Source organism: Silene latifolia, chromosome 1 (genome assembly GCF_048544455.1).
Source record: "Silene latifolia isolate original U9 population chromosome 1, ASM4854445v1, whole genome shotgun sequence".
Taxonomy (NCBI): Eukaryota; Viridiplantae; Streptophyta; class Magnoliopsida; order Caryophyllales; family Caryophyllaceae; genus Silene; species Silene latifolia.
In genome coordinates, this window is record NC_133526.1 from 33,008,071 (window position 1) to 33,080,159 (window position 72,089).

The following is a 72,089-nucleotide window of genomic DNA, read 5'->3' on the forward strand; positions in this document are numbered from 1 at the left end:
ACTCTTCTTAGAATATAGTTTATAAAAGATATAGAGATAATGTTTCTGTATTTTTGTGTATGTAAAACTTCTGGAGAATGGAAGCTTTTATAGCGAAGAAAAGGTTCCAACAACCACATAGAGATGCCAAAATATCACCAAGTTAATGGCCATTAAACCGGCAATGAATGATAATAAAACTATACATTAAGAGCAGATATTATTGTGTGATTATGCTTTAACGACTAGAATTCCAACAGTTAGAATCTGACGAAAAATATTTAGACCAAAAGTAAAAGGGGTACACCGTACACCGCACAACGCTCATGTGTCACGTGTCACTTGATAGTGAACATTCATATATAAGGATACCACATTTTAGTTTGGAGCAACATCATACTCCAACAAGCTATGCAGAGACGTAGATGATCAAAGATAAATAGATGCTGTTCAATTTGGAACACATTTAGTTTTACCAGTCTTCATCCACATACTTGAGAATTTAGTTCAGATAAATGAGAGAGGTTTTACCCTTTATACCTTTCAGATCGCTTTGTCCTCAAATATGGGAGATAGTGGAGGATCTCTTTTCATGTGAATCTTAACCTTGTTATGTTATCCCCCTTACCTAGACTTGCCTCAATTTGGACCTCTTAAGTTTTACCCGTATGCACACCAACACATTTGGTTCAAAACCGTTAAGTATTAAATCGCCTTTAGGCTTCGTTGACACGATATTTCAGGTAGTTTATTTGACCAAAATAGCTTATTTGACCAAAATTCAGCTACCTGATTTTTTGCAGGTGTTTGACAAGTAGCACCTGAAATGAAATACTACCTCAGGTTGCATTTGAGAAATCAGGTACCTGAAATGACTTATTATCCATTTTGTACCCCTTTATCCTATAATATTAAATAATTTTAATATCCTTTTATGTCATTTTACCAAAATCAGCTACCTTTTTAATGAGTTTGTCAAACACATTTTTATATAATCAGTTGCTTTATTAGCTCCTAATTTTCAGTTACCTTATCGGTTACCTTTTCAGGTTTCAGTTACTTTTTTTAAGTTTCAGCTACCTTTTCAGACAGAGCCTTAGTCTCCCTTTACACCCAAAAAAAGATTTAACGCAGTTTTCAGTTGGGTTAAATTGATTCAATTTTATTTTGCTCGATTTGGCCGGGTTTATTTTTGTTAGTCACTCAAATAAGTTTGTGATATTTCAAGTCGTGTACGTATAAGGTTGGGGCAATATCACTTTAGGTGAATTCGGATCATGATTTTCATTCTTTATATTCTTCAATTGGAATGTAATATTCAAAATACTATTAATAGAAAAAATGAATCAATAAAAAACCTCGCAAAGTGAAAGTGTTTTTATGCGAAAATAATATTTATAAAAAGCCTCGTAAATTGAAAGTGTTCAATTCAGTTCATATAAAGATTGGTTTAGATGTATTCATGTTCGGGTATCTTTTAGAAATATCGAATTTAGTTCACTTTTGGTTCAATTCAGATAATTTTGATCGTTTCTCAAGTTTTTTTTTTTTTTTTTTTTTTTTTTTTTTTTTTTTTTTTTTTTTTTTTTGGGTAAGGAAACATAATTTGGCCTTTCCACCATACCTGGTGCTAATATTTCACTTTGGTTAAATGATATTTGAACCTGTAACCTTGTGGTCACGTTGCTCAAATACCATGTTAGGAAACCAACTCAACCAAAAGTGTTTTAGCTGATGATTGACTCTCATAATCCTCTAACAATTGTTGTTGTTGCTGCGACTGCACATTGTATGGGACACCTCAAAGAAAAACTCATCTGTAAGAGTCAGACTGCGTGAAGGAAATTAAGTCTACTCCAGTCCTTTACTTAAGGTCTTCGAGTGGATTAGCAATGAGAACTGGGAGCCAATTACTTAGAAACTATTTTAGAAGCACTTTTAATTGCATTCCGGTTTACTGGTTTGATTGTTTCGGGTTGCATTGCTAGTCGTTAATTATCGAGACACTTACGAATTGTGACATTACTTGGTGTTATCTCCCTATGTGTGTTCAGATTTTGGGATTACGACTTTGCTGTCGTCTGTATTTAAAATAATCGACCTAACGGCTTGTAACGAGTACACACAACAAGCTGAATGACGATTACATTGTACTCCGTACTTCATAATAAGCTGAAATTACATTAAATCAAACAAAATACAAACATATTAGATGTTATAGCTACTTCTTAACAGAACTTGCTACTTAGATGATCAACGGCGAAAATATCACACAAAACATACATGGCAACCAGTACTAACTGATTCTTATTCATCTAACACCATGTGTATTACCCTGCATTGATCGACAACATTACGAACAATAATGAACAATCAATTAAACCCATGGTAAGGCTGGAGCATCGGGATCAAAGCTCCCCTAAGGTGGAGCGACATTATCTCGTTGGTCGACCCCATGAGTTTCCCTCCAATGAACACGGCTGGGACAGGCGGGTTGCACCCCAGCTTCATGATTGCCTTTTCCATTTCTTTGCCATCTGGGTCCTGGTCAATCTCATAGGTGAACGGGGTTATCCCGAGTTCTTGGAACAAAATGTTGACCGTGTAGCATAGGCAACATGAACTCTTGCTGAAGATCACCACCCCCTTCTCCGAGGCCACCCTGCTTACCTTATCCATTGAATGTCTAAGGTTTGTGGCCCAAGTTAAGGGTAGGTTATGGGTTAGGCCGCTAGACCTAATGTTATGGAGCTTAGATTGTTGGAAATTTTGGTTTCGCAAGTGAGAACTATTTATAAGGGTAGTTTTAGAATAGGACTACTATGCTTGAGAGGAAAGCATTCAAGAAAAGATGCTTAGAAAGGTTTTAAAGTGACTTTCCAAGAGATTGGAACTAGTGTGTGTCTTCTCTTCAAATTTACAACTTGGTAGTTGGTTGGCAGACACAATTTAGACAGTATTTTCGGAAAACTAAAGAGATTAGCTACTCACAAAGTTAAAACTTCAGAAATCGCAATCTGTAGAACATGACTGTCTTCTCATCAACACGAAAAAAGGCGTATTTTCAGCTGTAATCACAGAGGAGTATATACTAATTGTCGAGATTACTGAAAATATGTTCTCTAATCTGTACTGTATGTTTTCACTCAGGTTCTGTATAATCTGCCAGTTTTGAACTCGAAAGAAGAAGATTATCAGCTGTATTATGCTGAATGAAATCATTATTCAAATTATGTTGATATCTCCATCTACATGTTGCTCTCAGTTTCAGAACAAGTCTGTACTTTTCTGGAGATCAGTAGCTTGATATTTTCCGAAATTAGTTGAAAAGGCGGTCTGGAAAACACAACAATGTTCGAAACAGTCTAATACACAAAATAGATGTGTTTTTATATAGTAAGTGTCAGCTAATGACAGATTAAGGAGAAGATTACTTAAAAAGAATACTTATGAACTGTATGTTTCACTCAGATTCTTCAAAATCTGACTGCTTTAAATTCAGAGAAAGAAGAATATCAGGAAGAGATTTGAGTGGGCCTTGTTCTGTGCAGTGCCCACCAACTTGGGCTTGATTCCTTCATATATGTCAGGCCTGCAAGATTCTGTACATTTACACAACAGCCATTCTTTAAGTTTATGCCTTCTCATGGATTTTTTTCGTAACACAGAATATTTCGAATGCTTGCCATTAGCATCAGATCTTGAAATCTACCTGTAACTTCTGTGCTTGATAAACCTAACCTAACCAAACTACTCTGCTCTTCGACCTTATCCCTTCCTACTCGCATTTTCTTCGGACCCAAATGATTTACTAAACTAATTGCGCTTTTTTTAAATTTACAAATAGCAGTCATTCAGCGCAACTGTAAACGCAATTTTTTGTTTGTCATTTATAAGCAGCATCTCTGTGTTAACAGACTTTGGCTGTGTACATTCGTCCCCTATACCCTAATTTGAAAGAGCCCTTGAGGCACTGGGAATGTTGTTGTTGTAGAGATTCGGGAGTTACAATTCGCATTTTTCAATCCAAATGACATGTTTCAGAAATGAAATTTTAATTCTCTGATAACAATAATGTTAATTCAATGAATAATATGAACATAAAAAGCGAGCAGGAACTGATGAAACTATTTCTCATATCATGTCAGTGTATGAATAAGCCAAGTACCCGAAATGAACATTTGCAGAGAAACTAATTCGCATCCTTTTATTCAGAATAGGATCAGTCTGCCTAAGCATTACTTTATAGGATGGCTAGCTGTTCCTGAAAGGCTATTAACAGAATAGGATCAGTCTGCCTAAACATTTGCAGAGATAACATGTGCTATGTGTGATGAGGGAACTATAAGACTAGAGGTTTATGTGAATTGGAATTATATTGAATGAATTGAATGTACAATGAGGTTGGTATATATATACAATCAATGACCTAGGTTAGATAACTCTTTGTACAAGAAAGATATTATTCACAAAATATGGAAACTATATTATACATTATTTGCTCGGTTGATTTGTTGCTGTAGACGGCTCAATATGGATCTTCGAGGAAGATACGGGAGATATGGATATATCGTTAATACGCCCCCGCAAGATGGAGAGGAGGAAGAAGTCCAATCTTGTTTCGCAGCTCATGAAAACGAGGCTTGGGTAGAGGTTTTGTAAGAGCATCGGCCAGTTGATCTTTGCTAGCGACGTGTTGAATGCGAATGTGGCCAAGCTGAAGTTGTTCTCGAACAAAGTGGAAGGAAAGCGCCATGTGCTTCATCCGGGAATGAAAGACAGGGTTCTTGGCGTAGAGAGTAGCAGATAGATTGTCACAATAAATAGCCGGTGATTTGGTGGTTTGGATGTGCAGCTCAGTAAGGAGGTTTCGAAGCCATAGGACATCGGTGGTGACAGCTGCGACAGCTCGAAATTCAGCTTCAGTGGTTGACAACGCAAGACCTCTTTGCTTTTTTGAAGACCAAGAGATGGGGTTGCGACCAAGGTAGATGATATAGCCGGTTGTAGAGAGGTATTGGTCTTTGTCTCCTGCAAAATCAGCATCGCAGAAGGCATGTAGACACATAGGGGAGGTTCGATGGAGTTGTATGCCATATGCTTGTGTTCCTTGAAGATAGCGAAGTAACCGTTTTAGGGCTGTCCAATGAGAAGCAGTGGGGTGATGAAGAAATTGTGCTAGCCTGTTCGTGGTGAAGGCAATGTCAGGTCGCGTTAAGGACAAGTATTGTAAGCTACCAATGATGGCTCGATAGTCCGAGTGATCGTGCAGGGGTTTATGATCTTCACGAAGTAGAGTACACTCGGCTGCCATAGGGGTCGAGTTTGGTTTGGCATTAGACATTTTATATTTTACAAGTAAGTCATGAACATATTTTGATTGGTTGAGATGAAGACCAAGCTTGTTTGGTGTGACCTCGATACCGAGGAAGTACGAGAGTGGTCCAAGATCTTTAATTGAAAATCGTGTGGCTAAGTGGTTTATAAAGGTTTGTAAATGATCGTGGCTTGGTCCAGTGACAATGATATCGTCGACATAGACAAGCATGTATATACATGTAGATTTTGTTTTAAATATAAATAAAGAGGAGTCGGATATTGATTGTGTGAAACCATATTTAATAAGATACGATTTTAGCTCAGTGTGCCAAGCTCGAGGAGCTTGTTTTAAACCGTAAATCGCTTTATTTAGTTTACAAACATAGGTTGGTTTCGTCTCATCGACGAAGCCTTGTGGTTGAGCCATGTATACATCGTCTGTAAGGGTGCCTTGTAGGAATGCATTGTTGACATCTAGCTGACGCAGAGACCAAGAATGTGTGACTGCGAGCGAAAGGATGAGACGCACCGTAGTGGGTTTTACAACCGGACTAAAGGTCTCAGTGTAGTCTAGTCCTGGTCGTTGATGAAAACCTTTTGCAACTAAGCGTGCTTTGTGTTGTTTGAGGGAACCATCGGGGTTATATTTAATTAGATAGACCCATTTACATCCTATTATATTTTGGGACGAGTTAGTGGGGACTAGAGTCCATGTTTGATTGCGTTCAAGGGCGTCGAATTCTGCTTGCATAGCCGCGCGCCACTGGGACGAAATAAGGGCTTGTTTTACAGTGGTTGGTAAGGCATTTGGTGTAGCGGAAGCGATGGCTAAATTAGCATATCTTGGATTGGATTTACGAATGTTATTATCCAATCGGGTTACAATTGTATGTTGTTTAGAGGTTTGTGGTTGGGGTTCGTGAGTGATAACAGGAGAAGAGGAAGAGGACGGGGTGGGTTGGCTGGGTTCGACAGGCGAGGAAATGGGTGAGGTGGTCATTGTTGGAGTGGCAGCGGGAGTTTGGCGTCGGGTATATACAATGATGATGGGATGACGTGAGTGAGGAATGGGTTGAGAGGTGGGAGTGGTGTTCGATTGTGGATGCGACGAGGACGGAGTAGCAGGAGATAGGATGGGTACAATTAGAGGACATTATTCGTTGGGGTTAGTGGTGTCATCGGTGGGAGGGGTTTTATTAAGAAGTCGAGAGTACGGGAATTCGTCCTCAACAAATTTTACATGACGCGAAGTATATAGCCTATTTGTTTGGGGTTCTAGGCAATTAAAGGCACTTTGAGTGGAAGAGTATCCAACAAAGATGCATGGAACGGATCGATATTCGAGCTTGTGTTTTGTATACGGTCGTAGCCATGGATAGCAAAGGCATCCAAAATTATGTAGTATTGTATATACAGGGAGTTTATTATTTAATTTGTAGTAAGGGGTTTGTCCTTGTAACGTAGGTGTCGGAAGTCGATTGATAAGGTACGTGGCCGTGCTAAATGTAAGTGGCCAAAACGAGGTGGGTAGTTTGGCGTGTGCAAGAGAGCGAGCCCGGTTTCTACTATGTGACGATGTCGTCTTTCGGAGTACCCATTATGCTCGGGTGTGTGAGGTGGGGTGGTAAAGTGACTAATTCCATTGTCGAGCAAGGTGGGTATCATTTTTTGAAATTCACCACCATTGTCGGAAAAAAATTGTTTTATGGGTTTTTGAAAATATTTTTCTACGAGTGCTTTGAATCGGAGAAATACTTGTAATGTGTCGGATTTACGCTTTAATGGAAATAGCCAAATATATTTACTATAATGGTCGACAAAAATTACGTAATATTTATAATTTTCGCGAGAATGTACGAGACTTGTTCATAAGTCTGAAAAAATCAACTCAAGTGGTGCGTGGGTTTTGAATGTTGAGTTGCCGAATGGTTGTTTCGTACTTTTGCTTATTTGACATGATTCGCAAGATAAGAAATTTGGAATTTTAAATGGTAAACTTTTATTGATAATTCTCATTACATCAAAGGTTGGATGGCCTAAACGATGATGCCATGAGATTGGAGTTGAGCTTTTCTTCATAAGGTTCGCCGTTGGTGGATTGATGCTCAACTCGTACACGCCGTTTTTAACTCGGCCCTGGTGGATTGGTGCTCCCGTCATCATGTCCTTTATAATAAAAGAATTAGATGAGAATATGACATAGGCATTATTATCTCGACAAAGCTTAGAAATCGATAATATATTGCGTGAGATTTTTGGCACATGTAAAACATCATTTAATTGTAAAGACGATAAGGAAAAATTACCTATATTGGCGATGTCGAGAGCGGAACCATCGCCAATTATGAGGTCATCTGGACCGAAGTATGGTGAGTAAAGGGCAAGGGTGTCGAGGTCGTGGATCACATGGTGGGATGCCCCACTGTCAAGGAGGTAGTTAGGGTTGGGCATGGCTCCGGTTGAGACAGTGTGGGCCTGTGGTTGTGGCTGCCGAGAGGGTGGGGCAGGGAACACGATGTTGGGAAATAGCTTGCGAAAGAAAGGACAATCGGCAATGACGTGTCCCGTTTGTCTACACCACTGACAACGGCCTTTGAAGGGTCGTGGGTTGGGGTTAGTGGTAAGTTGTCGTTGGTTGAGATAAGAGTGCGGGGTGTTGGTGTTGGGTGCACGGTTTTGGTAGTAGTTGGTGTATTGCCTTTGGTTGCCATAGTCACGGTTTTGGCGAAAGGCGGGATTGGCAGATGGGTTGAATATTTCAGTTTCGGATTGTTGTTGTTTTAGGAGTAATTGTGTTATAGTAGTTTTTCGTGTAGTGCTTCGAAAGTTATTGGGTTGTCTCGAGCACGGACGGTGTCTAGGACAGGTTTATAAAGTTTATAGTCAAGACCTTTTAAAACATTGAAGACGATGTCTTCCGGGCCGAGTACTTTGTCCATTAAGGCAAGTTGGTCAATTATTGCTTTAATAGAATTCATATAATCGGTTATCGATTGGTCAGTGGTTTTAACAATCGATTCGAGGCGGTCTTTTAATTGTAGTATGTGCGCACGCGAAGGGTTTGCGTAGGTTTGCGCTAGTATATCCCAGGCCTCTTTCGAGGTTTTTGCCCGGACTATAAGGGCTTGAACAGCCGAGGACAAGATTCCCATGAGGGCACCAAGTATGAGGCCGTCCTGTTTGAGCCAGGTAAAGTAGGACGGGTTCGGTTTTTCGATTTTGTCGTCACCTACAATGGTTGGTGACGGGGTTGGGTGGGAACCGTCTAGGAATCCTAGTAAACTGTATCCAAAAAGGATGTGAGTTAACTGGAAGTGCCATGAAGTATAGTTCATGGGGTTAACTTCACACAGTGGTTGAGGTTTAGCGAGGTGAGTGGCGTGGTATTCTCGTGAGGGTTTGGGACGGTTGTATCAAGGTTGTTTGTCATGGTGGCAGTGGGTTTGAATTGGATTTTGGTGTGGCGTTTGAAGGTTGAACGGCGGGGTTGGAGGTGTTTTTTGATGGATCGATTTGAGCTCCTAGATACCATATAAGACTAGAGGTTTATGTGAATTGGAATTATATTGAATGAATTGAATGTACAATGAGGTTGGTATATATATACAATCAATGACCTAGGTTAGATAACTCTTTGTACAAGAAAGATATTATTCACAAAATATGGAAACTATATTATACATTATTTGCTCGGTTGATTTGTTGCTGTAGACGGCTCAATATGGATCTTCGAGGAAGATACGGGAGATATGGATATATCGTTAATAGGAACCGGGGGTCATAGCGATCTCTTTTTCTCGTGTAGGCACAGTCGCAGGTGTGTTGAGCTGCGCTGCTAGCTGACTGGTTACAAACTGAACTCCCATATATGGACTTCACCGCCTGGTCGATCAGTAACTGGCAGATTAGTAACCATTGATATTGTTGCCAATTATCTTGGACATTCAATATGAGCATTATTGCGAGACACTATCAGCTTTTCCTTACACTCTGCCTAAAGATGAGATCAGTCTAAACAAAATGACGATCACATCTTGGACATGAGCTTATGATATTGAATCAATAATTAAAAGTCAGTTTAATTTATCTTCATCTCTTTTAATTTTTATACTCGGTAACTTTTCTCGTTTAGTCCTCTCTTCGCGCTGTTTATTCACCAGGCTTTTAAATCACTTCTTCCATTTTTCATCTTTTATCATTTGTCCTTGGACAAGGCTTTCTAAATTCACGATCCTTATATTTCCTAAAATGTCGTCCCTCCGTCTTTATCCTTCTATTATTTTCTATAGAATAACTCATAACAGTAGCGATTCCAAATGACAAGCAAACCAGTTCATCTTAGACATCCTGAATCATTACATAACTATCATATCTTTTTTTATGGTCCGTTATATCATATAGTACATCGACCATGACTGAGTAAACACAAAATACATAACTTTATGGCTTTGTATTAAAACCAAATAGCTTTTGATGAATAGCATTTTAGTCACTTTTTACCCCGCATTTATATCTTATTACGACTCGATTTTTGCGTGCTTAATTGTCTAATTAGCTCATTTATTTACTAATTTATAATAATAGTCGTCGTCGTTATATTTATTAATTAGTCGGAATTTTTATTTAATATTAATATTAATATCACTTTATTTTAATAATATGTAGGTAAGGAAGTGTAATGAGACGGAAATCGAGGAGTTAAGTGGATCAAGACGGGTCATGGACTCATGGTGAAGCCAATGGAGATTTAAAATAGTTGTAAGGTCAACATTTGACCCTTATCAAACCAATAGCCCAATTTTACAACTCTCTTTGTCTTCTCTCGCATCAACAGCAAACCCAAGTCTTCACCATTACCAAATATCAACACTACAAAATGCACTCATATCACCATCTCCACTATTACCTCCACCAATTTCCATGTCTTTTCACCGAAAACCCGACATTCGAGCTTGGCACCATTGCACTCCTCCACCTCCGATCAACAACTTCGCCATTAGACCCACATTCATCATCATCACCATCATCCTCGCCATACAACTCGCCCACCATCATAACCACTCCACCATCATCGTCACCTCCCACGCCAATCACCAGCTACAACGGACCGTCAGTTTCCCCTGCATCACTCCATCAACCACCAACTACAACTCCATGACCATGGCTCCTCATTTCGCCCAAGCTGCAACCATGTTACCAAACTCGAAACCGAGTTGATTAACGGCAAGTGCATTCCTAGCCGGCCCACCGGCTGCCGCCCCCCAACCGGCTGGGAATACGCAAAGAATTGACTCCATTTTCCAGAGAACTCCCAGCCGGCCTTGTCACCGGTGGCCGGTCAACCGGCTCACAACTCAAATTGCATCCCCAGCCGGGTCACCGACCGCCGACACCCCCACCGGCTGGGAGAACCATTAAATTCACTTGAAGTTTCCAGGGGATTCCCAGACGGTCACTTGACCGGTGGCCGGTCAGCCGGCTCCCAGACCCACTTTCGCGTTTTTCATTGTTTCACTTTTGGCCTGATTTGCTTTTGGTTCTCTCAGTAAAAGCAAATCCCCTTTTCCCATTGAGTCGTGTGTTTTTGTAAAGTTAGTATTATTATTATAACTATTATTAACATATTATTATTATAATTATAATTATTAGTAGTAATTAGGAGGAGTAGTATATAAGGAGACCACACTACACACCTAACACATCACCACCTTAGAAATTAGACTAGTTCATCTTATTCTCTCTCAAGATTGTAAAACCCTCATATTTCCTCTCTTATTTTCATTCAATAAAAAGTTGTTATCTTTCTTTAATTATAAGTTTAATTCTTCTTTTGTTCATTCAAGTTCTTCCCTTTTCATTAGTTTACAATTAGTAATTTTGGGTTGTATTTGGAGAATTGAAGAATCCTTCCATATTTCAATCCAAGTTCCTTTCTTGCTATTGAGTGGGTATAATTTCTCTTCCTAATTTCATTTGTTTACATTTGTTTTTCTTTCAAGTTTAATCTTAATTGTTTATGTTAGATTGTTGTTATTCTCTCTCTTGTTCATCTTTTCTCTTCTCACCATTGTTGTTTACAAGATATTGAATCTTTGATTTCTCATGTTAAAGATTGAGTCTTTGTGTTTATTGAGTTAAAGCTTGTGCCTTTAAGTTTAATCTTCATTGTCTCTTGAATTAAATTGTCTTTCCTTGTAATTTGAGTTGGGTATTTGCATGATTAGTAATAGAATTTACACTTCCATCATGATTATGCATAAAGAAACCATCTTTGTTATTTTTATTTCTCTTGGTACCATGATTTGTGAGTAGTCTTTTACTAGGACTCGGTTTGACCCAACATGAGTAATTTCATTAATTGATTCACATAAAGGCTAATTATTTGGGGAAATTGGTGAGGGTAGTTTAGAGGAATTACATGGTTTAAGGATCGATTTTGGGTAGTGTCGACTTGTAACCCTTGTCCACCAACGAGAGTTGGTTAGGTTGTAAATCGGTGCCGGAATTTGGTCTTATCGCTAACCTTGGTTGAGACCGAAAGGGAGAACTAAGGGAGGGTACCTCTAGACTAGCGTTTGAAATCGACCCTCGAGAGAGGGAGTGGGATGACCCGGAATACGATGGGGGCTTAATGACCTTGACCGATTTCTTGACCTCCTTGGAAAAGTGCACGTTTTTGGGGTTGTTGGGTGTTGAGTTAAGGATTCCGACCTTCGAACCCGAGAGGGGGGTTGGTGGGTAGTGCTAGTGTCCTACTTCGAACCCGAGAGGGGGGTCTTAGGCGAATTAGAGCCATCTCCTCCTTGCCCGTTTACCTAAACGATTAGCCTAGGGAATTAGTATGTAGAATTACGGATTGTTGTGGGAGAACCGAGTTCTAGGCCTTTTAATTATTTGAATTACAACTTAGTCCTTCTTGCTCATTTTACATTCTCTAGTTAAATTGCATTTTATTTTATCTAGTTTAGTTGTTTAGTTTTTAACCTCATCCAATTATTTCCGACTTAGCTAAACAAAGATTTAAAACGATTAGTAATCACCCATGCTCCCTGTGGATTCGACCTCGACTACCCTACTACATTAGTTGAGTAAATTGTTTGATCGGGGGAGTGCGACAAACCCCGCTTATCAAAATGGCGCCGTTGCCGGGGAGCATTGGCATGATATTAGTTGTTTTGTTCTAGTTTAGACTAAGTCTTTCTTGTTTTTGCACACATTGGTGTGCCATTTGTTTTGCTAACTCTCTCCTTCAAGTGTGTAAGCTTATTTCATGAGAAGATTTGAGTTTTGAAATCAACAAGTCCATGAAGTTTCCCTCTATGAGTGACTCTTGTTATAGAGCGGATGTGTTGGATGTTGATATGAAAGAAGATTTGAATGAAGATGATTTGAGGGAAAGTGAGTTTGAACCTCAAATTATGAAGGAAATTGAATTGTATTTGAACTCCCCAAAATCATTACTTGATGTTGGGTTTTGGTTAGATGACTCTTCAAATGATTCTTGGGAGGCTCAAATTGATGCCTTAGAGGTGGCTCTTAATGGAGGTGGAATGGAGTATACCAAGAGTTGTGAGGAAGATAAACTTGGCCCTCCCATATGGGACACTTATGAAGACTCCTTGCACAATGATAAGTGTGGGGAGGGAAGTTATGAAGAGTTTGGTGCCCCTATTTGGGATGATTATGATAATGAGGAAGACTCCCCATTACCACCTCCTACCGAAATCTTTGAAGAGGAAGTGATTGTCAATGACAAGTGTGGGGAAGAAGGAAAAAGTTGGGAAATGGAGGTTGATGAATTCGAACTTGCCATATTGGGAGAGTTGAGGAGTCATGAGAAAAACTACGACATTTGTAGTTTTGACTCTAGCTTGGAGGAAATTGAAGCTCTCATATTTGGTAGTGATTCGGTTCAATTGAAGAGTCAAAAGAAATTGGATAAAAATGATAATATTATGAACCTCAATGTTGAGAGGTTGACTCCTCCACCTCTTATTCTTCACCACTCTCCCTGTCTTGATTTGCATGAGGAGGTTTCCTCATTCTATGAGGTCTATGAGATTCCGTCTCTCTCTCCTTCTAGCCACTACATTGAAATTGAGGATCCTATACACCAAGAGGATCCTAGAAACAATACCGAGAGGAGCAAGAGGAAGAATGGGAGGAAGCGTTGGAAAAGAAGTTGGTTGTGGTATGCTATAGCTTGGTGCTACTTGTGCTTGTTTGAGGCTTTTGCTAGAGTTTTTGACCGGTTACTACGTGCCTTGTGTGACATGGATTGCATCACCAAAGAATTCAAGCAACAAAATTTTGGATGAGAGGTTTGGTGGAGTCCCTTAAGAACCATCGCATAGTATAAATTCTCTTCCTTTGCTTCATTTATTTATGTTTTGCTTGCATTTGCATTTAGTTTACTTAACCGAATTGGAGTTAATCTAAATTAGCTCTCTTTGCATTCATGTAGTGTAGTTTGCATTGTCCTTTAAATTTAGCATATAGAATAATTCATGCATAACATTCATTAACCAAAAACCACTAAAAATTTGAAAAATTCAAAAAATTCAAAAAATTCAAAAACATGTATTTCATTTCGAAATTTCCTCCACACATTTATTTCCATTTGAAATATGTAAATAAATAAGTGTGGGGAGGAAATTCCATCATTTAAAAATACCAAAAACATGTTATTTATTTTCAAATATTCAAAAAAATCAAAAACACGTTCTTACATTTTGGAAAATTCAAAAACCAACAAAAATATGTTATTTATTTTTCCTATTCTCTCCCTATGCTTTGTTCCATTGAGGACAATGTAAATTTCAAGTGTGGGGAGGGAAATATCCACTTTGTGCATATTGTTTATATTTGTATATATTTGCTTGTTAATTTGAGAAAAATACAAAAAAATGCCTAAAAATTGAAAAATTTCAAAAATATTGCATTGTTTATATTATATATATTGCATTTGTCCTAACCATTTTGATAGGCAACACATGAATCATCGGAGAAGACGCTTGGTAAAATTCTTCCAATTCTTTTCTCCTTTATCCTTCCTTTTTCTTTTTGTATATAAGCATGGAGGAGGACGGGATATGTGATGTGGGTGTTCCTTTTGGGAACCGTTTTGGATATGCGTGTGTTGTTGATGTGTTGTTAGGACTAGAACTTGTATGCATTTAGATTAGACATGTATATATGTGTTCACTCTTGCATTCACGTAGTTTGTTCATATGTTTAGTTGCATTTCATACACGTTGCATCTCGTATGTAAATAGTTGCATAGATGGTCTAAATGTGGAGGGTATATGTCGTCAATGATGATAATTGTTTTGCCCGTGTCATTTCCCTCTTGATAGCTCGTGCCTTTTGATGACACATGTTAGGGTTTTTGCTTGCAAAAACCCGGAAGTCTAGCTTAACAACCAAGTAACGACCACCTTGTGAGACCGTATTAGGCCCGAGACTTGACCTAGGTCCGATATAGCTACTAAAATGTGAGGATAGAGCCTCTTTATGGCCGGTCCATCAAACCGGTCCCGTTTAGGTTATGAGAGTAGTTCTCCTTACGTGGTATGTCATGTTAAAACGCACAAGTATGGTGCTCATTCCTTACCGTAGAAGTGTCGGTGTGCATATTGAGACATATTTGTTCAAATAAAGTAACCTCACAATAGCCAAATAAGTTTTTTTTTATGCCCTTGAGTCAATTGTTTCCTTTTGTTAACCCATTTTGAGCCTAAGCCTTATCATTTCTATTGCCAACAAATTAACTACATCCCATAAACAACTCACCTTGGTTGAGTAGTTCGTCATTGTGGTTCTTTTGTGTAGTATATTTGGGTTGAAATTTTGACTCTCCTTGAGGTGTATGATCTTAATGCCACATGAGTGAAATGCAACTTTGGCTACTTTTGTCTAATAAGAGGTGAACAAGTCGTGAAAAAAAAAATGCAAGAAAGGAAATCAAATAGAAAAGAAAAAAAATGAAGAAGAAAAACAAATAGAAAAAGAGAAAAATGAAATGAAAAAGCAAAAAGAAAAGAATGTACATTTTTGTTTCAAATAAAGGGTTGGTAGTTTGCAAATTGAGTTTGTTTTGAAGAGTATTGAATAATTTTTGGAAATAGCAATCTTGCCATATTGTGTGGAAGAATTCATTTGCATGGGTAGAGTTTAGCGGATTGGTTAGATGTGGCGACTACTCGATCTTTAGCCTCACATTTCCTAAAAATGGTGTTTGCACCAACCCCTTTTCACCTAACCCAAGCCCCATTACAACCCGGTTGTCTCTCTTGTATGTGCATCAATTTGACATTTCTCTTGCGGATATTGGATGGAGTACCATATTAGATTGCGGGCATGCTTCGCAAGTCGAGTTAGGAGAGTGATTTTGGTTACTTTTTGTCACAAAAATCACCCCGTTCTTTCATTTGAGTGACTAGTGAAACCCGTGAGAGTCGGTCTTTGGTCTCCTTTTGGTCAAAGGTTTGATATGGAGTCGAATCTTGCGTGTGTCGTGTCATTCTTGGGAGTATAGCGAAGTATTTCCTCTCTCCCGCCTAGAATTTGTTTCTTAGGCACCCCGTGTTGTCTATTTTGGTTACTTGAGCTAGAATTAGGGAGTCGACACCTTGGTAAGACCCGGAGACGACATCCTCCACTAACGATTCTCTTTGTTCAATTTTTGAAAGAAAAACGGCCGCTTAGATGAGGAAAGCGGTTTGACTTTTTGTGATGCATCTTATATGTTGATTCGTGCTTAAATGTTGGATGTGTCAAAATTTTCCGCAAGCCCCTACTTGCCTTGCATCGGAATGCATACCTCATTGTGTTTCGGTGTGAGTTGAAGGGACGGAGAAGGCCCGTTAATTGCCTCTCATCGGTTATTAGTAGTTTAGTTAGCCATTTTAAATTAAGGGTCTTAGTTTAATTAATAAGCTTACTCGAGGACGAGTAAGGTTTAAGTGTGGGGAGGTTTGATGAATAGCATTTTAGTCACTTTTTACCCCGCATTTATATCTTATTACGACTCGATTTTTGCGTGCTTAATTGTCTAATTAGCTCATTTATTTACTAATTTATAATAATAGTCGTCGTCGTTATATTTATTAATTAGTCGGAATTTTTATTTAATATTAATATTAATATCACTTTATTTTAATAATATGTAGGTAAGGAAGTGTAATGAGACGGAAATCGAGGAGTTAAGTGGATCAAGACGGGTCATGGACTCATGGTGAAGCCAATGGAGATTTAAAATAGTTGTAAGGTCAACATTTGACCCTTATCAAACCAATAGCCCAATTTTACAACTCTCTTTGTCTTCTCTCGCATCAACAGCAAACCCAAGTCTTCACCATTACCAAATATCAACACTACAAAATGCACTCATATCACCATCTCCACTATTACCTCCACCAATTTCCATGTCTTTTCACCGAAAACCCGACATTCGAGCTTGGCACCATTGCACTCCTCCACCTCCGATCAACAACTTCGCCATTAGACCCACATTCATCATCATCACCATCATCCTCGCCATACAACTCGCCCACCATCATAACCACTCCACCATCATCGTCACCTCCCACGCCAATCACCAGCTACAACGGACCGTCAGTTTCCCCTGCATCACTCCATCAACCACCAACTACAACTCCATGACCATGGCTCCTCATTTCGCCCAAGCTGCAACCATGTTACCAAACTCGAAACCGAGTTGATTAACGGCAAGTGCATTCCTAGCCGGCCCACCGGCTGCCGCCCCCCAACCGGCTGGGAATACGCAAAGAATTGACTCCATTTTCCAGAGAACTCCCAGCCGGCCTTGTCACCGGTGGCCGGTCAACCGGCTCACAACTCAAATTGCATCCCCAGCCGGGTCACCGACCGCCGACACCCCCACCGGCTGGGAGAACCATTAAATTCACTTGAAGTTTCCAGGGGATTCCCAGACGGTCACTTGACCGGTGGCCGGTCAGCCGGCTCCCAGACCCACTTTCGCGTTTTTCATTGTTTCACTTTTGGCCTGATTTGCTTTTGGTTCTCTCAGTAAAAGCAAATCCCCTTTTCCCATTGAGTCGTGTGTTTTTGTAAAGTTAGTATTATTATTATAACTATTATTAACATATTATTATTATAATTATAATTATTAGTAGTAATTAGGAGGAGTAGTATATAAGGAGACCACACTACACACCTAACACATCACCACCTTAGAAATTAGACTAGTTAAATCTTATCTTATTCTCTCAAGATTGAAACCCCTCATATTTCCTCTCTTATTTTCATTCAATAAAAAGTTGTTATCTTTCTTTAATTATAAGTTTAATTCTTCTTTTGTTCATTCAAGTTCTTCCCTTTTCATTAGTTTACAATTAGTAATTTTGGGTTGTATTTGGAGAATTGAAGAATCCTTCCATATTTCAATCCAAGTTCCTTTCTTGCTATTGAGTGGGTATAATTTCTCTTCCTAATTTCATTTGTTTACATTTGTTTTTCTTTCAAGTTTAATCTTAATTGTTTATGTTAGATTGTTGTTATTCTCTCTCTTGTTCATCTTTTCTCTTCTCACCATTGTTGTTTACAAGATATTGAATCTTTGATTTCTCATGTTAAAGATTGAGTCTTTGTGTTTATTGAGTTAAAGCTTGTGCCTTTAAGTTTAATCTTCATTGTCTCTTGAATTAAATTGTCTTTCCTTGTAATTTGAGTTGGGTATTTGCATGATTAGTAATAGAATTTACACTTCCATCATGATTATGCATAAAGAAACCATCTTTGTTATTTTTATTTCTCTTGGTACCATGATTTGTGAGTAGTCTTTTACTAGGACTCGGTTTGACCCAACATGAGTAATTTCATTAATTGATTCACATAAAGGCTAATTATTTGGGGAAATTGGTGAGGGTAGTTTAGAGGAATTACATGGTTTAAGGATCGATTTTGGGTAGTGTCGACTTGTAACCCTTGTCCACCAACGAGAGTTGGTTAGGTTGTAAATCGGGTACCCGGAATTTGGTCTTATCGCTAACCTTGGTTGAGACCGAAAGGGAGAACTAAGGGAGGGTACCTCTAGACTAGCGTTTGAAATCGACCCTCGAGAGAGGGAGTGGGATGACCCGGAATACGATGGGGGCTTAATGACCTTGACCGATTTCTTGACCTCCTTGGAAAAGTGCACGTTTTTGGGGTTGTTGGGTGTTGAGTTAAGGATTCCGACCTTCGAACCCGAGAGGGGGGTTGGTGGGTAGTGCTAGTGTCCTACTTCGAACCCGAGAGGGGGGTCTTAGGCGAATTAGAGCCATCTCCTCCTTGCCCGTTTACCTAAACGATTAGCCTAGGGAATTAGTATGTAGAATTACGGATTGTTGTGGGAGAACCGAGTTCTAGGCCTTTTAATTATTTGAATTACAACTTAGTCCTTCTTGCTCATTTTACATTCTCTAGTTAAATTGCATTTTATTTTATCTAGTTTAGTTGTTTAGTTTTTAACCTCATCCAATTATTTCCGACTTAGCTAAACAAAGATTTAAAACGATTAGTAATCACCCATGCTCCCTGTGGATTCGACCTCGACTACCCTACTACATTAGTTGAGTAAATTGTTTGATCGGGGGAGTGCGACAAACCCCGCTTATCAGCTTTAGCTTGAAGAAGCCAATCTTTCAAGGAACCATTAAGGTGAGCAGCAAGCACATCTTTAGCTGAGCCCACATAGTTTCCACCAACAAAAACAGCAGGCACAGTGGGCTTACAGCCCAATTGTTGTAAAGCCCACTCCATTTCATGTCCTCTTGGATCATTATCCAACTCATAAATTGCTGGATTTGCACCAAGTTCATGAAATAATGTCACTATACTATGACACATGCAACATGTACTCTTGCTGAATATTACTGCTGCCTTTGTCTTTGCCAATTCATTTATCCTCTCCATTTCTGATATATCGTTGTTACAGGTAGTGTCTGACAAAAAAACTCGCAAGATAAACCGTGTATATCACAATGTGAAGAAGTTAAAAAGAGTTGGATACTTGGATGGTTGTTTTTGAAATTTCGTTATTACAGGTAGTGTTTGACAAAAAAAAACTCGTAAGATAAACTGTGTATACCACACTAGGAAAAAAGTTAAAAGGAGTTGAAAATGATAATGAAAGTCAAAAACATAAAAAATTTCATTTTTTGAGATGATTTGTGATTGGCTAGAAGACAATGTAGCTAGGTTGAAAATGCTAGATGTTGTGTTTTGTGTTAGGGTTGGCTACCAATTTATAAGGAGTTGACAATTTCCAGAAAAATAATTTAAAATTAAAAAAAGGGAAATTGTCTAATGGATAAATAGATATTTTGATGCTTTAGATGTCAGTGAGGATAAGAAAATGCTCCATTTCTGATGAATTTGCATGACATTGACCTATTGTGGATTGTGGATTGTGGATTGTATGAACAAGTTGCCTGAGAATGATCATAACTGGCATAAGTCAATGACATTGTCTAAAATGTTCTGCTACTAATTGAGGATTGGCATTCTAAGAGTTGTGTCGTCGCGATCGAGGTTTGCAGGATTATCTTCCAGAATGCTTGTCTTAGACAGAGCTGAGTGAGAATAATCTCAAATATAGAAATTACCCAGAATTTTTGCAAGAATAGTATATCTTGTAGTACATGTCAAGTGAACTCTACTAGAATCGGGTACCTGTCAAATGTATGTTTCCCGGACTCATGTAGAAGTATTTGATACGGGTGTGTGACCAAGGGCTGGATTTGACTATTTTTATGATTAATCTGCGTATTTTGGCTTAAAATAAAGTGTACTAGTGTCATATCCATGTCTAAATGTCAAGTGTCTAACACAGGATTGCCGTGGAATTGGAAGAGTTGTCGTAAGCGGAATGCAATGTAAGGCATAGTCGGATGTACACAACTTTAATCTAGTATTATAAAAGTAGTAACACATCCAGATGTTAGCTAGCATATCTGGTAGACTCCTAAAGTTTTAAGGGATGGTACCCGTGACCTGAAAAGTAGTGACACACATTTAGTGAGCCATTTTCGCTACTTTTCATTGTAATTAAGAACTATAATAATACCGAGTCTTTGGTTCCGTTCAGAATGGAAATGAAATATTCGATTAATTTCTTTGAGACAAAAAGATGCTTAAGAATGTCGGAAGCAATAGGCCGGTTATGAAAATCAGAAATAGATCATAAGATGCTAATTCCTTTCTAATAGTCATTAATTAACTGTTTTTGAATAAGTTTGTGTAGTATGAAAGTAAACCAATTGGATTCTATTCCTGATTATAGAAAGAATGCTAAATAATGAATTCCATAATAATGTACTCTATGTAGGGAAGGGAATATAATCTAAAATTCATCATCAATGAACCTTGTTTTGCCACAACATGGCCATTTGCTACTTTAACAAGATGCCTGATACCATACTTCCCCTAAGGGCGGCTTCTGCTGATCTGTAGAACCATTCTTGTTTATCCAATTCAAATTTTTTACCGTCTTTTTTGTGCAGATCAGCTTAGATTTAGTTCAGGATCATATGGTCATTGAATATGCATATATTAAGAATGAGAAGTGGATGACTAAGGTCTAAAGATTCATCTGCATGCTCTAATTTCTTTTACTTTTTGTCATGATTATTGCTTATTGGTGCTTTGGATTTTTATTTGGTATGAAGCCAAAGACTCGATATTCTTTGGTTATTTTTATTTAAAGTAGATTTGATGCAATCCTTAATTAGAAAGAGCATCTCTGTATTGTTGTCAGAGGGTCAAGGCTATAAGCATCCAACCCGGTTACTCTACCATTTGCGGGAACCCTATAGATATTGAGGTAACGTTGTTGATTGGGAACGGGGACAGAGTTAGATATACAACACGCAAATTGTTTTGTGAGCATGTACCATTTATACAACTGTTGGCCTTAACATTTTGAGGACCGAACTGTGTTGCTTCGACTTGACACTCCTGAATACGAGTACAAAAATTGCACGATTCTCCCTAGTCCATCTCTAGCACTTGACTTGACAAAATTCCAAATATTTGTAACGAAAAATAAAATATGTTGTAACGTATTCCTAAATTCGTATCCTCATTTCAGGATCTAAATCTGTTGAATTGCGAAGATTAACTCACAACTACATTTTTTTTTCAACTACATTTGATACGTATCCATGCCTAACAACGGTATCAGAATCTTAGTATCACAAAGACTGAAACCAGACGGTTCTGGTTGCGAAACACAAAATAAATTATGACGGTTGACTACTTGACTTGCCATAAAGCATTTTCTAGGAATATAACATGAGTCATGACTCATGAGCATGAATTACCTACTTTGTTATGATTGGGAAAGACTGCGTACATTTGATCCCTTACGCGGCAAATTTATGTAAGGTACTATAGTTACTTTTTGCGATATTTTGGCCAATTGCATTTGTTTTTTTACCCAAATACTTGTAAAAACCGTCCTAGACAAGTATTTGTGGTCTTTCGATAAGGTTGGTTCAAGTACACTGACGATAGAAACCAAATCTTAAGATTGTGAGTTTGTTGGAGCTTTTTATGTTAGCAGTTAAGTCGTAAATTCCTGTCTTCAGACTGTAAAATATAATTTGATAATGTGCAAGATGAAGCTAAAGAGATTAATACTCGTATTACAGAGCACAATGTTACAAGGTGGTTATCAAAAGCTCGTAAAAAAACACAAGCTCATGATACGATTTAACAATTCATAAAATTCCGATTTAATAATTAATACTGCTAAAACCAAATAGCTTTGGCTTCAATAAGCATATCTCTAAGAGATCCATTAAGGTGGGCTCCTAGCACGTCCTTAGCGGACCCCACATAATTTCCGCCTATGAAAACAGCAGGGACAGTCGGGTTGCACCCTAAGCGCTGTAATGCCCACTCCATCTCACGGCCTTTAGGCTCTCGGTCTAGTTCATAGACCGCAGGGCTAGCTCCAAGATCATAGAACAGTGTCTTTATGCTGTGGCACATACAACATGAGCTGTTGGTGAAGATCACCGCTGCCTTAGTCCTTGCTAACTCGCTTACTCTTTCCATTATATTACTCGGTATCGCGCTCAAAACAAAACGAGATATTTTCAAGTATGGAAATGAGGTTTACTGTGATTTTGTGTTGTGGTTGAATACTGTCATTTTGACCCTAATTTATAGGTGCTTGAAAAGCTAAATTAGTAAGGATAAGGCACATAAATTCTTTCGATCCTTGATTTGCTTTAAAAATGACCTTTGTTTTATGATCAAGTTGAGTTCAAAGAATCAACTTTTGAGCAATTATTTAAGTCTCAGGAATGTCCGAAATCTTTCAAGAGATCAACCACTTGTTAAGAGGATATGCAAATTCGCCAAGTTAGTTAAGTTGGTTAATTACCGAGTTTCTGATGTTTAATTAAAGTGTAATATAGATTGGGTTAGTAAGAATATATTCCTGATTTACATGTCGAATTGTCGATGCAAGCATGATTAGATGGAGAATACAATTAAGGATCTTCCTGATGTCACTGTGTCCTGGTTATAAGAAGATTAAATGCCAGTTTACCATTTAGCGAACCTAAATTTAACGAAACTTGTTTTCAGAAAATTTTTAGCAGGGACTTGATTTTGTTTTTGTTTTATTATGTCAAAAAGAGTAAAATTTTGTTGCCGATGGGTTAGAACCGAGGTTATGAGTATCTGATACTAATGTTATATTTTTTTTTATTTTTTTTTGAGGGAAAAGGCGCCTGAAGGGATGTTTGGTCCGAAATCTGGCTAGAAATCGAATCAATGGGATATTTGCTCGAAATAGACCTATATCTCGAATAATAGGTGCTTAAGTTATTTGCTTCTGTTTTCGTATCAGTATCACCAGCCAGTTAATGACTATTTGTAGCAGCAAATTGTAAGATTAAAGTAGCTTAGAGACAGGCTGTCAGGGTATTAATGTTGTTTAGAGAGTAGGAGGCGAAAAATAAGAATCGAAAACATAGTAAGTGGTTAATAGTCTATATCATGTGACATCTGCAAGTTAAGGTGCTAAGGCATAAGGATCCTAAGTTTTGGCCTTTGAGGAAAAGAGAAGTCACTGTAATTGCTTACATATGAATGTGAGTCAATTTGGATAAGATAGGCTACCCTGCAGTATCGATGACGACATGGGCCGTTTATTCTTATTCTTCCCGTCTACACACATCAAAAGATTCATCGATTCTCTGCAGCAATGTCGATGCTTTGGTGCAAACGCTCTCTCCACACAAATGTTGTAAACAATAATGCATAGAACTTGCTTGGAAGATCTATGAATAATTTCATCAGCATTATCATATCCATATGTATAAGAGAATAATTTACTGGATGATTGGAGTTGTAGGGATGCAAGAAAAAGCAACATTGTAGCAAGATAATGGGAAGGAATGTCAAACTACAACTGAGAAATGACAGGGACCTTATTTCTGAGGTCAGGACATTCGCTATCCAAACTGTAATGCAGAAGCTTCAAGTACCTTTTTTTTTAGGCCTTCTAAGGTCACTTGGAGCAGTAGAGGTCAGCTCGAACAATGCGCAGAATCACACATTCATTGATTGATATGCATTAACGTTTCGAATGAAGAACTTGTTCAACAGCTTAAGATTTTTGAATCATATAAGTTCAAATACTTCAATTTTTGATAAAACAAAGTTGTGTTAATACACTTTCCGATTACCTTTGGAAATGTTGTGATTCATGTTCCAAATTATGAGGCCACACAAGCATAGCTCGAGAACCAAGGACGATCTAGATTGAACTGAATGAAGCTCAACTGAACTGAACTAAATGGAGTTGACCTGAAGTAAGCTGCTTTGAAATGAGTTGAAAAGCCAGAAAGAAAAATACCCTATTTGTGTACAATAACTACATTACCCTACGGTTTAGGTAAAGTGTACTAACCATATCAAATTAATTGAATTTCAATTGTCAACAATTTTTTTGATAAATGGCTTTTAGAATAATTCGAGAAAACCAGGAAATCCAATAGAATTTATAGTCGATGAAGGAATTAATTATGTGTTATACTACTGCGTACTTTTTTCTTCTGATAGTTTATATAAATCTGTGAAATTAAGATATCAGGTAATGTTATAGTAACAATATTTCCTTGATTTCACACCATTCAAATAACCAAATTACTTATCGTAGAAAAAGTAAACTTGCTTTAAGGATGAGCATCAGAAATTTGCATGTCGAATTCAACACCCATCATCAAGGGAGACAAGTTAAGATTCTAATACAAAAATGAGAATAAACTTTATTTTTGCAACAAAGCAAACATGGTAAGGTGGCATTTGTTCAATGACTCTTACATACTCAAGTTACTGAATTACCTTTTTTTTTCCCTACACATATTATTCCCCCATTTAATTTAATTTTACTTGCAGAATGTCTGCGTTTAAGTGGCTTATGTCTTGATAGATTTTAGAGGGGAGATTGCATAAGGGAATCGTATTATTGAATTGTGTTCTTGATATCTGTAGATGATCGGTATTTATAATACCTTACAAGAAACCCTAAGCATTAGTAAAACCCTAGGACGTAGCCGTCACTACCAAAACCTAGATAATAGCCGGCCCTAATGGGCCTAACATCCTAATACCCTCCCGCAATCGTAAAGGCAGTACATAGTACGAACTTTACGATTGGAGAAATACAAAGGAAAAAAAAAACAAAATCTTCAATCGTCTTCATCGTCTTCTTTATCCGTCTTCATCTTCACCGCAAGTTGGTATGAAAAAGTGCGTATAGGACTCGCCAGACAATTTTCATTGCGTATAGGACTCGCCAGACAATTTTCATTGCGTATAGGACTCGCCAGACAAATTTTCTTCATGCGTAACTCGCCAGTAATTTTTATGCGTAACTCGCCAGTATATTTTATACCACTTAAAACAAATTTGAAGATTTCTAAAAAAACGATGAGATTAGAGTACTGTTTTTTTTTTCTTTTAATTTCTTGGGGTAGTTGAGCGTTGGAGTCACTTCTCATTATTACTCCTGCCTTCGCTAAACAATCTGAGATCAATCGCAAATTTGTTTTTTTTTTTTTTCAGAATAATTAGTAGATCATCAATCCCGCTAAACAATCTGAGATCAATCGCAAATTTGTTTTTTTTTTTTTTCAGAATAATTAGTAGATCATCAATCCCGCCGGTGAGCGATGTAAATTATTAGCCCACCGGCAGGGCAGCGGAGTTTTTGTTTTAGGCCTCAAGAGCGTGAGGCTCTGATACCATGATAGATTTTAGAGGGGAGATTGCATAAGGGAATCGTATTATTGAATTGTGTTCTTGATATCTGTAGATGATCGGTATTTATAATACCTTACAAGAAACCCTAAGCATTAGTAAAACCCTAGGACGTAGCCGTCACTACCAAAACCTAGATAATAGCCGGCCCTAATGGGCCTAACATCCTAATATGTCTTTATCAATAATTTCACCCTACATACATTTCTTCCTTCTCCTCTGCTATGTGTAACTTGTGCTGCAGTTGACCTTTTTTTTGTATATATCAACTTTATTCTGCAGCTCCTATTTTTAGATGATATGTTAGACTTTTTCCAATTGTATATTTGTATTTGTGGTACCTGGTAAAAACACGCAAAATGGTTTTGTGGGCCAAGTACCACTCTGGTGAGTTGTGACTCATTTGATACTAAAAATTACTAATTTTGCCTAAGGATTTTAAAAACCGACCATGAAATTCATGGTTTAGTTTGAATTTTTCGAGATTAATTATCCTTCAAGAATATTTGTCTTGATGAGAAAAAAATTGTGCCCCTTAAAGGAAAATCCTGCTCGCCCCTAGTTGCTGGGCTCGCGAATCTTCGGTGAAGGAGAAGGTGTTGGCTGCTCGTGATGCGTCGAGCCATAGTAGCAAATGTCTTTTTTTCTTTTTTTGGTAAAGCCAATCACAAGAGCGAATTTAATGATGACGGAGTTCCAATTCATCATAACTACCGCCTCCCATAACTTTAATAATTAAACTAATTGACATTTACTGAGTAGCAAGTATCTTGAAATGAGAAAATAATACATGTAACAAAATAGATGGAGGAGTCATTATTATCACACCAAAGAAAAAAGGCTTTCATTAATTAACCATCATGAGAAATGAAGCTTTTAGCAACACCTCAATAGTCCTACAACCTTTTTCTTGTGTGCCCAAACTTGCATCAATTTTACTAAGCTAATACCCTAAACAAAAATAGGGATTAATTAACCTCTTCTAACATAAACCCCAAAACAAATCTTCCTAAAATTACTATAACACAAATATCTGTATAAGACGATTTTACACAAATTTATTGTAAAACAGGTTCTTTTAGTAACCACTTTTACCTATTAATAGGTCAGGGTTGTGTTTTGATCCATTTTACAACTATATAAGTGTAAAAACGCCTCTTATCATAATATAAGTCAACTAGTTCCCAAGGCACTTAGAAGGTTGTATGAAACCTTCCCACTTTTACGTAGCAATTGTTACATTCACATTTAGGAGTCTTTGATTGATATGAAAGCTTGATGTCTTGTAATGTTATTCCATAACATGGCTTCAATGGACTACAATCAAATATCATTATCTCTTCTGAAGATGATGTTCCATGAATTCCCTTGTACATAATGTTGGTAATTTGTATGCCTGAACCCTGATAATAATAATAATAATAATAATAATAATAATAATAATAATAATAATAATAATAATAATAATAATAATGTTCCGAGTGTAATTCCAGAGCAAGTATCGTTACCACCCGTGGCCTGTAGAATGATGTCTTGGGTTGATCCCTTCTTGCTTCTATCGTCCCTCTCGGCCTCTCCTGCAACAATGAACGAACTGAGGGCTTGGCTTTGTGCCAAGCGTACTCACTCCGACGCTCAAGTCAGTAAATTCAAGGGATTAAGTTGTGTAACTTGGCTAGGTATGTATTGTAGAGAGATAAGGGAGATATTACCAGATGAATAGTGTATTTAGGTTTAGTTGTTCGATCCTTTCCTCAATGAAGATTGAGGAGTATTTATAGGCCTTCACCTTTTGTCACGTAGTGGCCAAGTGGCCAAGTGGCTAGCAGGTGGAAAGACTGATCTACCCCTCGGCCGAGGGGACCTATGGCGGGCCGGCGGGCTATGTTGACTCACCGCCGAGGGGTCTTGGATGTGAGTACGTGGGTATGTGTCCCGGCTGGCAGGTTGCCATGCCGAGACCCGAGTTGACAGTAGATGGGTGATCGGCTAAGGCCAGCCGAGTCGTTGACTTCTTTGTGGATATCTTTGACCTTGCTCAGTGTGTTGACTTGGTCAGCGGTGCAGAATATGCCCCATCAATTTGCCCCCAGCGTAGTCTATGCCGTGGTATGGGCTCCGATGTATACTGAGCATATATTCTGCACTAAGTAAATTTCGCAAATTTTCTGTATCGGTGTCTTCTTGTGTATCGGCGTGGCTCTTGTTAGGCCGTACCATATACCATATCCCCCCTCCACATGGATGCGTAAAGGGTATCCGATGTGGAAAAGAACATGACGTTGGCCGAGACCGTGAGAGTCTTAGGTTGACTTTGATTGCCCCCGGCCGGTGCTTCCTGGCTTGGTTTATCGGTAGCCGGCGGAGACTAGATACTTAGGAGTTTGTTGAGGGAGATGAACAGTCGAAGAGATGTGAATGGGCTTGTTGAAGACGCTTTGTCACTGTTGCATTGATTGACATTCAACTGTTGCAACGATTGACATCCCGCGGTTGCATGCTTGACACGTGTGTGTTCGCTGATTGGCTGACGCTTCATGGGCTGTGCCCTGATTGGTCCTTCTTCATGGGCTTTTCTCTATAAATAGGGCAGTTATTCCGTGATTTTGGCCTCCATTTTATTTTCGAAAATTTTCTCTAAAATCTTCATCTCTCCAAACTTTCAAGGGTTGCCTTCTTCTTAATCTTCGGAATATTTGATCCGGCGAGTGTTATTCTTTAAGGTAAACAAGCAAACTTTTTATTTTTCTTGCTAGTAATTTGTTGTGAATCATGTCTTCTGCTGATGCTGGACCTAGTAAACCTGCGTCGGGGGGCCCTAGGTCTCCTTCTCCTGAAGTTGATCCTCAAATTCTGGAGGAATGGGAGGATTCTGACTCTTTTGGTGATCTTGGTGATGATGCGGAAAGGTCTCGTCCGAGTGAGGGGAGACAGTACGTCATGGATCACGGCTATGTCTGTAAGATCCGTCTTGATAGTGCTTGGTCCCGTAAGCTTGCCCGTTGTTCCGGCGGGAAACTTTTTGAGGATCATTTTTTCTTTGGTAGGGGATACGAAATTGTTATCCCTGAGGAGGGTCAGGCCGTATGCTGCCCTCCGCCGGGCTGTACTGGCGTATACCTGCGGCATTTGGAGTACGGGCTCCGGTTTCCGCTGAATGGGTACGTTATGGCCATAATTAGGGCCATGAACGTTGCTGTTGCCCAACTGCACCCGCTGGCCATGAGGACCATAATTGGTTTTGTCTGGCTTTGTCTTTTTAAGGGAGAGGCTCCGACGGTGAATTTATTCCGCCGACTTCATCATCTCAAACCGTCACTCTCTCTCGCGCGTTGGATGGTACGATTGTACAAACGGAGCAGGGTTATGTCTCTGTTGACAAACCCTCTTCTTGCAAGGACTGGCAAGGTCGGTGGGTGTACGTTAAAGTGCCGGATGACTACCACGCCCCGCTCCTTCCAAAGATCGGGTTAACTTGCGGTGTGAGACTAGGGCGGAGCATGACAGATGGGTCACTCGGAAGCATCTTAAAATGGATGCTAGCAGGGTCGTTCTCAAGGAGGATGAGAGGCTGGCAATGAGGCTCTTCGAGGTGGACAAGAGTGGGATGCCGAAAAGATGGATTCCCCCGACGCAGATCATTCTTCAGGATGAGCCGCTCTGCTATGTCGGCCTCATACCGGCCCTAGCACGGGGTGAGTGGGGTCGGTGTGAGGCCCATCGACGCTCTCAATGTTTCTTTATTTTCGAACTTCGATGTATTTCTTCTGCTTGACTCTTGCTTTGTTCCTTTTGCAGACCACTTTGGACCGGACCTATCGAGGATCTTCTTCGGAGAATGGGGTCCGCACAAAGATAAAACCGTTGCTAACTTGCATCCCAAGGCTCTAGCCCATGACCGCAGGGCGTCGCCGAATGATCTTATGGAACAGCGGCTGAAGGTCTTGAGCAGGGAGGAGGCGCAGGCGAGGGTTGTTAGCGGCGTAGTGCGTCGGACGCGGAAAACAAAGTCTTCAGCGGCGACAGCGTCGACACCGGTTCCAGCTCCCATCCCCTCCCCTAAGAAGGTGGAGATTGTTGATATTCCTGATGAGGGGGACTCTGATGCGGAGGGATCTCCTCTTATCTGTAGGAGGAAGAGAGCAGCTTCTACCGCTGGCAAGGAAGTGCCTCCTCCGGTCAAGAAGCCCAAACATGGTACCTACCTAGCTTGTGGCTTAAATTTAGCCGAACCATTAGGTGTTCCTGATAAGTCAATGTTGATACTGATGTTTTAATTGGATTTCTGCAGACCAGCCGCAGTCGGCTATTGCTCACGTTGGGCAGCAGGCGGTGGGGTCCTCTGCACAGGTTGGTGATCAAGGCACCACCGTCAACCCTTCATCCCAGAAGGCTTTCGTCTCCCAAACCGCAGCTAGTGGTCAAATTGTCACCACCGTCCCTTCATCCCGGAAGGCTTCCGTCTCCGAGCTTATAGAGGAGGGCACGAAGCTAATTAGGGAGCTGGCGAAGTGGAACGTGGTTACCAGTGCTCGTCTCATGGAGCAAGAGAAGGCCGTGGCTCGGGCTGTTCATGAGCGTAATGCCACTAAGCAGGTGGCTGCGTCGGCGAAGTTGGGTCTCCTCAATGAGCAGAGGCTCAGGGGAGAAGCTGAGAAGGCGCTCTCGGCTGAGAGAAAACTTAGGGAGGACGCTGAAAAGGAGGTCCTTGCTGAGAGGGCTAAGGCCGAGGCTGCGGCTGCCGAAGCTGCGAAACTGCTGAGGAAATGTGAGCTCGCTCAGGGGCGCGCCGACCTCTACCTCCAGCAGAGGAACGAGTCCTGGGACCTGTTTAAGGCTCAGGCGGTGGTGGTTCGGGGCAAAGAGGCCATCATCAAGCAAAAGGAGGCGGACATCGAGATGCTGCAAACCGGCATGCTTCCCAAACTGTGCGCCGAGTTCCGGGATTTGGCCGAAGATGCTGCTAGGGAAGTTATCGGGGAGCTTTTCCCTCTTGATGGTTCCTTCCCGTGGGACAGGTTCGACGTGCTGCTTGATGAAAAGCTCGAGGCTAAGGAGAAAGTCGCGGTGGAGAAGGCCAAGGAGGCGGTGAAGGCGAAGATGGAGAGGGAGGCGGCCGCGGAGAAAGCACCTCTTGCTGAGAGGGCTAGGGTGGCTAAGGAAGAAGCCGAAAGGATGAGGGCAGCTGAGGCTGCCGAGGCCAAGGCTGAGGCTGCTAGAAAAGCTGCTGGGTTGCCCACTGAAGAAGATGCGGCTTGATGAGAACAAGTTTACAGCAGATCTGTTTCAGCTCCTCACATGCTTCCATGTGCTGCTTGATGAGAACAAGTTTACAGCAGATCTGCTTCAGCCGTCCGGGGGCCAATTACTCAGCCCTTCCTCCCCGCTATCTCTTGGTACATGAACATAATGGTAGTTTTTCGACTTATCCCTGTGGGGACGGCCGTCGTCTGTATTCTTTTCACTTGTAATCTTACTTGTAACTTATCTTCTAATAATAGTTCGTTTCTTTCGCCTTCGGCCTGGCCGAGGTCTTTATCTCATCTTTGTCAGAGTTGTCTTCCGGTATTCCTAATTGAGCGCCCTTTTTGTTTCCGCCTCGGCTTGGCCGGGGCCGTTTTAGAGTGCGTATCTCAACTTTGTTTCAACGCTTCCAAGACACTTCGTTTGTTTTTGCGAGTGTAGTGTGCGATGGCCGTTACTGTCGTGGTATCCGCTTTACGAGGGTGATTGCCGCTTTTGTCGGATTGACCGTGGGAGCCGGCGTTGGTTTCTTGACAGAGGTTGCCGCTCTTGTCGGTATGACAGTGTGAGCCGGCGTCTATTTCTCGATAGCGTGTTACGTGGCGTCTACCACTTGGAGTGACTGCGACGGCGTCAAACCTCTTGGGGTGACTGCCGTGGCGTCTACTACTTGGGGTGACTGCGACGGCGCTAATTTCTTGATGGAGACTGCCGCTCTTGTCGGTATGACAGTGTGAGCCGGCGTCTATTTCTCGATAGCGTGTTACGTGGCGTCTACCACTTGGAGTGACTGCGACGGCGTCAAACCTCTTGGGGTGACTGCCGTGGCGTCTACTACTTGGGGTGACTGCGACGACGCTAATTTCTTGATGGAGACTGCCGCTCTTGTCGGTATGACAGTGTGAGCCGGCGTCTATTTCTCGATAGCGTGTTACGTGGCGTCTACCACTTGGAGTGACTGTGACGGCGTCAAACCTCTTGGGGTGACTGCCGTGGCGTCTACTACTTGGGGTGACTGCGACGGCGCTAATTTCTTGATGGAGACTGCCGCTCTTGTCGGTATGACAGTGTGAGCCGGTGTCTATCTCTCGATAAATAACTGATGGGAAAATTTTGCTTTGATGGAAGGCTTGGATGGTTTTTCATTAGGTAAAAACATGCGTTGGGGTGTCCACAGCTATTTTGGACACCTCCGCAGCTACATAAATTTTTACGAGATTACCAATGCCCTAACGGCTCATCACAGGCACACCTCCCCAGTCAGCCACTAGTTGTATCCATGAGGTCGCCCTCCTGCTGTAAGGACGGGCTTTTTCCTTTTTCGGATTTCTTCGCCTCTTTGAGGGATTGCATGTTGCAACCTCGGGCGGCTATCTGGACGTTGACCACCTCATCCTTCTCGTCTTTGGAGACGAGCTTATGCGCTTCCCCCCGGTCCGAGACATACATCAGTGTTAGGGCCCGGATGGACATCACTGCGTTGGCCTCGCTCAGGGTGACTCGACCTATGAGGACATTGTAGGCGGACGAGCCGTCAATGACCACGAACTCAGCTAGGACGTTTTTAGCCGCGTTCTTTTCGCCGAACGTCACCGGGAGTCTGATTGATCCCAGCGGCACCAGGCCGGCCCCAGAGAAGCTGTATAGGGGGTTGGTGCAGGGACTCAAGTCCTTGATCTTCAGGCCGAGGCCGAGAAAGCACTCTCTAAACATGATGTTCGTGTATGCGCCTGTGTCAACCAGGCACCTCTTGACCAGGTGGTTGGATATGTCCAAATTGACTACAAGCGGGTCGCTGTGAGGGGCGATGACCCCTTCGTAGTCCTTTCTTCCAATAGTCATATCGGGGATGCTTGCAGAGGGGATCCCTGATTTGGGCACAAAGTTGATGGCCTGATATAGCTCGTTTAGGTGTCGTTTGTGCCCATGAGCGGACCCTCCGTTCTCGTTGCCTCCGATGACAACATGAATCACTCCTATCCGCTCGAAGACGGACTTCTTATCTGAGCTGCCGGCGTCAGTCTTTTGGCCTTTTGCAACATACTTGCCGAGGCGTCTTCCATCGGACCGCGAGCCGTTGTTGTCGCGGCGTCCTTCGTCCTGACTGTCCTGCCTGTGACTCTTCTTTTCTGAGTGCTCGGCTTCGCGGGGATCTTCCCAGGTCTTGTGGTAGTCTTCCACCTTGATGGCTTGGTCGGCCAACTTTCTGGCGGCGTCCAGGCCCAGGCCTCCGCTCTTGATGAGCTCGTTTTTTAAGGCTCCCCTTGGGAGGCCCTTCATCAGCGCGAAGGCCGCTAGTTCGGGATTGATTTCCCGAATCTGCTGGACCTTTCCATCGAACCTCTTCACATAGCTCCGGAGAGACTCGCCCCCCTCCTGTCTGATAGTCAGGAGGTCAGATGTCTCTACGGCCTTTCTCTTATTGCAGGAGTACTGGGCTAGGAAAGCGCCCTTCAGGTCGGCGTAATAGTACACCGAGCCATCGGGAAGCCCTTTGTACCAGCTCTGAGCCATCCCATGCAAAGTTGTTGGGAAAATTCGGCACCAGACCTCATCGGGCTGCTCCCATACCGACATGTAAGACTCGAAAGCCTCAGCGTGGTCGGCTGGATCACTATCTCCCTTGTATGACAGAGGTGGCAACTTGAGCTTATTCGGCACCGGGACTTCTAGGACGTAGGCGTTGAGGGGCTGCCTAACCACGTGTCGAACGACACGCGGCGATCGGCTCCTTGCGTCCCTAACCTGGCTCCTTCCCCCGTAGCGGGAGGGGCTCCTTCTTCGACTCGGACTTCTTCTCCAACTCTGCTGAGTCGGACTCCTCTGGCTCCTTCGGGGTGAGCCTCGTTCGTGTGGCGGGGACGCTGTCCTCCCACGAGTGCGGGAAGGACTTAGGTCTACCGCGCCCACTTTGGGCTCCCCAGCGTCTTGACGGGTCGGCTTCTCCTAGTGCTCCGTTCAAATTTCTTGGAGTCACATTTTGGGCCCCGGTCTCTGGACGCTTTCCGCCGCTCTTGTCGGCGTGACAGTGTGAGCGGGCGTACCACTAATTAGGTCTAGGAGCATTTTCAGTTTTGCTACATCAACCACATGTCCCATGATGGTGACCTGGTTGGCTGGCAGCGGCGTGTCGGGTATTGATGGCATCCCGAACTCCGGTTGGATTACACCGCCGGTGGAGGGCTGTATGACTCCGGAGTTGTTGAAAGTATCATCTTGGTAAAATGCGGTTTCGTCGGTTACGACTGCGTCTTGTTGCTTCGACATCTTCTTAGCTTTTTGGGTGGGTTTTTTGTGTGTATTTTTTGTTTGGGAATGAATGTGACTAGCTTCTAGTGTCTCTCCCCACAGACGGCGCCAATTGTTCCGAGTGTAATTCCAGAGCAAGTATCGTTACCACCCGTGGCCTGTAGAATGATGTCTTGGGTTGATCCCTTCTTGCTTCTATCGTCCCTCTCGGCCTCTCCTGCAACAATGAACGAACTGAGGGCTTGGCTTTGTGCCAAGCGTACTCACTCCGACGCTCAAGTCAGTAAACTCAAGGGATTAAGTTGTGTAACTTGGCTAGGTATGTATTGTAGAGAGATAAGGGAGATATTACCAGATGAATAGTGTATTTAGGTTTAGTTGTTCGATCCTTTCCTCAATGAAGATTGAGGAGTATTTATAGGCCTTCACCTTTTGTCACGTAGGTAGGCCAAGTGGCTAGGGTGGAAAGATCGATCTACCCCTCGGCCGAGGGGACCTATGGCGGGCCGGCGGGCTATGTTGACTCACCGCCGAGGGGTCTTGGATGTGAGTACGTGGGTATGTGTCCCGGCTGGCAGGTTGCCATGCCGAGACCAGTTGAATGCCGATGGGGGCCGCATCGGCTAGGGTCATTGCTGAGTCGTTGACTTGCTGTGGATATCTTTGACCTTGCTCAGTGTGTTGACTTGGTCAGCGGTGCAGAATATGCCCCATCAAATAATAATAATAATAATAATAATAATAATAATAATAATAATAATAATAATAATAATAATAATAATAATAATAATAATAATAATAATAATAATAATAATAATAATAATAATAATAGAATCAAGTTATAATCTAGCATTTTGCACCAATTTTTATTTAAAACCGTCTTAACTTAAGACATTTCTCACTCCCGATTATAATAAGGTGGAAATAACATGAGCTTCTGATTTGAGAGGTCTTAAGTTAAAACGGTGACATACACTTTCGATCAAAAACAACATTTTCTTGATAACATGAACTGATGGATACATACACTTTCGATCTGGAGAGCTTTTAAGATAAATTTTTAGTTTTTAAAGAATACATTAGTTAAATATAAAGTGGTTTTACACGTAATAAAATTAATTGTTAACACGAATTTATGGGAATTGTAAGGTAGAAGGATATACCTTGCCATTAGGGCACCTATTACTTTTTTTGACAATCAGGGCACCTATTACTTGGACAATAGTTTTGATCGATTATAATTGGATTGCGGACGTTGGTCATAGTTGCTCCAAGGAAGTAAATATCTTTTACTACCCCTTTTACTAGGGTTGCAAAAGTCTTTATCCTCAATCCATTATCCGTACCCATAAAAGTTACGGATTTTACCGTCACATTTCGTACCAACACACCGTCATCCGATTCACGTCCGAGGCTCCCTATGCTGCTCAATTACAAAAAATTATATTTGAGTAAGTAATTCATTACCATTAAATCCCCCTACTATTATGAGAATAAAAATTCTCTCAGTTTTCCTTCCAAAAGGTATCTAACTAAATAAGGTAACAAGTAAAAATAAAATTCATTATATTATTATCTTTTTAATTATCTTATAATTAAACTATAATCTTTTAATTAAAATTCATATTTATGACTGTTTCATTAAAATTCATAATTTATTATGCAATTATTTCCATTTCATAGATATTATTCTTTATCAGTTACACTCTAAAATTACGCAAACCTGCTTCTTATGTGGTCTTTAACATAATTATTGTCATCACTTACACCCTAAAATTACGTAAATCTGTTTCTTATATTATCCTTCATCAGTTACACTCTAAATATGATGTATATTTTAAAGGACGCAACAATTCAATTTATATGTATTTTTTTAATTAAAACTAAAAATATATTAGTCTAATTATTCGTAAATCGTCTTTTTAAGTGTGTGGTATACTGTTTTTACCTGTTTTTGTTATAAGGTTTATACGTATTTTAATTAGTTTTTACATTTTTACATCACTTAATTGTAATTTAATGTCATAAATTAGTTTCATGCAATGATATAACATTATAGAGTTGATTTTTATAGTAAAGTAAAAATGGTTTAAGACAAAAATAATTTAACTTTAAGTGTCTTTTGATAGTAATAAACTTTCATTTTCTACCTCTTACTAAGATTATATTTGTACATTATAACATTAAATAAAGGTACAGTTAATTTATGCAATTAATTTAATGAGAATGTCTCTTTATAAAATAAAATTAAAAAATACCTTGCTGTAGCATGGGAATCTACACTAGTTATACAGTAAATCAATAATGGTATTATTATTATGGGTTTTCTAACCTATGCCCACTAGGCATAGGATAAGAAACTAAAATAGGAAAGTATTAAATGTATTTTTTTGTGAAGAAAAGTAAAAGTGATGAGATATTACAATTTCCCATGAAAATCTCATTAATACATTCCTTTTTTGGTTTATTAATAATAATAATAATAATAATAATAATAATAATAATAATAATACTTTCCTATTTTATTCTTTTATCCTATGCCTAGTGGGCATAGGTTAGAAAAACTGCCCTTTTTTTTCCACTTCTACCCTTTAATTTAGAAACAAAAAAAATTATACAAAAAAAAAAGATACAATCCCAGGCCATCCCCGACACCCTCCCGCCCCAACTTCATCTTCCCCTTGCTGGCTTGCTCTGACCACTGTTCCCAGCCCTAACCTCCTCACCGAGCGCCGACCACCCTTCCCGTGCCCGTCGACCCCAGCCCTGTGAACGCCGCCGTTGATCCAAACATCTTCTCCCTTCTCCGACGCCGACAACCTTCCTCTTATTCCGTCTTCTTAGACCTTCGTCCTTCTCTATCGCCGATTAGTTGGTTTGGCGGCTGGTGGTGCAAACATTTTGGGGTAGGAGAGGGTGGGAGACCGGTGGTCCATCCAAGTATTTTTGGGGAAATTTCTTTTTTTTTTTTAGGGTTTTTGATTTATCTCTCTTGGTGGATGGGTGAAATGAGAGGGGTAGAGTAGGAATAATGAGTAAAAATGTGCGCGATTAAGTAAAATTGTGTGCGGGATTTAGCAAGTCCCATAATTAATTAGTATGCAAATGTTGTAGTAGATATAGATAGTAAGATCAATTAATTAGAAAGAAAATATTTTATAGTAGTATATCATTTAGACGGAAAATTTAGATAATTGTTAATTTTTTTAGTAGTAAGGAGATTATGGTAAATACATGCTAGTGTTTCGGTCTTAATTATTTATTTACATTTTATTAAAATTATTTTATTTATAATATAAATAATAAAAGAAGGTAAAAAATAACCGAAAGGAACATATTTACAATATTCCTTTCAATGTGCATGCATGCTCTAACAATTACGAGTATTTACATAATCTATCTAAATCAACTTTGACCAAACCAATTTTTGAGGAGTTTGGCATGTCGTCGTTTAACAATGACAAGAACAATGTCACTGAAATGATTCACTGGTCAACCTCAATATGTTTTGAGGCAACAAAGTAGGGAACGTAACCTAAAACAAGCCTTGTTTTAGCAGCTAGTAGGTATGTCTCTTAATATTATATATAGCATTTTTTGCTTTTTAAAATGCACTTTACTTTTATCTTATTCATCCTACATTAGTCCATGGATTTGTATGCGTATTATCAGAGTCGTGCCAATCCTCTCTATATCGTTTTAATTTTATCAGTGATAGTGAGTTTTTAGTATTAATACTATTCTAAATAAAACAGAGTCATTTAACCATAGCTAAACCCATAAACTTCAACTAATTAATAAGAACGCAACCTTTTTTTACTGATATATTCAGTAGTTGTTACATTGTTCATAGTAAATTAGTAAAATAGTAATAATGCAGCTATCAAAGGCGTATATAAAAACAAAAGCCCTTGACAGTTGTGCACTATTTCACCATTGGAGTAATACTTGAAAGACAAAAGAAAAATGTTTCAGAAAAAGAGTTAGTTGATTTTGTTAATTTTGTTGTTTTACTCCCTCCCGAAATTATAACATTGGTTGATATATGCGAGTAATATTTTAATGAAATGTTGCAATTCCGAAGAATCAGGGGGAAAACATTGTGGCTAGAACCAGATAGCCTTGGCTTCAATAAGCATTTCTTTAAGGGAGCCAGTGAGGTGTGCACCAAGAATTTCCTTAGCTGACCCTACAAATTTGCCACCAATGAATACGGCAGGGACAGTGGGTTTGCACCCTAGTTTTTGTAGGGCCCACTCGAGATCCCGACCCGATGGGTCTCGGTCGATCTCGTAAACGGCCGGGCTCGCTCCGAGGTCATAGAACAAAGTTTTGATGCTGTGGCACATACAATCTGAGCTCTTGGCAAATATTACTATTGCCTTTGACTTTGCAAGTTCGTTGACTCTTTCCATTTTATGGTAATTTGTATAAGGAAGTATTCTGATAAGGCTAAGAATGTGTTTGTGTAATTGTGAATTGTGAATCGTGAAGGAGATTGGAGGTTTGAAATCTAATTTATAGGGAGTGGATGATGAAGAGATAGGGATTGTTTGACCTAAAAAAGGAAAAAGTATGGGAATGTAGGTATATCATAAAATATTATTGAAAAAAATATGGGAAGACTTGGTAGATATTCATATTCCTATAGATATTATTTGCATGGGTAATGGATATGTGCATGCGGGTGACACTCATTTTGAGTGCCACCCGGGGCAAAATCGTATTTTCATTCATTATTTTCGTTTCCCTCCAATAATTTTTCAGTTTCAACCAAATTAATGGTGAAGGGTAATTTAGGAACTTCGAAGTTTACAATTAATAACAACTTTTTTTTAGAATAATTGCAAATATTCTCACACCAAATTTTTAATATCATCTGCAAATTTGTTTGTTACAATATGAAGATCCCGATATTTTATCATCAATTAAAAGCATAGCAAGACTCATGAATTTTACAGTAAAAAATATTCCTTTAATGTCTAGTGCGTGGGAAACAATGAAACATTGAGCTTTCAATTCCTCCATGGCTCTATCGTGTGTTTTTGCCAAATAGACTAATTCAGTCTAAATTTTAGTACTACCTTAATCGATGGACTACATTTCGTTTTCAAATTTTAAGTTGATTGTTCAATTGTGATGAAGATTTGTTTTTTCCTCAAAAAGAAAGCATGAAGATCAAGAAATATAATTATTGATGAACAATCGAGTTGATGGAAAACAAAAAAGATGAAGAACACAATACAATAATGAAAATACGTATTTACGGTTCAAGATTTTACTGTACATTAGATTAATGTTAAATAAATTGTTTCCGTGAAAAATATTATTGATAAAATTTAGTTTAATTAGTGTTTAATAAATTTAATTGAATATAATAGATATTGAATAGATAAAATTACAAACCTACCCTAAAACATATGGCGCAAAAACAAAAACTAATACTTTTATTTTTAATTTTTTTAATTTTTTAATTATGATGGCGCCGAGATTCGGTACCACCCGGTGGCGCCCTATCGCCATCCATATACTTAGTGATCTTTAAAGTTTTAAGTTGATAGCGGATTTAAATATTATTTATATTTCATTATATTTTAGTGACAGATCTAAAAAATAGGTAAGATATTATATTCATATATCTCAACAGAAAGAACATTTTCGATATAGCATTTGAAAAACTACTTTTGTGTGGTCAAGCTGACTGTCTCGCGTGGACTACTAATTTTTTATTTTTTTTTATTTTTTTTGCTTTTTGGCAAATCAAAGTTGTGGGTTAGCCAGGTTAGATATTGAAAATGATGACCCGATGGCTGGGTTGAATTGGGCTAACACGACCATGTAAGGAAAAATATATACAAGGAGTATATGTAAAGTATGGAGTATATTTTAATCAAATATATATAATTAAATGGAATAATTAAAGAGACTATTAAATACGGTATATAAGTCTCTCTAAGCCTTCTTTGTTTGGCTTCTTCTACTTTTCATATATTCAAGATGATCATGAATATAAACTGAATCATGTAAAGATCATGTGCCATTGAATGAAATTGGTACAATCATTAAAATATATATTTGTTGTTTAGAAAGAACATCTCTCGGCCGGCGACGCTGCAATTTTAAGCTAAAGTGCTAAACTTATCTAGAAAAGTTGTGGAGGTAGAACATATTCCTTCAACGTTGTTAAAGCATAGTCTAAAACTAGTTTTTAAACCCATGCACTGCACGGGGTGGTGACGGAAATCAATCAATACTATATATTAAATCCAGAAACCAATAGACTTCAATGTAATTAAAGAAAATTATACAAATTCATTATACTATATAGTTTTAAATCAATAGCACCGTTTGATGGACCCGATTAAGGGATCTCAATGCAAATATTATATAGTTTGGGTCAAAATTAAATTATATAGAAGCTTGGTAATTTTTCTAAACATTTGTAAGAGATTAAAATATAGTCAATTTCCTTAAAATAAAATAATTAATTAAGATGGTCAATTTCCTTAAAATAAAATAATTAATTAAGATGGTCACTTTCAAGGAGACTAAAAGAGAGAAAATGTTTGGTAATTTTTCTAAATATTTATAGAAGACTAAAAGATGGTGAATTTTCTTAAAATAAAATAATTAATTAGTATAAACATGCACACTTATGGTATTATTTATTATCATCATAAAATTATTTATTAAATTTAAAATCTATGCAATTTTATTAAACTTTATAGTTTATTATATGTATAGAGATGTTAATTATTTAACATATAAAAATATAATAATTAGGTTATAAATAATTCAAGTTAGATTCCATAATATTGCATGTCTAAGTAGTCAATTTCCATAATATTACATAATTCTTTCGATTTGATTTAATGCATATATGTAATATATTTATATAAATATATACAATCCTATTAAAATTGCATGTCTAAGTAGTAAAAGCAATTTCGTTAGTAAAGAAAAGAATTGTAGTAACACTGGATATAGTTATATGATAGTAATCACTCATTTGAAGAGTAAAAGTAACAATATTATCAGCGAGATTAGTGAAAGTGGCAGAAACAACAACGGGAGTAGTGAAATAATCAATAAATGCGGCAATAGTGAAAGTAACAATAATTACGGCGGGAGTAGTGAAATTATCAATATTAATGTGGCAGTAGTAACAGTAATAATAATTACGGCGGGAGTAGTGAAAGTACCAATGATTACGGAGAAGTAGTGAAATGTTATTACTATTGTTTCATTAATAAGAGTAAAATATTAATAGCAGTAGTAGTAAATTTGTCTCAAAATTTATTTCATCGTAATTTTAAAATTTGTCATAGAAAAATATATTAATGATAAATTTATGGGTTATGAAACTTTAAGTAATTTTAATTTATTTAATGAAAAAAAAAATTAATCGTAAGTAGAGGTAGACCGGGCGAAGCCGGGCACCAATACTAGTACTATATATTAAATTCAGAAACCAAGGGACTTTAATGTAATTAAAGAAAGTTATACAAATTAATTATATTATATAGTTTTAAATCAATAATACCGTGTGATGGACCCGATTAAGATATCTCAATGCAAATATTATATAGTTTGGGTTAAAATTAAATTATATAGAAACTTGGTAATTTTCCTAAACATTTGTAAGAGACTAAAACATGGTCGATTTCCTTAAAATAAAATAATTAATTAAGATGGTCAATTTCAAGGAGACTAAAAGAAAGAAGATGCTTGATAATTTTCCTAAATATTTATAGAAGGCTAGAAGATTGTCAGTTTCCTTAAAATAAAATAATTAATTAGTATAAACATGCACACTTATGGTATTAATTATTATCATCATAAAATTATATATTAAATTTAAAATCTATGCAATTTTATTAAACTTTATAGTTTATTAGATGTATAGAGATGTTAATTATTTAACATACAAAAATATAATAAGTAGGTTATAAATAATTCAAGTTAGATTCCAAAATATATAATATTGCATAATTCTTTCGATTTGATTTAATGCGTATATGTAATATATTTATATAAATATATAATCCTCTTTAAATTGCATGCCTAAGTAGTAAAAGTAAGTTCGTCAGTAAAGAAAATAATTGTAGTAACATTGAATATAGTTATATGATAGTAATCACTCATTTGAATAGTAAAATTAACAATATTATCAGCGAGATTAGTGAAAGTGGTAGAAACAACGGGAGTAGTGAAATAATCAATATTAATGCGGCAATAGTGAAAGTAACAATAATTACGGCGGTAGTAGTGGAATTATCAATATTAATGCGGCAGTAGTGACAATAACAATAATTACGGCGGAAGTAGTGAAAGTAACAATGATTACGGGCAAGTAGTGAAATGTTATTACTATTGTTTCATTAATAAGAGTAAAATATTAATAGCGGGAGTAGTGAATTTGTCTCAAAATTTATTTCATCGTAATTTTAGGATATGTCATAGAAAAATATATTAATGATAAATTTATGGGTTATGCAACTTTAAGTTTTTTTTATTTAATGAAAAAAAATTAATGGTAAGTAGAGGTAGCCCGAGCGAAGCCGAGCACCAATACTAGTTATTATTAAAAGTAAAAACTTACGTATTTTATTGGATTTCGTAAATTACTTAATTTTAGAAAATAGTCTACCCATACACTTTTGATAAGTTATTGCTTAATTTTATTTGAAGTACTTTGCTTTTTTTTTTTCCCCTCGACTTTTTAACTTATGAAATGTGAAATATGAAAAGTAGATATAAAATTATTGGATATTTCATACCATGTTTATTTACGCAGTATACATTTAATTTTACTCATTGTGGTACATTTTTGTCATAATACCCCTTTGTTTGTTCTTCTCTCAATTCTCTACCGTTTCTCTCATTTCTTCTCCCACCCACCATCGCCTAGTCGTTTGGAAGCGAGGTTCGGCATCACTGACCGACTACCTCGAGACCCACCAGTAGACCCTCTGACGCAGTGGTGACCGCACCTCAGATCACGACATCCCTCTCAACCCTATCTCAACCGCCTCCCCTCCCCCACAACTATTCGCCACCCTACAATCCATATCCTACGTCCTCCAACTACTCTTCTCCCTCTTGCCATGCATCCCCCCCCCCCCATCTCTCATACCTCGAGCATAACCACCATCCCGACCCCACCCCATGTGTAGATACCCAGTATCTGCACCTTCCAAAAACCACCCGATGATGATCGGACTATAACGTGTTTTTGATATGCGTGCATGGATTGGCTATACATGAGACGGTTTAATGCACTACTCGGATATGAAAAACGATTTCAAAAGTTTTCTAACTTCATTTACATTAAAATAACAATATTCAGAGTTAAAACTGTCTTCGGACCCAAAACCGACTCAAAAACCCGCAACTCGAGTCAACCCGAGTCAACCCAAATCCCGAATGTCAAAAATAATGCCATGAATGTCTTTATCATGTCATTTCCATTAAAATGACCCTAATTAGAGTCAAAACTGACACTGGGCCAAAAACCAACTCAAAATTCAAATCCCGACTCACACGGGTCAAACCCGAGTCAAGCACACAAAACACCTACCTCAAGTAACACCTAAAATCATCTTATTAGATGCCCATATTATTACACGATATCCTATTTGATTACCACAAATCAATAATGGATAGAATAGGCCACGTCCAAATTGAAAGGGACAATACACCCCATTATATCACGAGGTAGCTCGCGCCTCAATGGGGTGTCTGCTTAGCCTCCAAGCAAACACAACCGACCTACCATCCCCCATTTCTATATAAATACCCACCATCACACACCACAATACTCACGCGAGTGTCCGCCCCCTCACATCTCCCTTAAACTTCTATACTCGACTTCCTAAGTCACAAAATCGATACGTGTTTACGACCTACCGATCGTAAACACAAGCCTTACACATTTTGTTTGGTACCTTCGCCGTGCATTCGACCGACCTATTTGACCAACACCATTCATTAATCAACATGTTTTAATTAACATATTTTCAAAACCAAATCCTTTTTTAAGGCACCTTTTTAAACTTCTTTGATCGCGATTAGTCACAACGAGAAAATCGTCTCTTAAGTCGTCTACTTCGCAAACATCAATACATGTAAGTTTGAGGGTGTAAATAACTCATTTATTTCATGTCTTTACTGTTTTTATGAGTTTATATGCATGAACAATGCATAACACTATTCAAATATAGGTTAGACGAGCCAAAACCGAGTTTTGGCTTGAGACAGGAGCTCCTTGCTATGCAAGGAGGCTCGCGCCTCTTGTAGGTGTCCAGGTCAGACGCAACCGTGTTTGTTCTCGCCTTTCCTCTTTATTTCATTTTCTATTTGTAATCGATTTTTACCATTTCAAATGTTTCAAATCATTTTTATGACAAACTTTTTGACCATTACAAAAATCATCCTTTGTTTCTTATACCATGACGGTTTATTCCATGACTCGATGATATTATTGGTTAATTACATTTTAATGGGTATCCTAACACCCTTTTTCTTTATTTAGCATTTTTCTCATTTGTTTACATTTGTAAGCATATTAGTCATAACGCATAATCATCCTTGGTTCCTTATACCATGTCGGTTTAATCCGAGTACGATGATTAACTTGACTAATTACAAAGAAATGAACTTAACATAATTAGTTCAAATCAAACATTTTACGTTTTTATTTGTAAACTATACTTTTCAAATATGCAAATCCGACAACGAATATTACTAATATTATAGTAATTATTCCGAGTCATGCAAATCATGCTTGCAAATCATTTATTCACAAAAACGGTTTTAATTAAACTTTTTAACAACCAGGAGACGCCCCTTGGTTCGCCCCATGGCTCGCGCCTCAAGAGGTCATCTGCTTTCATATTTCAAAACCTGGGCAGAGCCCCTTACCTCGCCAATAGGCTCGCGCCTTAACGGGGCTGCCTGACAATGTTCTGCCTCGTTTTTAGCACTTGTCTAGGACGATCCCGATGACGGTTAATCCGAATACGTGACGGATCAGATTGACGAGTTTGCATTTCATACTTTGTCTTTTAAACACACTTTTTCAAATAAATGGATCATGTTAAGCATCATAACCCAAACTTGGTAAATGGATGTTTAATTTCCGTTCTCACATGCAAATCAACCATAAATCCAACTTGACATCTTATGCTTAATATTTGGATTAACTAACCGACTTAGAAAGCTCACATATTAGGTTAACACTTTTGGATGTGCATTCATGCATTTACACCGCTTTATCAACTTTTACACTTAAACAACCACGATCGATCAGTAGAGGCCGCTAACGCGGGCGGGATTGGGTGTCCGATTAAAGGGCTTCCCAATACGTACCCTCACCCCTTACTCAGAACCTTTGGGTAGTGGATGGCCTTATCCAGGGCGTACGAGAGTCATTTTAGGCATAGAATGCTAAAAGAGGGACGAGTCCTTATCTTTAGTACCTATGTCAAACACCTCTTTTTGCCTTGGTTGACCTAGGTATAAAGTGGACTCGAACGGGTTCCAGGCATCCCACAAATGCTTGGTGGCGACTCTGAACATCTCTAATCGTTTCGAGACTTTTACCGAGACGAAACCGACCGATATAAAACGATCCGGTCGAAAGCATCTTTACGCCACCGAGCGTGGCTTTCAATAGACCGCTGCATGTCCACAGATTGGCTCGGCGTGCAGGTGGCCCGTGACCGCAGATCGGTAGGTGGCCCAAATCCACAGACCGGCTTGTGGCCCATGTCACACTTGTGTCTTTGTGATCCTTAGAGGTGAAACTCGAACGAGGTCGTGGTTAAAGTGCATTAATTGATATTACGGTCATAAGTCGGGTTCCTTGTCCGGGCCCACAACCTAACCCTTTTCGACCAGTTAGCTCGTCTCGTCGGCGTGAGTTTTCTCATCCCTGCGTTTCGAATCCCGATTGAGTCAAGCATACCATTGACGTTACACATTTATGTTTCGTCAAACAGCTTTCATCACTTTCGAGCACGATGCTAGGGCACCCTTCTTACACATTTTGTTTGGATTGGTATCCCTCTCGTAAATCGGGGTTTGATTGCTTGGTGTGTAACCCACCCTTCTAAGCCAAAATCCGTGTCAGCATTATGCATAATATAATGAACTGTGAGTGCTTATGTGCTACTTGATCATAAGTCCTTCCGTGTCATTTCAAACTTTCAAAAACACCTTTCTGCGCCATTATAATGGCCATTTCAAACCTCGGTATTTCGCCGGTCGTTGTTTTTCAAACAACACACCTTTCTAGGCCGTCGTAATGACGATTTTCAAATGCGGTTTTCTATAACCCCTTCAACACGCCTTTCTAGGCCGTCATAATGACGATTTTCAAACGCGGTTTTCTATAACCCTTTCAACACACCTTTTTATGCCGTTATAATGGCCATTTCAAAACCCGGTTTTTATAACCATTTCAAATGCACATTTTTATACCGTTGTAATGACGATTTCAAACCTTGGTTTTCACAAACTATTTCAAAATACCCTTTTACGTCGTCATAATGGCCATTTCAAACCTCGGTCTCTCGCTGACCGTTGCATTCTCAAAGCACCCTTTTATGCCGTCTTAATGACAAATTCTATCCTCGGATTTTCAAAATTTGAAATCAATTTTCAAACAAAAATGTTTTTCAAACCGTCGTAATGACAATTTCAACCCGTGCTACTTTCCGAATTTCCAATCTCGTTCAAATTCAAATTTGGCTTTTCTAAGCCGTCGTAATGACGATTTCAATTCTCACAATTTTCGATTTGCATACCTTATTTCAAAGGTTAAAACGGTTTTCTAACCTGTCGTAATGACGAATCCTATCCTCATAATTTCCATATTCAAATCATTTGAAAACAAATTTAACCGTTTTCAAATTTCAAATCTTTGAAAACAAATCTAACCATTTTCAAATTTCAAATTCAAAATCAAATCTTTGAAAACCAATTTAACCGTTTTCAGATTTCAAATCAAAACTCAATCTTTGAAAACAAACTTAACCGTTTTCAAATTTCAAATCCAACTTCAAATCTTTGAAAACAAATTTAACCGTTTTCAAGTTTCAATTCAAATCTCAAATCATTTGAAAACAAATCTAACCGTTTTCAAATTTTTAACCCAATTTTAAATCCTTTGAAAACAAACTTAACCGTTTTCATGGCCATTGTGATGACGATCCAAATTATTCGATTCACAATTTTCAAATCCGTGATTCGGAATTTCAAAAACCTTATTCGAAAACAACACATTGTTTTCAGAGCCGCCGTAATTTCAACTCAAACTGTCTTTTGAAAACAAACCTAAGACAACCCTTTCAACTGGCCGACCTTTTAAACATCCCTATTCTTTGGAAGCCGTCCATAGAACGACAAATGAATCTTTTTGAAAATTTCTATTGTAACACCCCCATACTCCAAGTGCCTTACCAGGACCACTCAGGTATGAAGACATTACCATCTCGGTTACCCGAGGCAATGATATTCAAATAAACAATGAAGAAACAACATTTAAATATAAGTACTTAGTGAAGAGTACAATTCTCAAAACCAAACCAAAATGCAATACATGTCCTCAAACCGATCTTTCTAATCGAAATGTAAATAACTATAAGCTACGATGGAAGACTCCTATCATCACGTCGTGGCCATCCCAAATATCCCGATACTCATCTCAATACCTGCTCAATATCTGCTCACCATCCCCGAATAGATCACCGCAGTTTACAAAACAACACCGGGTCGATTACTAATCACACAATTCAATATATACCAACAATAAGATAAACAGAGCACTGACCTAACTCACACACACACAAATCACGCCAAATCCAATCATCTCAATCATCGATCGCCCACTGGACCCCACGCCAGATGGGGGACCGCAGCCGTACCCACCAAATCCCCGCTCACATAGTGAGCGATAACCCTGTCCATTAATGTGCACATCCCCTTTCGTGGCGGGTTCCACGAAGAGCGAAACTAGGGCGTGAAGCCACTCCCGCAAGTGACCCCACTCAGCCGAGGCCACGCCTCGCGAACCATCAACAACGATCACAACCACAATCACAATACAATTACTATATCAAACAACCAAACACAACACATCAACCAATATCCCATTATGGGACTAATACGAGTAGAAATCCTACCTGGTAAGCACACAATCGACGGTCTCTCTTTCTTTGAATCAAAAAGCTTCTTCTATGAACCCTCCTCCTATCATACAACACATAAAGGCTACCAAATCACATACTACACATAAAACCCCCAAATCTCTAAATTAGGGTTTAACCAAATTAAAGGAAAGACAATAAAAAGGGTACATAGATCTTACCCTCGACGCAAGGAACTCAACGGTATAGTCAACGCTAAGAACTGACCTTCAAAACTCCGGGTATTGCTAATAATGCGATTAGGATGAAGAACTTGCTTGCTTTCTCTCTTAAACAGTAATTTAGGTTTTGTAAAAGTGATTTAGAATAATGACGACAAAGCTTATATACCTTAATCGCATAATTAACAAAACCCGAGAAAACTCCCCGTAAAACCAGCTACTCGATCGAGTACCCGAGGTACTCGATCGAGTACCCCCTTACTCGATCGAGTGCCCCAGCTACTCGATCGAGTACCCAACAGGTCAGAAACTTTTCTAAAACGCAACTTACCCTTACTCGACAGAGTAAGGCCTACTCGATAGAGTACCCCAAGACTTATAAATACGGAGTATTACGGTCTTCCACAGCAAAAGGAACTTCGTCCCCGAAGTTCAAGCCACTACTAAACAAAGGTACTCCTATAACATTCCCGACTCAACAACCACAACAAAATTCAACATAAAACATGTTACTAACCCAACTCATCCCGACAAACATCCCGACACAACATATAAAAGGGGTATAAAACTCTTCAAAACTGTTCGCGATCATCTCCTACCCCCTAAAAAAAACAAGGTTACGTCCCCGTAACCATACATACCTGATCAAAAGGAAAGGGTAACGCTCTTTCATAGCCTCCTCTCGCTCCCATGTAGCTTCCTCGGTCTCGTGGTTAGACCAAAGGATCTTGAGCGAATCTGTCTCACCACTCCTAGTCTTTCTAACCTTTCGGTCTAGGATCTGTTTAGGCACCTCAAGATATGATAAGGACTCATCTAGCTCTAAGGTCTCGGCCTCTAACACATGGGACGGGTCACTCACATACTTCCGCAGCTGCAATACATAAAACACATTATGCACTCTCTCTAATGCAGCTGGTAAAGCCAGACGATATGCAACTTCCCCAACCCGCTCTAAGATCTCATACGGCCCTATAAACTTCTGACTTAGCTTGCCTTTCTTCCCAAATCTCATAACCCCACGCATAGGAGACACTTTCGGAAGAACCTTATCCCCAACCCGAAACTCTATATCCCGGATGTAGATCCGCATAACTCTTTTGTCGATCCCGAGCTACTCTCATCCGTTCCCCGATCATCTTAATCTGTTCCACCATCTCATGCACCATCTCTCTGTCCTAAAACCACTTTGCCTCGGACCATCGTCCCAACAGATTGGACTCCTACATCTTCTCCCATACAAAGCCTCGAACGGTGCCATACCAATAGTAGTGTGATAGCTGTTATTGTAAGAAAATTCTATCAAGTCCAACCTCTGCTCCCAGCTACCACCAAAGTCCATCACACAAGCTCGCAACATATCCTCAAGAGTCTTGATTGTTCTCTCAGTCTGCCCGTCTGTCGCATGATGAAATGCTGTACTCATCTTCAAAGTTGTTCCCAACGATTCCTGCAACTCCTTCCAAAACCTCGATATAAACCTCGCATCTCTGTCAGACACTATGTCCTTAGGGACTCCATGTAACTTAAACACGTTCTTTCGATAGGCCATAGCCAATTGTGCCTTAGTCCATGTATCTTTCATTGGAACAAAGTGAGTGACTTGGTCGATCGATCCACTATTACCCAAATCATGTTGTTACCTTGTTGACTCTTTGGCAAACCCACAATGAAATCCATGGAAATGGATTCCCACTTCCACTCAGGTACCTCTAAAGACTGAATCTTACCTTGTGGTCGTCGCTGTTCCCCTTTAACTCTCTGGCATGTCAAACAACGGGACACAAACTCAGCTGTCTCTTTCTTCATCCCAGGCCACCAAAACGTTTTCTTCAAATCCTTGTACAGTTTGTCACCACCTGGATGTACTGAGTATGGTGTACAATGCGCCTCTGTCATGATAGTCTTTTTCAACTCGTCATCATTAGGAACACACCACCTACCATTAAACCTCAAACTACCATCTGTATGAATAGAAAACCGGGACACTGTCCCTTTCTCTACTCCAGCTCTCCACTCCACTATCTTAGGGTCCAACGCCTGCTTACCTCGAATATCATCATAAAACTCAAGCTGTACTACCATATCACCCATGGCATCTCCTTTCTGCATCATATGTATCCCAAAGCTCGCTACCTCATCTCTCAGCCTCATCAAAGATAGAGCTGTACACAGAGAATGTACACTCTTCCTACTCAAAGCATCAGCTACAACATTGGCCTTCCCTTCATGGTAGATGATTTCCATGTCATAATCGCCAATCAACTCCATCCACCTCCTCTGTCTCATGTTCAACTCCTTCTGAGTGAAGATGTACTTGAGACTCTTGTGATCAGAAAATACCTTAAAGATTGCTCCATAAAGGTAATGTCTCCAAATCTTGAGAGCAAACACCACAGCCCCCAACTCCAGATCATGAGTAGGGTAGTTCTCCTCATAAGGCTTCAATTGCCTAGAAGCATAGGCAATCACTTTACCATTATGCATCAACACACATCCCAACCCATTCTTCGAGGCATCTGTATAAACCTCAAAGTTCTCGGTCCCTTCAGGCAATGCTAAGACAGGAGCTGTGGTCAAACGCTTCTTTAATGTTTGGAACGCCGTCTCACAACTCTCATCCCAACGAAACCTGTTCTCTTTCCTCATCAACGCTGTCATAGGTCTAGCTATCTTGGAGAAATCCTTCACGAACCGTCTGTAGTATCCCGCTAAACCCAAGAAACTCCTAACCTCGGCAACATTCTTTGGTGCTTCCCACTTTGTCACTGCTTCTATCTTCGCCGAATCCACAGCTACCCCATCTTTAGAGATCACATGGCCCAAAAAGCAACTTTCTCTAACCAGAACTCACACTTGGATAGCTTAGCATACAACTCATGATCCCTCAAAGTTTGCAACACGATCCTCAGATGCTCCTCATGCTCCTCCTTAGTCTTAGAGTAGACTAAGATGTCATCGATAAATACCACTACAAACTGGTCCAAGAACTGTCTGAAGATTATATTCATCAAATCCATAAACACTGCCGGTGCATTAGACAACCCAAACGGCATCACCACATACTCATAATGGCCATACCTCGACGTGAAAGTTGTCTTTGGTATGTCCACCTCTCTAATCTTCACCTGATGGTACCCCGACCTCAAATCGATCTTAGAAAAGACTGATGCACCACTCAACTGATCAAACAGGTCATCTATCCTTGGCAAAGGATACTTGTTCTTTATCGTCACTCGGTTCAGCTCCCTGTAATCTATGCATAACCTCAAACTCCCATCTTTCCTCTTCACGAAAAGAACTGGTGCTCCCCACGGCGATACACTAGGTCTAATGTATCCATTCTCTATCAGATCATCCAACTGCTTCCTAAGCTCCTCCATCTCCTTAGGACCCATACGGTACGGTGCCTTAGAGATTGGCCCCGTCCCTGGTTTCAACTCAACGGTGAAATCTATCTCCCTCTTTGGTGGCAACCCCGGAATCTCCTCTGGAAAAACATCTGCAAACTCTCCCACCACCGGTATCTCATCAACTGTCGGACTCTCTATCCGGTCATCTCTCACATGGCACAAGATCAAAGGACATCCCTTCCTCAGATAAGACTTCAAGGTGACAGCTGCAATCAACTTAACTTTGGGTTTGACTAGAAACCCACGATAAGACACACTAACACCCTTAGGACCTCTTAAAGACACTTTCTTTTGATGACAGTCTATTTTAGCTTTATACTTTCCTAACCAATCCATCCCGACTATCATCTCAAAACCGTCAAAAGGAAACTCTAGCAAGTCTATGGGCAGATCAACTTGCCCAACTATCATAGATACATCTCTAAACAATCTCCCACATGATACAGACTCACCCGAAGGTATAAAAACTCGCTCACTAACACTCATATACCCTCAAACCCAACTTTTAACATGACTCGAAGACACAAATGACCGAGAAGCCCCAAATCAAACAAAATAAAGGTAGGAATACCATTTACAAGAAAAGTACCGGTGATAACGTGCGCATCTTCCTCACCGCTTTCTTCTCCATCATGAATAACTTGCCATCGGTCTTCCGCCCACCTCCCCGGACAAGATCTTGGTGATGTGGTCGGCTTAGCACCCGACCCTTGATTGTTGTTGTTGTTCGTTGGTGGTTTCGATAAGAATTACCGCCATTGCGGTTGCCTCCACTCTGTAACTCGACTTCCCGGTTTGGCCATGATCCAGCCCGGTCATTGCTCGCGAAGCTCACGCAGTCTCCGAAAGATCCTGGTGCACTTGTGCACTCATGTCTCTTGTGGCCTACACCACCACAGCTATAGCAAGTCACTCCCCAACTATTACTCACACTTCCACGGCCACGCCCAAAGGAAGCCCCAAAGATCAACCCCGACCCGGAAGAAAACCCCTTAGACCGATTGTGGTTGCCTTTCTTGTGATTAGATTGGCCACCACCCTCGCTCTCAGACTTCCTCTTCTCACCACCTAACCTCTCCCGAGCCATCTCCACCAACCTCTCGGCTCTCCCGGCCCTCTCATAAGCTTCCTTAACATCGCAAGGATCCCCACGGGTAACTTATCCATAATCTTAGGGGTCAACCCCTCTCAAACCTCAACGCCGAGTTCTCCTCACTCAAACCCATATCCTCAACATACCTAGACTTCTCATTGAATTGCCTGTAGTACTCGGCCACGACATCTCGGCGGTCATCTTAAAGTCAAACTCTTTCCTCAACTTACTCCTCACATGTTCCTAAGTACAAACTCCTTCCTCACAACCCTACGGAACTCCTCCCAAGGTATAGCAGGTAACCCTTGTTTTGTATATATCTCCTTAGCACTCACTTTCACCGTATCCCACCACTTGCCACCGCCTCCCTCGGATAGAACGCACTGTTCCACCTCATCTCATCAAGACAGTGAACCAAATCTAATATGTTCTCCATCTCTCTCAGCTAACTATCAAGAAGGTTAGGCTCCCCAACTCCCTTGTACTCTTTCGGGTTAAACCTCGCGATATAGAGGCTGATTTTAGAATGATCAACCTCCTTCTCCTTCTCCTTATCCTTATCCTTCCCCACGCCTTTAAAGCCTCGGTGAGAGCATCCTGATGCTCCAACATCTTAACGATGTCATCTATGTTCATAAGCTCGGCTCTCGCGTACAAAGCAGTCTTCTTGGGCGGCATCTTGAAACTATATATAAGAAAGGGTAGACATAAACACACGTACTAAACCTCAAAACATGAAAACACGCTGCCCAGAACCTACTCGATCGAGTTCCCAAACACACTCGATCGAGTAACGGGCTACTCGATCGAGTGCCCAACATACTCGATCGAGTACCCAAACATCAGACCCCAAACAGACCTTCTGATCTCTAACATACTCGACCGAGTAGCTAGGCTACTCGATCGAGTGACCCCCTACTCGATCGAGTACCCCTAGTTACTCGATCGAGTACCCAAAAACACGATTCTGGACTCAAAATCGTCAAAAACCCACCCGATCGAGTCAGTCCCACTCGATCGAGTCATGCCAACTCATAAAAGCTACCCGCATGCTACGTCATATGCTAACATGCTAAACTTTATAAAACCACATTATATCATAACTAAACATGCTACGCATCTTTTCATACGATCTACGAGATCACTTCATCATGTTATTAAATGCCACATTGTAAAACATTCAACATGCTATCATACCATTAACAGTTTCCACACATCTCCAATTTTTCTTTCACATTCTTAACTTTGTACTTCAACATCCAACAATCACACATTTCATCACATTCTTACACAAGTTAACCAAACACACATACGACTCGACAAACACTCCCCCCATGTAACCGGTTCAAAATTGTAGGGCGACTTCGCGACTTTAGGACGTCTCCCAAGCCTTTGCATTAGCTCCTACAACTTTTACCCCGGGTTCATTTTAATTGACTCCCTACGTTCAATAGGTTCATTGGTTACAGGTTTCAGGATCGTCGCTCTGATACCATTTGTCACACCCCCATACGCCAAGTGCCTTACCAGGACCACTCAGGTATGAAGACATTACCATCTCGGTTACCCGAGGCAATGATATTCAAATAAACAATGAAGAAACAACATTTAAATATAAGTACTTAGTGAAGAGTACAATTCTCAAAACCAAACCAAAATGCAATACATGTCCTCAAACTGACTGTTCTAACTGAAATGTAAATAACTATAAGCTACAGCGGAAGACTTCTATCATCACGTCGTGGCCATCCCAGCTATCCCAGTACTCATCTCAATACCTGCTCAATATCTGCTCACCATCCCCGAAAGGTTCAAACTTGCATTCAAACAATTCTACGAACACAAGATTAAAACAAGATATGGGTGATGACAATGGTCAAGCAATTAAGACTAATTTCCTAGTCACCTTAAGTTCATTAACAAGTTGTCACTTAATTGAGATGAACTCAACACTAACATGGCAAATAGACCTTCCAATAGCATAAGCACCAAGACAAGCCAAACATGTCAAAGAAAGGTTCAAACTTGCATTCAAACGATTCTACGAACACTTAATATGCATGAGAACAAAACCGATCGATCTACTAATCATAACATAAAGACCATCCAATAGCTTAAGCCCCAAGATAGGCCAAACATGTCAAAGAAATGTTCAATCTTTCACTCAAACATTTCAACAAACACTTCGTATGCATGAAAATAAATACCAAGTAATCACCCAATTCCAAATGTTAATAACCCAATTTTACACCCATTAATGACCCAAGATCCCCCTAAACTCTATATGAGACTACTCACACATGTTCATGGATGAGAAATTACCAACAATTAATTTCCAACAAAATACAAACAAGCATGGTAAACATGATAAAGATTGTAACTTTGAGTGAATAACAATTAACCAACATAAAAGGTTTAAACTAATGAAGTAAATGTAAACAAAAGATGAGAATCAACCAACTAAGAGGAAAGTAACAAGCTTGGATAATAATGGAAGATAAATTTCTTCTTATCTTCCAAATACAACCCAAATGACTAATTGTAAACTATTGAGAATTGAAGAACTTGCATAAACAAAAGAAGAATTAAACTAATAATTAAAGAAAGATTACAACTTTTATTGAATAAAAATGAGAGAGGGAATATTAGGGTTCTACTAAATATTGAGAGAATAATCTAAACTAGTCTATTTTAATTCTAAGGTAGTCTAATGTCTAATGTAATGTGGTGTGTAGTCTAATGTAGTAGTTATATATAACCTTCTAATTACAAGCTTAATTGGGCTAATTACAATAATAATAATTCTAATCATAATAATAATTACAATAATAATAATAATAATAATAATAATAATAATAATAATAATAATAACAATAATAATAATCCTAACCCTAATACTAATACACGACTCAACAAAAAAAACGACAAACAAAAAGAAGACAAAAGAAAAGGGGAAAGGGGAAAACGACGGACGCAGAGGATCCATGCCGGCCAACCGGCTGCCGGCTAGGCTCCCGGCAGCGAGCATCTCAATGAAAAGGGAAGGAAAGCATGCTGGATGGTGGTTGCCGGCTAGTCAGCTGCCGGGGCACCAGTATAGAGAACGAGAGTTGATGCGAGATGAATTGAGGTGTGCTGCGTGCCGGTACGTCGGCCGCCGGTGATAAGACCGACACCAAGCCCTTTCAGAAATTAAGATGGGTTGCGTGTTGTCTGCCGGTGGTGAGGGCTTCTGCCGGTAAGCCGGCAGGGGAAACATAGTGTTGTTGATTGCAATGTTGATGGATGGTGAGGGAAAATGTGGTCGTGGTGGCTGCTGGTGGTGGATGTGGTGGTCGTGGGTGAGTGGTTTTTGGTGGTGGCAGTCAATGGGGGTCAGTGATGGTGAGTGGTGGCTGTTATGGTGGCCGAAGGTGGCTTTAATGGCTCAGCAAAGACGGTCGTAAAATGTGTTGTTTGTATTGTTTGCTGACGGGGGTGGAAGTCGAGGTCGTGGCCGCCGCTGTGGTGGTCCATGGTGGTCATGGGTTGTTGGGATGTGATGTTGGAAGTGGAGGGTGATCAGTGGTGATGAGTGGTGGCTGCCACGGTGGCCGGAGGTGGTAAAAAAAGCTCAGCAAAGACCGTCACAAAAATGCTCGATGTAGGTTGTTTCTTGCTCGTTTCCCATACTTAGCTTATTTTCACCTTCCGATATTCCGTCTAAAGATCCCAACTCGCAATTTCGCCTTGCTTTTCCGTCTTGCTTTCCCGTCTCACCTGCGCATAAAATTAATAAATTAATAATAATATTAATATTATATATAAATACGATTAATTATTAAATATAACTAATAAGTCTAATTATTATAAATTAGTTAATAAATGAGCTTTTTAACCGTTCAAGCACGTAAAATCGAGTCGGAATAAGCTATAAATGCGGGGTAAAAAGCGACTAAAATACTACTCATCAGTCACTCTAACTTATACAATTGAAAATAATTCTGAGTATCGAAATTGTTTTTTTTATAACGCTATATTATCTATTACTCGTGATCTGATATGTTTTATGGAGTTACTTGAGAAATTTTAGTTAATTTATATTTATTTTTATATTTTTCCTAAAACCCAATAGCAGAATAAAGTAAGATATTTTCAAGGTAATGAAATATTGTGCTTCGCTTGTTTCGTTAAATGACACACTTTAATTTAAAAAAAGAATCAAAATTTGTGATTAGTAGCAAACTTACTCATTGTAGTAGTTTATGATATGCAATTTTGACAGTGACTCATTAGTTTGTAAGGAAAGACTGGTTGTATTTAAAAAAAAAAAAAAAAAAAAAACTTGATTTAAAACTTAAGCATGTTAATAATAAAATTAATAATATGACGACTATTACTAACTCAAATATTAAATATGTCAATTTCTCATTCTTATAACACCTGACACTTGTATGACTAATGATTTCGGTTTACTATAATATATGATAATAACATGACTACAATTAGTTCTAAATGAAATTTTAAATACGTCAATTTCTCATGATTATGACACTTGACACTCGTATGAATTACCTGTCTAATTTCAGCTTTAATATAATAATATATGATGACTAATGGATTTCAGTTTTACTATAATATATGATAATAACATGACTACAATTAGTTCTAAATGAAATTTTAAATATGTCAATTTCTCATGATTATGACCTTGACACTCGTATGAACTACCGATCCGATTTCAGCTTTAATATAATATATGATGCGTAGTACTCTCTCTGACTTAAGAAAATATTTACATTTTTATTATTTGTGAGGAGTACTAAAATCAAAGGTAAACAATTTTTTTTTTTGGTACATATAGGTAGACAATTTTCATTCACTGTTACTAACTGTTTAAATTTTTCAACCCTCTTCGCAGTTAGATTTCACTATCATCTTTTCGACTCCCATTTTATCAATCTATGTTGGTCGATTATTTGTTTTAAAAAGTCACAATGTTGTACTCGTTAATTTATCGTAACCGTTAATTTGATTCACCACTACTTTTAGGACCTCCATTTTGGTCGATGCTATGCATTTCATCTTCACTTATTCTTCTAAGGTAATTTCATCCTATTACAACTGTAAGTAAAAAGGTAATTTAATTTGTTGTACATATTCTTCTAAGGTAATGTCCATAGATTGGTTTGGCGTGCAGGTGGCCCGTGACCACAGATCGGTAGGTGGCCCAAATCCATAGACCGGCCTGTGGCCCATGTCCACACCATGTATGACCCTTAACCCTTCTCGTAACCTTATGTGACTTCCCAGTACCCCGTCATTACCTACCATCGTGACTCATCCCCTATCACGACCTCCCACCATCAACACTGTCCATTCATTCGCCTTTCAAGTCGCCAAAGAATAACTTTTTTATTTCTTTTGTTTATGGAGTCATGTTATCACTTGCCTCTCAACATTGTATATCATTTTATCATACAAAACATTTAATTTGGAATTTAAAATGAGCAATTGAGCAATAAAATTAAAATGGATAAAGTATTTTTGTTGCTAACACCTTATTTATTCACTATCTTTCAATATCATAGTGCTATGCATTAGTTGTTAGAAATTTTTCTAAAGTCACTGATTGTACGGATTTGTCGTCACACCCTTATCAAAAACAATTTATAAAACCCAATTAAAAAGTAGTATTTAATCGGGGTCGAACACAAAGATGGTGGGGGTTAGATACTTGGTTTGTTTAAGTCTTTAGTTTAGTCAAACAAATGAAAGAGGTTGATTAACTGTAAACTAAGATGCAAACGAGTTAAATAAAATTAAACTAAACGGAGTTGTATTCAATTAATGGGAGAACTAGAGTCTTTGGGTTCACTTGGGTAGGAAGGCATAAAACAAGATTATAACAAGATATGGGTGATGACAATGGTCAAGCAATTAAGACTAATTTCCTAGTCACCTTAAGTTCATTAACAAGTTGTCACTTAATTGAGATGAACTCAACACTGACATGGCATATAGACCTTCCAATAGCATAAGCACCAAGACAAGCCAAACATGTCAAAGAAAGGTTCAAACTTGAATTCAAACGATTCTACGAACACTTAATATGCATGAGAACAAAACCGATCAATCTACTAATCATAGCATAAAGACCATCCAATAGCTTAAGCCCCAAGATAGGCCAACCATGTCAAAGAAATGTTCAATCTTTCACTCAAACATTTCAACAAACACTTCATATGCATGAAAATAAATACGAGGTAATCACCCAATTCCAAATGTTAATAACCCAATTTTACACCCATTAATGACCCAAGATCCCTCTAAACTCTAGATGAGACTACTCACACATGTTCATGGATGAGAAATTACCAACAATTAATTTCCAACAAAATACAAACAAGCATGGTAAACATGATAAAGATTGTAACTTTGAGTGAATAACAATTAACCAACATAAAAGGTTTAAACTAATGAAGTAAATGTAAACAAAAGATGAGAATCAACCTACTAAGAGGAAAGTAACAAGCTTGGATAATAATGGAAGATAAATTTCTTCTTATCTTCCAAATACAACCCAAATGACTAATTGTAAACTATTGAGAATTGAAGAACTTGCATAAACAAAAGAAGAATTAAACTAATAATTAAAGAAAGATTACAACCTTTATTGAATAAAAATGAGAGAGGGAATATTAGGGTTCTACAAAATATTGAGAGAATAATCTAAACTAGTCTATTTTAATTCTAAGGTAGTCTAATGTCTAATGTAATGTGTTGTGTAGTCTAATGTAGTAGTTATATATAGCCTTCTAATTACAAGCTTAATAGGGCTAATTACAATAATAATAATTCTAATCATAATAATAATTCCAATAATAATAATAATAATAATAATAATAATAATAATAATAATAATAATAATAATAATAATAATAATAATAATAATAATAAAAATAAAATTAAAAATAAAAATAATAATAATAATAATAATAATAATAACAATAATAATAATCCTAACCCTAATACTAATACACGACTCAACAAAAAAAAAAGACAAACAAAAAGAAGACAAAAGAAAAGGGGAAAGAGGAAAACGACGGACACAGAGGATCCATGCCGGCCAACCGGCTGCCGGCTAGGCTCCCGGCAGCGAGCATCTCAATGAAAAGGGAAGGAAAGCATGCTGGATGGTGGTTGCCGGCTAGTCAGCTGCCGGGGCACCAGTATAGAGAACGAGAGTTGATGCGAGATGAATTGAGGTGTGCTGCGTGCCGGTACGCCGAGCGCCGGTGACAAGACCGACACCAAGCTCTTTCAGAAATTGAGATGGGTTGCGTGTTGTCTGCCGGTGGTGAGGGCTTCTGCCGGTAAGCCGGCAGGGGAAACAGAGTGTTGTTGATTGCAATTTTGATGGATGGTGGGGGAAAATGTGGTCGTGGTGGCTGCTGGTGGTGGATGTGGTGGCCGTGGGTGAGTGGTTTATGGTGGTGGCAGTCAATGGGGGTCAGTGATGGTGAGTGGTGGCTGTTATGGTGGCCGAAGGTGGCTTTAATGGCTCAGCAAAGACGGTCGTAAAATGTGTTGTTTGTATTGTTTGCTGACGGGGGTGGAAGTCGAGGCTGTGGCCGCTGCTGTGGTGGTCCATGGTGGTCATGGGTGGTTGGGATGTGATGTTGGAAGTGGAGGGTGATCAGTGGTGATGAGTGGTGGCTGCCACGGTGGCCGGAGGTGGTCAAAAAAGCTCAGCAAAGACCGTCACAAAAATGCTCGATGTAGGTTGTTTCTTGCTCGTTTCCCATACTTAGCTTATTTTCACCTTCCGATATTCCGTCTAAAGATCCCAACTCGCAATTTCGCCTTGCTTTTCCGTCTTGCTTTCCCGTCTCACCTGCGCATAAAATTAATAAATTAATAATAATACTAATATTATATCTAAATACGATTAATTATTAAATATAACTAATACGACTAATTATTATAAATTAGTTAATAAATGAGCTTTTTAACCGTTCAAGCACGTAAAATCGAGTCGGAATAAGCTATAAATGCGGGGTAAAAAGCGACTAAAATTCTACTCATCAGTCACTCTAACTTATACAATTGAAAATAATACTGAGTATCTAAATTGTTTTTTTTTATAACGCTATATTATCTATTACTCGTGATCTGATATGTTTTATGGAGTTACTTGAGAAATTTTAGTTAATTTATATTTATTTTTATATTTTTCCTAAAACCCAATAGCAGAATAAAGTAAGATATTTTCAAGGTAATGAAATATTGTGCTTCGCTTGTTTCGTTAAATGACACACTTTAATTTAAAAAAAGAATCAAAATTTGTGATTAGTAGCAAACTTACTCATTGTAGTAGTTTATGATATGCAATTTTGAAAGTGACTCATTAGTTTGTAAGGAAAGACTGGTTGTATTTAAAAAAAAAAAAAAAAAAAATTGATTTAAAACTTAAGCATGTTAATAATAAAATTAGTAATATGACGATTATTACTTACTCAAATATTAAATATGTCAATTTCTCATTCTTATAACACCTGACACTTGTATGACTAACAGATTTCAGTTTTACTATAATATATGATAATAACATGACTACAATTAGTTCTAAATGAAATTTTAAATACGTCAATTTCTCATGATTATGACACTTGACACTCGTATGAATTACCGGTCTAATTTCAGCTTTAATATAATAATATATGATGACTAATGGATTTCAGTTTTACTATAATATATGATAATAACATGACTGCAATTAGTTCTAAATGAAATTTTAAATATGTCAATTTCTCATGATTATGACCTTGACACTCGTATGAACTACCGATCCGATTTCAACTTTAATATAATATATGATGCGTAGTACTCTCTCTGACTTAAGAAAATATTTACATTTTTATTATTTGTGAGGAGTACTAAAATCAAAGGTAAACAATTTTTTTTTTTGGGTACATATAGGTAGACAATTTTCATTCACTGTTACCAACTGTTTAAATTTTTCAACCCTCTTCACAGTTAGATTTCACTATCATCTTTTCGACTCCCATTTTATCAATCTATGTTGGTCGATTATTTGTTTTAAAAAGTCACAATGTTGTACTCGTTAATTTATCGTAACCGTTAATTTGATTCACCACTACTTTTAGGACCTCCATTTTGGTCGATGCTATGCATTTCATCTTCACTTATTCTTCTAAGGTAATTTCATCCTATTACAACTGTAAGTAAAAAGGTAATTTAATTTGTTGTACTTATTCTTCTAAGGTAATGTCCATAGATTGGCTTGGCATGCAGGTGGCCCGTGACCGCAGATCGGTAGGTGGCCCAAATCCATAGACCGGCCTGTGGCCCATGTCCACACCATGTATGACCCTTAACCCTTCTCGTAACCTTATGTGACTTCCCAGTACCCCGTCATTACCTACCCATCGTGACTCCTCCCCTATCACGACCTCCCACCATCAACACTGTTCATTCATTCGCCTTTCAAGTCGCCAAAGAATAACTTTTTTATTTCTTTTGTTTATGGAGTCATGTTATCACTTGCCTCTCAACATTGTATATCATTTTATCATACAAAACATTTAATTTGGAATTTAAAATGAGCAATTGAGCAATAAAATTAAAATGGATAAAGTATTTTTGTTGCTAACACCTTATTTATTCATTATCTTTCAATATCATAGTGCTATGCATTAGTTGTTAGAAATTTTTCTAAAGTCACTGATTGTACGGATTTGTCGTCACACCCTTATCAAAAACAATTTATAAAACCCAATTAAAAAGTAGTATTTAATCGGGGTCGAACACAAAGATGGTGGGGGTTAGATACTTGGTTTGTTTAAGTCTTTAGTTTAGTCAAACAAATGAAAGAGGTTGATTAACTGTAAACTAAGATGCAAACGAGTTAAATAAAATTAAACTAAACGGAGTTGTATTCAATTAATGGGAGAACTAGAGTCTTTGGGTTCACTTGGGTAGGAGGGCATAAAACAAGATTATAACAAGATATGGGTGATGACAATGGTCAAGCAATTAAGACTAATTTCCTAGTCACCTTAAGTTCATTAACAAGTTGTCACTTAATTGAGATGAACTCAACACTGACATGGCATATAGACCTTCCAATAGCATAAGCACCAAGAAAAGCCAAACATGTCAAAGAAAGGTTCAAACTTGAATTCAAACGATTCTACGAACACTTAATATGCATGAGAACAAAACCGATCGATCTACTAATCATAGCATAAAGACCATCCAATAGCTTAAGCCCCAAGATAGGCCAAACATGTCAAAGAAATGTTCAATCTTTCACTCAAACATTTCAACAAACACTTCATATGCATGAAAATAAATACGAGGTAATCACCCAATTCCAAATGTTAATAACCCAATTTTACACCCATTAATGACCCAAGATCCCCCTAAACTCTAGATGAGACTACTCACACATGTTCATGGAAGAGAAATTACCAACAATTAATTTCCAACAAAATACAAACAAGCATGGTAAACATGATAAAGATTGTAACTTTGAGTGAATAACAATTAACCAACATAAAAGGTGTAAACTAATGAAGTAAATGTAAACAAAAGATGAGAATTATACCAACTAAGAGGAAAATAACAAGCTTGGATAATAATGGAAGATAAATTTCTTCTTATCTTCCAAATACAACCCAAATGACTAATTGTAAACTATTGAGAATTGAAGAACTTGCATAAACAAAAGAAGAATTAAACTAATAATTAAAGAAAGATTACAACCTTTATTGAATAAAAATGAGAGAGGGAATATTAGGGTTCTACAAAATATTGAGAGAATAATCTAAACTAGTCTATTTAAATTCTAAGGCAGTCTAATGTCTAATGTAATGTGTTGTGTAGTCTAATGTAGTAGTTATATATAGCCTTCTAATTACAAGCTTAATTGGGCTAATTACAATAATAATAATTCTAATCATAATAATAATTCCAATAATAATAATAATAATAATAATAATAATAATAATAATAATAATAATAATAATAATAATAATAATAATAATAATAATAATAATAATAATAATAATAATAATAATAATAATAATAAAAATAATAATAATAATAATAATAATAATAATAATAATAATAACAATAACAATAATCCTAACCCTAATACTAATACACGACTCAACAAAAAAAAAAGACAAACAAAAAGAAGACAAAAGAAAAAGGGAAAGAGGAAAACGACGGACACAGAGGATCCATGCCGGCCAACCGGCTGCCGGCTAGGCTCCCGGCAGCGAGCATCTCAATGAAAAGGGAAGGAAAGCATGCTGGATGGTGGTTGCCGGCTAGTCAGCTGCCGGGGCACCAGTATAGAGAACGAGAGTTGATGCGAGATGAATTGAGGTGTCTTTGCGTCTTGCGATGCGCGGGCGCCGACAAGACCGACACCAAGCTCTTTCAGAAATTGAGATGGGTTGCGTGTTGTCTGCCGGTGGTGAGGGCTTCTGCCGGTAAGCCGGCAGGGGAAACAGAGTGTTGTTGATTGCAATTTTGATGGATGGTGGGGGAAAATGTGGTCGTGGTGGCTGCTGGTGGTGGATGTGGTGGCCGTGGGTGAGTGGTTTATGGTGGTGGCAGTCAATGGGGGTCAGTGATGGTGAGTGGTGGCTGTTATGGTGGCCGAAGGTGGCTTTAATGGATCAGCAAAGACGGTCGTAAAATGTGTTGTTTGTATTGTTTGCTGACGGGGGTGGAAGTCGAGGCTGTGGCCGCTGCTGTGGTGGTCCATGGTGGTCATGGGTGGTTGGGATGTGATGTTGGAAGTGGAGGGTGATCAGTGGTGATGAGTGGTGGCTGCCACGGTGGCCGGAGGTGGTCAAAAAAGCTCAGCAAAGACCGTCACAAAAATGCTCGATGTAGGTTGTTTCTTGCTCGTTTCCCATACTTAGCTTATTTTCACCTTCCGATATTCCGTCTAAAGATCCCAACTGGCAATTTCGCCTTGCTTTTCCGTCTTGCTTTCCCGTCTCACCTGCGCATAAAATTAATAAATTAATAATAATACTAATATTATATCTAAATACGATTAATTATTAAATATAACTAATACGACTAATTATTATAAATTAGTTAATAAATGAGCTTTTTAACCGTTCAAGCACGTAAAATCGAGTCGGAATAAGCTATAAATGCGGGGTAAAAAGCGACTAAAATTCTACTCATCAGTCACTCTAACTTATACAATTAAAAATAATACTGAGTATCTAAATTGTTTTTTTTATAACGCTATATTATCTATTACTCGTGATCTGATATGTTTTATGGAGTTACTTGAGAAATTTTAGTTAATTTATATTTATTTTTATATTTTTCCTAAAACCCAATAGCAGAATAAAGTAAGATATTTTCAAGGTAATGAAATATTGTGCTTCGCTTGTTTCGTTAAATGACACACTTTAATTTAAAAAAAGAATCAAAATTTGTGATTAGTAGCAAACTTACTCATTGTAGTAGTTTATGATATGCAATTTTGACAGTGACTCATTAGTTTGTAAGGAAAGACTGGTTGTATTTAAAAAAAAAAAAAAATTGATTTAAAACTTAAGCATGTTAATAATAAAATTAATAATATGACGATTATTACTAACTCAAATATTAAATATGTCAATTTCTCATTCTTATAACACCTGACACTTGTATGACTAACAGATTTCAGTTTTACTATAATATATGATAATAACATGACTACAATTAGTTCTAAATGAAATTTTAAATACGTCAATTTCTCATGATTATGACACTTGACACTCGTATGAATTACCGGTCTAATTTCAGCTTTAATATAATAATATATGATGACTAATGGATTTCAGTTTTACTATAATATATGATAATAACATGACTGCAATTAGTTCTAAATGAAATTTTAAATATGTCAATTTCTCATGATTATGACCTTGACACTCGTATGAACTACCGATCCGATTTCAACTTTAATATAATATATGATGCGTAGTACTCTCTTTGACTTAAGAAAATATTTACATTTTTATTATTTGTGAGGAGTACTAAAATCAAAGGTAAACAATTTTTTTTTTTGGTACATATAGGTAGACAATTTTCATTCACTGTTACCAACTGTTTAAATTTTTCAACCCTCTTCACAGTTAGATTTCACTATCATCTTTTCGACTCCCATTTTATCAATCTATGTTGGTCGATTATTTGTTTTAAAAAGTCACAATGTTGTACTCGTTAATTTATCGTAACCGTTAATTTGATTCACCACTACTTTTAGGACCTCCATTTTGGTCGATGCTATGCATTTCATCTTCACTTATTCTTCTAAGGTAATTTCATCCTATTACAACTGTAAGTAAAAAGGTAATTTAATTTGTTGTACTTATTCTTCTAAGGTAATGTCCATAGATTGGCTTGGCGTGCAGGTGGCCCGTGACCGCAGATCGGTAGGTGGCCCAAATCCATAGACCGGCCTGTGGCCCATGTCCACACCATGTATGACCCTTAACCCTTCTCGTAACCTTATGTGACTTCCCAATACCCCGTCATTACCTACCCATCGTGACTCCTCCCCTATCACGACCTCCCACCATCAACACTGTCCATTCATTCGCCTTTCAAGTCGCCAAAGAATAACTTTTTTATTTCTTTTGTTTATGGAGTCATGTTATCACTTGCCTCTCAACATTGTATATCATTTTATCATACAAAACATTTAATTTGGAATTTAAAATGAGCAATTGAGCAATAAAATTAAAATGGATAAAGTATTTTTGTTGCTAACACCTTATTTATTCATTATCTTTCAATATCATAGTGCTATGCATTAGTTGTTAGAAATTTTTCTAAAGTCACTGATTGTACGGATTTGTCGTCACACCCTTATCAAAAACAATTTATAAAACCCAATTAAAAAGTAGTATTTAATCGGGGTCGAACACAAAGATGGTGGGGGTTAGATACTTGGTTTGTTTAAGTCCTTAGTTTAGTCAAACAAATGAAAGAGGTTGATTAACTGTAAACTAAGATGCAAACGAGTTAAATAAAATTAAACTAAACGGAGTTGTATTCAATTAATGGGAGAACTAGAGTCTTTGGGTTCACTTGGGTAGGAGGGCATAAAACAAGATTAAAACAAGATATGGGTGATGACAATAGTCAAGCAATTAAGACTAATTTCCTAGTCACCTTAAGTTCATTAACAAGTTGTCACTTAATTGAGATGAACTCAACACTGACATGGCATATAGACCTTCCAATAGCATAAGCACCAAGACAAGCCAAACATGTCAAAGAAAGGTTCAAACTTGAATTCAAACGATTCTACGAACACTTAATATGCATGAGAACAAAACCGATCGATCTACTAATCATAGCATAAAGACCATCCAATAGCTTAAGCCCCAAGATAGGCCAAACATGTCAAAGAAATGTTCAATCTTTCACTCAAACATTTCAACAAAGACTTCATATGCATGAAAATAAATACCAAGTAATCACCCAATTCCAAATGTTAATAACCCAATTTTACACCCATTAATGACCCAAGATCCCCCTAAACTCTAGATGAGACTACTCACACATGTTCATGGATGAGAAATTACCAACAATCACTACTACAGATACAGGCTATAACAACGGGTAAAAACCGTTGTAAAAACAAAAAGCGGACGTTGTTAAAGCGGCCGTTGTAAAACGTATTTACAACGGTTAGATTATTTACTTAAACCGTTGTCGAAAGTATTCACCACGGTTAAAAACCGTTGTTGTTGCGTGTAAGCCGTTGTGGAAAGTGTTTCAAAAATTTGGTGGGAATAATATAACAACGGTTGTCATATGTATAACCGTTGTTGTAACTTTCCCTCCAAAATTGTGAAGACTTTTAACAACGGGTATATGTTACATACCCGTTGTTGCAATTCATAGTAACAACGGTTCTTTGTTAAAAATTCGTTGTTGTAACTTTCCCTCCAAAATTGTGAAGACTTTTAACAACGGTTCTTCGTTTAAAACCTGTTGTTGAATATTATGCGCGGTATTTGTGAAAGGTATTCACAACGGTTTTTTTTAGTAACCGTTGTGAAAGGTATTCACAACGGGTTTTTTAGTAACCGTTTTTATTACGAACTCCTAATATTTTTAAAAATTAAATTTGTTTCATGCCATTCAAAACCCGTATATATCAAAGAAAGACCATATACCAAAGACCAAAGATAAATCACAAATGAAGTTCATCGAACTCAATAGATTCAATTCAACCACAACAAAGAAAGATCATATATATATATATATATATATATATATATATATATATATATATATATATATATATATATATATATATATATATATATATATATATATATATATATATATATATATATATATACTTACAAGGAGTTAAATTTACATGAACTAATCATTCCCTAACTTCAACAAAAAATTTACTAATAAGCTGATCTAAGCTCTGAGTATCATGCATTTCTATTTTCTAAGACGTATTTGCCCAACATGTCCCTTACCTCGTTTATATCTAAACTTTTGTACGGCTGAATCTCTTGTGACGGGTTGATTACATACTGCGGAAAAAACAAAGATAAGACATTATTGTAACAATGCAACATCAAATACTGTATAGCAACATCATGGTATAGCAGCAAGCAAGACAACATCAGCTCTAATTTAAAAAAAGTAATAAACACATTAATAAATTACTAACCTTTTCTGGAATAAGGATATATCGTCGCCTAATAATCTCCAACATGAACCGACAAACGTAGTATCCACATTGTATGCTATCCGGCTGGCGAGGGGCCTATTATTACATAAAAACAAACAGACGAGAGAAGGCTTGTAACACCCCGCGCTTTCCTTATATTTTTAAATAAACTTTTAAGCGATTTTTATTAAATAATTATTATTTAAAGCTTATTTTCATAAAATATAGCCGTAGCCGTGTAACGGTAATAATAGTGTAGATTTTAATAATATTATTCTCCGACTCGAGTTATAGTAGACTTGGGACGAAAATTCTAGTGGATACCGACTCATTTTGAGTTATTGGGCTTAACTTGACTCATGGGCCTTTTCCCCCTCTTTTCTCTACACAAAACCTCACCTAAACCCTCACAACTTCATCTCCCTCACTTGTAATTTCTGAAATTTCCCAACAACCACCCCACCATTGTTGAACCTTCCCTTACTAACCCTAAAATCACCATATCTCACTCAATTCTTCACCAATCTAGTTCCTTTTCGCGCCATTCTCTTCCTTTTCTCATTTCCCTTCTTTCTAAGTAAGAAAGTTGCCATCTTTTCCTCTATTTCGAAATTCTCATCTTACAAGGATGTGGATTCTTGACTTAATACCTTTATTTTTGTGTTTAGGGGAGAACTTGGACAACCCGGAGGAGGATAGCTACATCATTGACGAGTCTTTAGAAGATTGAAGTGCAAAAAGGTAACGGTGATGGGTTACTCGACTTTTATGTTAAAATTGTGTGAATTATGTAGTATTAAACTCATATGAATGTTAAATTTGGTGTCTTTCATGCCTTGTGGTGATTTGGTGTTGAGTAGATGACTTGTATGATGATTCTCATATGTTTAATGAGTAATTTCATGCTTTGTTCTAATATGGTGAAATATGAGATTGTCTTAGAGGAATCCTCTCATAATTACATGATTAAACTTCATTTTAATGCTTAATGAACAACCCCATATGTTAATTACATCTTAAAAGTGGTAATTTTATGAGTATTCATCATATTGGAGAAGTATGAAATGATTAAATGAAAGATGGTTGAATTTGGAAGACTTTAGATGAGTGTTTGATGCATTCTCACGACAGAGATCCTCTGCCGGTGGGCAGCAAATGGCCTACCCAACCGGCAGCAAGTCTGTGCATTTCTGGGTGTTAAAAATTGGAATTTAAGTCTTTGTAATCCTCTGCCCGGTGGGCAGGCAGCACTTTACTACCCAACCTGCATAGCACAGACTTGAGATTTTGGTGTCTTTTTATAATAGGGTGTATCCCCTGCCGGTGGGCAGCAGACAGGTCAACCGGCAGAGAATACACAATGTGAAATGTTGAAGTTATTTGTCTATAGCCTGAATCCTCTGCCGGTGGACCGGCAGCCGGCCACCCGGCAGAGAGTACACATTGCATATTTTTGACCTTATTTTCCTTTAGCTTGAATCCCCTCGCCGGTGGACGTGGCAAGACCGCCACCCTACAGAAATACGCCCTCACCTAATTTTGACATTTTTCACTATGGCATGAATCCTCTGCCGGTGGGCAGCCGGTGCCCACACCGGCAGAGAGTACCTGATGTTTCTCATACCTTTATACTTATGCATGTTTCACATGAATTGTTTACGTTATGATTGTTCCATCTTTTCCACTCGTATTTGTGACCCGAGTGTGACGTTTTACATTGTGAGACTACTCGACTTTCCCTATTTATTTGCCCTCGGACATTGGGTCACGGTTAGGTGCCATTGTTTCCGAGTTGGGCTATTTTTCCTTCCGCCTTTTTCGGACCAGGGGTCACGGTTAGGTGACAAGGTTCCGCTTGAGGTTACTCGACTTTCGGGCACGGTTAGGTGTACCATATTTCGAGTCTTGGATACGATTTGGTATCGTTTGTCGAATCGGGTGTCGTCCATCCCGAGAGTCTGGCCAGGTTTAGACTAGGACCGTATTATGATCGTCGTCCTACCAAGAGGTTGGAGTCTAGAGGGTTGTCTTGTTTGAGTCTATACTTTGTAATTTGTCTTACATTTGAGTTGAGTCAATATTTGACCGTTGGACCTAATTATTCTCCTCACATTTATGCATAACTACTCTTATTGCATTTTGTATACTAATCATGATCCTCTCGTCACCGTAAGTATTCATCCTCATGCTTGTTTGTTTAATTACTTTCCGATTACTTGTATTTTGACATATTGTGGCCGGGAGAACCCCGAGTTACTCCCCACCGACCGTGGCTTTCATATTTATTATGAATGACAAGTTGGTGATGAAGCTTAAGTGGGCAAGACCGTGTGAGCTAGCGAGTTCTTACCTTGGACCTTATTTAGTTATCACATAATAGACTCACCTACTTTTCGAATCTATGTTAATTCGTGGGATATCTTTTCCCCAATAAATAGACTTGTATTGTAAACTTAAAGCTAACTATCTAAACTTATTTATCGTGTTGGTGATACCTCGCGTTGGACTTCATTAGAAGTCTTAAAAGTTTTAAAAATCTCGTGTTTCCGCCACGATTTACTAGTTATATTTAGTTGCCTCATCGAGGGGTGTCACGATTGGTATCGAGCAATATTGCTCCCGACGCACACACGTGTACCCCAACTTAAAATTCTCACTTGACCTTGAATAATGAATGAGAGATGGGTAGAATTAAGGACCTAAGTTGGTAGCCTTTTTGTGTATGTTTTGTGTTAGGTTCTAACTTGTTTGCTCTTGTGCAAGATGGCACGACCAACCCAAGTGGAAAATGCTATCATGCAAGCCCTCACTCAAGTACTTGCTAATCAACAAAATGCTCAACCCGCTCCCCTTGCACCCGAGGCTAACCGTCAAGGAAGTTATGCTTGGATTGCAAGTCAACTAGCAAGGAACAAGGCTAAGACCTATGGTGGTGAAGTGGATCCCGTTGCTCTCTCGGAGTGGTTTCGTGATATGGAGAAGAACTTCTCTCTCTTTGATGCCCGAGAGGAGGACAAGGTGAGATTAGCCTCTCATTTTCTTGTGAAAGAAGCCGATAGGTGGTGGACTTTGACAGGTCCTACCGCTACTCAAGACCCCAACTTTGATTGGAGCCGTTTCAAGTCACTTGTGGAGACTCGCTTCTACCCTAAGGAGCTCAAACAACAAAGATTGAAGGAGTTCATGGACTTCAAGCAAGGGAAGCTATCAATTCAAGCCTACACCGACAAGTTTAATGAACTTGCTCATTATGCCTCCAAGTTCGTGAAAGATGAAGAGGATCGTGTCTACTTCTACAAGAACAAGTTGAATCCTAAGGTGGAAAGCATGGTGAGAAGAAGCTCAACTACCTTTGTGGAAGTTTATGATGATGCCATTTGGGCC

The 72,089-nt window shown here is 38.6% G+C and overlaps 4 protein-coding genes across 4 annotated transcripts; all 4 read right to left on the bottom strand.

The window, feature by feature from the left end:
* Window positions 1–2,116: 2,116 nt before the first annotated feature.
* Window positions 2,117–2,756, bottom strand: LOC141602629 (monothiol glutaredoxin-S11-like). Its single transcript, XM_074422811.1, has one exon. It carries the CDS (start codon window positions 2,656–2,658, stop codon window positions 2,353–2,355), a length of 306 nt encoding a protein of 101 aa, XP_074278912.1. The 5' UTR covers window positions 2,659–2,756; the 3' UTR covers window positions 2,117–2,352.
* A 15,256-nt stretch (window positions 2,757–18,012) lies between these two features.
* LOC141602641 (glutaredoxin-C11-like) lies at window positions 18,013–19,565 on the bottom strand. The gene has a single exon (XM_074422817.1). The coding sequence runs from the start codon at window positions 19,234–19,236 to the stop codon at window positions 18,877–18,879; it is 360 nt and encodes a 119-aa protein (XP_074278918.1). The 5' UTR covers window positions 19,237–19,565; the 3' UTR covers window positions 18,013–18,876.
* A 2,383-nt stretch (window positions 19,566–21,948) lies between these two features.
* Window positions 21,949–22,473, bottom strand: LOC141586028 (glutaredoxin-C11-like). Its single transcript, XM_074407160.1, has one exon. The coding sequence runs from the start codon at window positions 22,381–22,383 to the stop codon at window positions 22,075–22,077; it is 309 nt and encodes a 102-aa protein (XP_074263261.1). The 5' UTR covers window positions 22,384–22,473; the 3' UTR covers window positions 21,949–22,074.
* A 15,438-nt stretch (window positions 22,474–37,911) lies between these two features.
* On the bottom strand, window positions 37,912–38,580 carry LOC141586107 (glutaredoxin-C11-like). The gene has a single exon (XM_074407270.1). The coding sequence runs from the start codon at window positions 38,508–38,510 to the stop codon at window positions 38,202–38,204; it is 309 nt and encodes a 102-aa protein (XP_074263371.1). The 5' UTR covers window positions 38,511–38,580; the 3' UTR covers window positions 37,912–38,201.
* Window positions 38,581–72,089: the final 33,509 nt, after the last annotated feature.

Coding starts and splice junctions, on each gene's coding strand:
- LOC141586107 (XM_074407270.1), bottom strand. CDS start 38,510: ATGGAAAGAGTCAACGAACTTGCAAAGTCAAAGGCAATAGTAATATTT.
- LOC141602629 (XM_074422811.1), bottom strand. CDS start 2,658: ATGGATAAGGTAAGCAGGGTGGCCTCGGAGAAGGGGGTGGTGATCTTC.
- LOC141586028 (XM_074407160.1), bottom strand. CDS start 22,383: ATGGAAAGAGTAAGCGAGTTAGCAAGGACTAAGGCAGCGGTGATCTTC.
- LOC141602641 (XM_074422817.1), bottom strand. CDS start 19,236: ATGGAGAGGATAAATGAATTGGCAAAGACAAAGGCAGCAGTAATATTC.